Source organism: Quercus lobata, chromosome 5, assembly GCF_001633185.2.
Source record: "Quercus lobata isolate SW786 chromosome 5, ValleyOak3.0 Primary Assembly, whole genome shotgun sequence".
Lineage (NCBI taxonomy): Eukaryota > Viridiplantae > Streptophyta > Magnoliopsida > Fagales > Fagaceae > Quercus > Quercus lobata.
In genome coordinates, this window is record NC_044908.1 from 71,018,325 (window position 1) to 71,090,413 (window position 72,089).

At 34.4% G+C, this 72,089-nt stretch overlaps 1 protein-coding gene across 4 annotated transcripts; it reads left to right on the forward strand.

The window, feature by feature from the left end:
* Positions 1-2,994: 2,994 nt before the first annotated feature.
* On the forward strand, positions 2,995-55,272 carry LOC115991553 (beta-amyrin synthase-like). 4 transcript variants are annotated; one of them, XM_031115333.1, is made up of 19 exons: positions 2,995-3,146; positions 3,270-3,344; positions 17,202-17,423; positions 33,871-34,056; positions 34,539-34,628; positions 35,666-35,863; positions 35,956-36,040; positions 36,272-36,438; positions 36,665-36,856; positions 36,945-37,058; positions 37,325-37,444; positions 37,523-37,645; positions 37,737-37,835; positions 50,770-50,826; positions 51,597-51,787; positions 51,866-52,043; positions 54,345-54,425; positions 54,525-54,608; positions 54,905-55,272. In XM_031115333.1, the coding sequence occupies exons 3-19, from the start codon at positions 17,223-17,225 to the stop codon at positions 55,025-55,027; spliced, it is 2,289 nt and encodes a 762-aa protein (XP_030971193.1). In that variant the 5' UTR covers positions 2,995-3,146; positions 3,270-3,344; positions 17,202-17,222; the 3' UTR covers positions 55,028-55,272. The 4 variants fall into 4 exon arrangements, with proteins under 4 accessions (XP_030971193.1, XP_030971194.1, XP_030971195.1 ...); XM_031115334.1 differs by lacking the exon at positions 3,270-3,344; XM_031115335.1 differs by lacking the exons at positions 2,995-3,146; positions 3,270-3,344; positions 33,871-34,056 and having other exon boundaries at positions 17,150-17,423.
* The last annotated feature ends 16,817 nt before the right edge of the window (positions 55,273-72,089 follow it).

A 72,089-nucleotide genomic window follows, 5' to 3' on the forward strand; every position in this document is an offset into this window, starting at 1 on the left:
TCCAAGCTTTTCATCTTCTCATCTTGAGAGGAAATTTGATTTCTCAAAAATTCATTCTTTTTATTAGATTCATATAATCTAACAATCAATTCCTCATTTTCAAGATTAGCCAATTTTAACTTTTCCTTGAATTTCTTAGCAATTTTCATAGATTTCAATAATTCCTTACGAAGAGTTTCACAGGCATCAATAAAATCAACAGAAGCATGAGCAGAAACATGATTAGAAAGACACTTTAAATTATCCATGACAATAGGGGTCAAAGATCAGCTCAAAAATTAAAAGATCTAAAACAAAAGAGCTACCCGCTCTGATACCACTTGACAATTTTTAGACCCCTTAAAACACAATTGGATTAACCCTAGGTAATTAGCCAAGTTGTTACTTAGTCCAATTAAACAAGTCTAGGTTATCACAATCAAACAATCATATCATGCATAGCAGCGGAAAATAAATAAGACAATGATATGATCACCCAGGAAAACCAAACCGGTGACTCCAAGACCACCCTTGAAAGTTTAGATCATCAACACCTTTGATGACTAGAGAAGGCAGCAACTTCTACAATACCGGATCTTGAGATTCTTCAAGGAATAGCACCGGTAGAAAACATAAGAGAGCTTCTTAGGAACAAAACCCTAAATACAAAAGAGGCACACTCTTTTCTCTCTGAAAAGCCACACAAAAACGTGCTTAGGGTTTCCTTTATATACTGGGAGAAATAGATTAGAAACCCTAATCCTAAATGGGCTTGAACTGCTGTTTGGGCTTAATTAAAATTCTGCAGATACGACTTTCGTTCGGTCGAGCTTGTCTTTCGATCGGTTGAACCAGACAGATTATGAAATCTTCTTCCTACAGCTTGTATGTTCTTGAATCTTGACTTGAATCACATTGAGCATTGTCTAATAAAACCTATAGACTCTAAGATCTATATCTAGACAAGTTTGTGTTCACGATTTGCCAATTGTTCTAAACATTTAGAACCTAACAAAACTCAATTTCAATCAATTTTTGTATCTCATGAAAATTATTATAAAAAATAAACATACACCATTTATAATGTTTAAGGAAGTAGTTCACTTACAATTAGTAAGGTAAAAATAGTTAGAAAAATGATATGATGAAAATTATTTGACTACATCTACATGTAAGATGTAATAGATAATAACTCAGAAGGAAAGGATATGTATTTGTCTTATGTTAATATGTTGTAGGTCTGTGCACAACACAATCAATCTGCCCTCCTTGTATAAGCTGGGTGCACCTAAGAATAGAAAGCCCTTTGGTGAGAAAAAAGAAAAAAAAATTATATATATATATATATATATATATTACTCAATAAATACTTTATTGCTTAACATGAAAAAGGGGAGAAACAAAAGAACTAGGCCAAATTTCATCTCAATCCAAAGCCTACAAAATAGAGAAAGGAAAATTTGAGATAGAAACTAGCCCAGTCCAGCTTACAAAAAATGCCCATTGAGACAAAAAAATGGGTGGAGACATTGCCCTCCCTAGAAACAGTGAGAGGAAAGGATTCGAGCTATGAATCGCTAGCAGGAATTTGAGACTCGAATACATAATTACTTTTTAGCTTGGAGGGTTCTATGAGTGATAAAAACAAATTTCTTTTTGTTCAGCTGAAAAGAAAAATTAGAAGATGGAAAAAGTAGTTCGTAGAAATTTAATATTTTTCCTTTATTATATAAAAACAAATTTTATCAGTAACAAATAAGAAGTAATTTTCTTCAATTGTTATTATTAAAAAATTAAGTAATCAATTAAATTAATAAAGATTACATCTTTAAAAAGTGAACTCATAACACTTATTTTGTTATTTTATTATTATTTATCCATCCATTTTATATATAACAATAAAATGTGATTCACTGAATTAATTAAATTGACACATTATAAAAATGACTCATCATAGTTATTATTTAATTTTAACCTTTTTGTTCTCTCTCTCACTCTGCTCATTCAGTTTATATTTTAAAAGTAACTTAACTAACTAATACTGAACCTTTTGTCTTGTTAAAAAGTGAATAATAAAATAAGATAATAGTTAAAAAATATGGAAGAAGATATTGTTTGTGGAGGTGAAAATGACGTTGGATAGAGCATGGCTTGTAACTTTAATTTTCATTTCATCATACACTTTTCTTCTCCCTTTTCTCTCCTCTCACACATGAGCTAAACAGAGGATATCAATCAAATATAAAAATCAACGAATTTTCCTACCTAACTTTTAAAGTCAATAATATCCTCAAAAACAAAAAAGCTTTCGGATTGGACTAGATATGAATTATTGTCCTCCAACTTAGAAAAAAAAAAAAGAATTATTGTCCTGCAGTACTGAATGATGTATACCCATGATTTCTTCTGTATTAGCTTTGGGAACCGACTTGTGCATTGTACCTGTTGAAATGCAGAGTCATTCCACATATTTGTCATATTTCAACATCCTAATGGGTCTAGCGCTCTTGCTCATTGGATCCCATCAGTTAGTCCTCAAATTCTCCAATATGGCATTAGAGCATTTCATTTCAAAACCCAACAGCCGAAAAAGAAAAAATTATTAAAAAAATGCATTTTGCATCATTGAAAGTCACTTTATCTATTTTATATTACAACTATAACGACACACTTACATCCCATTTTTTATTTTACCATTCACCACAATAATATATATATCTATATCTATATAATAACTAATAGCTGAAACGTATGACTTTTTTTTGACCACTTCTCATTGCGCCACGTGGTTTGATAATTTAATGACACGATTACATTTAAAAACACCAAAAATTGTATCTATTGGATTGACTGATTAAACAAACCGTTTCAGTGAATTTTTTACTCACGTTTGTGTTCAATTTGCCTATATAAATTAGAGAGACATTGTTTTCATTACGTTAAAACACTGTTTGAGAGCCCTATTGGAATAAAAGGAAACAAACCACTTAAAAAAGAAAAAAGAAAAATAAAAGATTTCTACACGGAGATAGAAATAGAGAGGCGATGAGACCTGGAGAAAGAAATAGAGAAAGAGGTAGTGTCAGAGACATCTCAGGCCAGTACCACCGTTGGACTTTGACCACCAAAATTCTTGCTTCCCCCAACCGGCGACGAACTGTTATAGGGTGAGTTTTCTTTTTTTACTTTCTTTGTTTTTTGATTTTTATAAATTTTTATAAGTAAAAACCTAAATCTTGTGATAACTATGATTGTTGTTTACTGCAATTTGGGTCACTTGCCGGACTTAGACCGCCGGTATTGTAACCACACAGAACTTGAAAAATCTGCCACCATCAGAGAGACAGGCCATGTACCCATAACCGGTAAAGTTATTGTTGTTGTTATTGTTTTTTTTCCTTTTCGTTTTCAAATCTGGGAATTGAATATAATTTAGGTTTCATAAGAGGGATAATCGTTCCGGTACAAACCAAAAGACAAGTCCAATCTCACAACACCATCAGACTCAGTAAATTTTTTTTTTTCATTGTTAAAATTTATGGATTAATTGTTATTTAGATTTGGTTATTTTGTTCAGATTGATATTGATTTAGGTGTTTGGATTAAATTTGATTTTGATGTATGGATTGGTAGTGGAGTACGACACTCAATTATTGACTAATAGGGATGGTAGCAAGTGGTTAGGAGTTGTTTTCCGATGGTAGCAAGTGGTTAGTTGTTGAGATTATATTTAAAGAAACATTTAAGAGAGAGAGAGGAGCACGAGAGTCTACATAGAAGTGTCTAGGTGACATGTTCTTGTTAGGTTATTTCTGTGGTCTTCTTGATTTTTGTATTAGGTGTTAATGTATTATTTATTTTGGCACAAAAATTTTAGAAATTTAGATAGGACACATGGTGCAAAATTTAGAATCCAATTAACTCACTTGACCACAACAACAACAACAACAACAACAACAACAAAAAAAAAAAAAAAAGGACACCTGGTGCAAAATTGAGAATTCAATTGAAATCTAATTGAATTTTCTCTCAATTTCACCTATTATTATATATATAGATAAGTCAATGAATATCAATATAAAAGGGGCTGCAAGTTTACTTACAAATCTGTTTGTTGTGCATTGGGTGTTTGCCGAAGTGTTGTTAAGAGTTGTTTGCTGATGGTTGCAAGTGGTTAGGGGTTGAATTACTCTCTCTCTACTCCACCTACCTCCTTCCTTAATCCAGACGGGGACCAATTGCTTTTTAATGTAGGGCAATATCAAATTTAATGAATAGATCCCTCCTTGAATGTAAGAGCAGGGATCACTAGTTTCCATGCTCCGGGAGTATCTAAAAATTACTCCTCCTCTACTTCCCTTACCTCCTTCCTCAATCCAAATGTGGACCAATTGGTTTTTAGTGTAGGCCAATATCAAATTCAAGTTATTTTATTTGATGATAAAAGAGTTTACTAATTGAATTTACTTAAACTGCACTTTTTTTTTTTTTTTTTTTTGGAATTTAATTATTCCGGATCTATGGATTATGGGTAGATTTCCCACTCCCTTTGCATAACAAATGATCCATCGATGAATTGTTGTATGGATTGGTAGCGGAGTACGACACTCAATTATTGACTAATGGGGATGGTAGCAAGTGGTTAGGGGTCGAGATTATATTTAGAGAAACATTTAAGAGAGAGAGAGAGAGGGAGAGCGGAGCATGAGAGTTTACATAGAAGTGTTCAGGTGACATGTTCTTGTAGGTTATTTTTGTGGTCTTCTTGGTTTTTGTATTAGGTGTTAATGTATTATTTATTTTGGTACAAAAATTTTAAAAATTTAGATAGGACACATGGCGTAAAATTTAGAATCCAATTAACTCACTTGACCCCAAAAAAAAAAAAAGACACGTGGTGCAAAACTGAGAATTCAATTGAAATCTAATTGAATTTTCTCTTAGCTTCACCTATTATTATATATATAGATAAGTCAATGAATATGAATAGAAAAGGGGCTGCAAGTTTACTTACGAATCTGTTTGTTGTGCATTGGGTGTTTGCCGGTGTGTTGTTCAGAGTTGTTTGCAGATGGTTGCAAGTAGTTAGGGGTTGAATTACTCTCTCTCTCTCTACTCCCCCTACCTCCTTCCTCAATTCAAACGGGGACCAATTGGTTTTAATGTAGGTGAATATCAAATTTAATGAATAGATCCCTCCATGAATGTAAGAGCAGGGATCACTATTTTCCGTGCTCCGGGAGTATCTAAAAATTACTCCTCCTCTACTCCCCTTACCTCCTTCCTCAATCCAAACAGGGACCAATTGGTTTTTAGTGTAGGCCGATATAAAATTCAAGTTATTGTATTCGATGATAAAAGAGTTTACTAATTGAATTTACTCAAACTGCATTTTTTTTTTTTTGAAATTTAATTATTCCGGGTCTATAGATTGTGGATAGATTTCCCATTCCCTTTGTGTAACAGATGATCCATCGATGAATTGATGTATGGATTGGCAGCGGAGTACGACACTCAATTATTGATTAATGGGGATGGTAGCAAGTGGTTAGGAGTTGTTTTCCGATGGTAGCAAGTGGCTAGGTGTTGAGATTATATTTAGAGAAACATTTAAGAGAGAGAGAGAAAGGAGCATGAGAGTCTACATAGAAGTGTCTAGGTGACATGTTCCTGTTAGGTTATTTTTGTGGTGTTCTTGATTTTTGTATTAGGTGTTAATGTATTATTCATTTTGGCACAAAAATTTTAGAAATTTAGATAGGACACGTGGTGCAAATTTTAGAATCCAATTAACTCACTTGACCACAAAAAAAAAAATAAAAAAAAAGGAAGACACCTGCTGCAAAATTGAGAATTCAATTGAAATCTAATTGAATTTTCTCTCAGCTTCACCTGTTATTATATATATAGATAAGTCAACGAATATGAATAGAAAAGGAGCAGCAAGTTTACTTACAAATCTGTTTGTTGTGCATTGGGCGTTTGCCGGTGTGTTGTTAAGAGTTGTTTGCTAATGGTTGCAAGTGGTTAGGTGTTGAATTACTCTCTCCCTACTCCCCCTACCTCCTCCCTCAATCCAGATGGGGACCAATTGCTTTTTAATGTAGGGCAATATCAAATTTAATGAATAGATCCCTCCTTGAATGTAAGAGCAAGGATCACTATTTTCCTTGCTCTGGGAGTATTTAAAAATTACTCCTCCTCTACTCCCCTTACCTCCTTCCTCAATTGAAATATGGATCAATCGGTTTTTAGTGTAGGCCAATATCGAATTCAATTTATTTTATTTGATGATAAAAGAGTTTACTAATTGAATTTACTTAAACTGCAATTTTTTTTTTTTTTGGAATTTAATTATTCCGGATCTATGGATTATGGGTAGATTTCCCACTCCCTTTGCATAACAAATGATCCATCGATGAATTGTTGTATGGATTGGTAGCGGAGTACGACGCTCAATTATTGACTAGTGGGGATGGTAGCAAGTGGTTAGGAGTTGTTTTCCGATGGTAGCAAGTGGTTAGGGGTTGAGATTATATTTAGAGAAACATTTAAGAGAGAGAGAGAGAGAGAGCGGAGCATGAGAGTTTACATAGAAGTGTGCAGGTGACATGTTATTGTTAGGTTGTTTTCGTGGTCTTCTTGGTTTTTGTATTTGGTGTTAATGTATTATTTATTTTGGTACAAAAATTTTAAAAATTTAGATAGGGCACATGGCGTAAAATTTAGAATCCAATTAACTCACTTGACCCCTCAAAAAAAAAAAAAAAAAAGACACGTGGTGCAAAATTGAGAATTCAATTGAAATCTAATTGAATTTTCTCATAGATTCACCTTTTATTATATATATAGATAAGTCAATCAATATGAATAGAAAAGGGGCTGCAAGTTTACTTACGAATCTGTTTGTTGTGCATTGGGTGTTTGCCGGTGTGTTGTTAAGAGTTGTTTGCTGATGGTTGCAAGTGGTTAGGGGTTGAATTACTCTCTCTCTCTACTCCCCCTACTTCCTTCCTCAATTCAAACGGGGACCAATTGGTTTTAAATGTAGGTGAATATCAAATTTAATGAATAGATCCCTCCATGAATGTAAGAGCTGGGATCACTATTTTCCGTGCTCCGGGAGTATCTAAAAATTACTCCTCCTCTACTCCCCTTACCTCCTTCCTCAATCCAAACGGGGACCAATTGGTTTTTAGTGTAGGCCGATATCAAATTCAAGTTATTTTATTCGATGATAAAAGAGTTTACTAATTGAATTTACTTAAACTGCATTTTTTTTTTTTTTTTTTGGAATTTAATTATTCCGGAACTATAGATTGTGGGTAGATTTCCCATTCCCTTTGTGTAACGAATGATCCATCGATGAATTGATGTTCGGATTGGTAGCGGAGTACGATACTCAATTTTTGATTAATGGGGATGGTAGCCAGTGGTTAGGATTTGTTTTCCGATGGTAGCAAGTGGTTAGGTGTTGAGATTATCTTTAGAGAAACATTTAAGAGAGAGAGAGGAGCATGAGAGTCTACATAGAAGTGTCTAGGTGACATGTTCCTGTTAGGTTATTTTTTTGGTCTTCTTGATTTTTGTATTAGGTGTTAATGTATTATTTATTTTGGCACAAAAATTTTAGAAATTTAGATAGGACACATGGTGCAAATTTTGGAATCCAATTAACTCACTTGACCACAAAAAAAAAAAAAAAAAAAAAAAAAAAAAAAAACAAAGAAAAAAAAGACACCTGCTGCAAAATTGAGAATTCAATTGAAATCTAATTGAATTTTCTCTTAGCTTCACCTATTATTATATATATAGATAAGTCAATGAATATGAATAGAAAAGGGGCAGTAAGTTTATTTACAAATCTGTTTGTTGTGCATTGGGCGTTTGCCGGTGTGTTGTTAAGAGTTGTTTGCTGATGGTTGCAAGTGGTTAGGGGTTGAATTACTCTCTCTCTACTCCCCCTACCTCTTTCCTCAATCCAGACGGGGACCAATTGCTTTTTAATGTTGGGCAATATCAAATTTAGTGAATAGATCCCTCCTTGAATGTAAGAGCAGGGATCATTATTTTCCATGCTCCGGGAGTATCTGAAAATTACTCCTCCTCTAATCCCCTTACCTCCTTCCTCAATCCAAATGGGGACCAATTGGTTTTTAGTGTAGGCTGATATCAAATTCAAGTTATTTTATTCGATGATAAAAGAGTTTAATAATTGAATTTACTTAAACTGCATTTTTTTTTTTTGGAATTTAATTATTCTGGATCTATAGATTGTGGGTAGATTTCCCATTCCCTTTGTGTAACAGATGATCCATCGATGAATTGATGTATGGATTGGCAGCGGAGTACGACACTCAATTATTGATTAATGAGGATGGTAGCAAGTGGTGAGGAGTTGTTTTCCGATGGTAGCAAATGGTTAGGTGTTGAGATTATATTTAGTGAAACATTTAAGAGAGAGAGAGAGAGGAGCATGAGAGTCTACATAGAAGTGTCTAGGTGACATGTTCCTGCTAGGTTATTTTTGTGGTCTTCTTGATTTTTGTATTAGGTGTTAATGTATTATTTATTTTGGCACAAAAATTTTAGAAATTTAGATAGGACACATGGTCCAAATTTTAGAATCCAATTAACTCACCTGACCACAAAAAAAAAAGACACCTGCTGCAAAATTGAGAATTCAATTTAAATCTAATTGAATTTTCTCCCAGCTTCACCTACTATTATATGTATAGATAAGTCAATGAATATGAATAGAAAAGGGGCAATAAGTTCACTTACAAATCTGTTTGTTGTGCATTGGGTGTTTGCCGGTTTGTTGTTAAGAGTTGTTTGCTGATGGTTGCAAGTGATTAGGGGTTGAATTAGTCTCTCCCTACTCCCCCTACCTCCTTCCTCAATCCAGACGGGGACCAATTGCTTTTTAATGTTGGGCAATATCAAATTTAGTGAATAGATCCCTCCTTGAATGTAAGAGCAGGGATCATTATTTCCCATGCTTAGGGAGTATCTAAAAATTACTCCTCCTCTAATCCCCTTACCTCCTTCCTCAATCCAAATGGGGACCAATTGGTTTTTAGTGTAGGCTGATATCAAATTCAAGTTATTTTATTCGATGATAAAAGAGTTTACTAATTGAATTTACTTAAACTGCATTTTTTTTTTTTTTGGAATTTAATTATTCTGGATCTATAGATTGTGGGTAGATTTCCCATTCCCTTTGTGTAACAGATGATCCATCGATGAATTGATGTATGGATTGGCAGCGGAGTACGACACTCAATTATTGATTAATGGGGATGGCAGCAAGTGGTGAGGAGTTGTTTTCCGATGGTAGCAAGTGGTTAGGTGTTGAGATTATATTTAGTGATTTAAGGGAGAGAGAGAGGAGCATGAGAGTCTACATAGAAGTGTCTAGGTGGCATGTTCCAATTAGGTTATTTTTGTGGTCTTCTTGATTTTTGTATTAGGTGTTAATGTATTATTTATTTTGGCACAAAAATTTTAGAAATTTAGATAGGACACATGGTGCAAATTTTAGAATCCAATTAACTCACTTGACCACAAAAAAAAAAAAAAAAAAAAAAAGACACCTGCTGCAAAATTGAGAATTCAATTGAAATCTAATTGAATTTTCTCTCAGCTTCACCTATTATTATATATATAGATAAGTCAATGAATATGAATAGAAAAGGGGCAGTAAGTTTACTTACAAATTTGTTTGTTGTGCATTGGGCGTTTGCCGGTGTGTTGTTAAGAGTTGTTTGATGATGGTTGCAAGTGGTTAGGGGTTGAATTACTCTCTCTCTACTCCCCCTACCTCCTTCCTGAATCCAAACGGGGACCAATTGCTTTTTAATGTAGCGCAAAATCAAATTTAATGAATAGCTCCCTCCTTGAATGTAAGAGCAGGGATCACTATTTTCCATGCTCCGAGAGTATCTAAAAATTACTCCTCCTCTACTCCCCTTTCCTCCTTCCTCAATCCAAAGGTGGACCTGTTGGTTTTTAGTGTAGTCCAATATCAAATTCAAGTTATTTTATTTGATGATAAAAGAGTTTACTAATTGAATTTACTTAAACTGTACTTTTTTTTTTTTTGGAATTTAATTATTCCGGATCTATTGATTGTGGGTAGATTTCCCATTCCCTTTACGTAACAGATGATCCATCGATGAATTGATGTATGGATTGGCAGCGGAGTACGACACTTGATTATTGATTAATGGGGATGGTAGCAAGTGGTTCGGAGTTGTTTTCCGATGGTAGCAAGTGGTTAGGTGTTGAGATTATATTTAGAGAAACATTTAAGAGAGAGAGACAGAAGCATGAGAGTTTACATAGAAGTGTCTAGGTGACATGTTCCTATTAGGTTATATTTGTGGTCTTCTTGATTTTTGTATTAGGTGTTAATGTATTATTTATTTTGGCACAAAAATTTTAAAAATTTAGATAGGACACACGGCGTAAAATTTAGAATCCAATTAACTCACTTGACCCAAAAAAAAAAAAAAGAAGACAAGTGGTGCAAAATTGAGAATTCAATTGAAATCTAATTGAATTTTCTCTTTGCTTCACCTATTATTATACATATAGATAAGTCAATGAATGTGAATAGAAAAGGGGCTGCAAGTTTACTTACAAATCCTTTTGTTGTGCATTGGGGGTTTGCCGGTATGTTGTTAAGAGTTGTTTGCTGATGATTGCAAGTGGTTAGGGGTTGAATTACTCTCTCTCTCTACTCCCCCTACCTCCTTCCTCAATCCAGATGGGGACCAATTGCTTTTTAATGTTGGGCAATATCAAATTTAACGAATAGATCCCTCCTTGAATGTAAGAGTAGGGATCACTGTTTTCCATGTTCCGGGAGTATCTAAAAATTACTCCTTCTCTACTCCCCTTACCTCCTTCCTCAATTCAAATGGGGACCAATTGGTTTTTAGTGTAGGCTGATATCAAATTCAAGTTATTTTATTCGATGATAAAAGAGTTTACTAATTGAATTTACTTAAACTACATTTTTTTTTTTTTTGGGAATTTAATTATTCAGGATCTATAGATTGTGGGTAGATTTCCCATTCCCTTTGTGTAACAGATGATCCATCGATGAATTGGTGAATGGATTGGCAGCGGAGTACGACACTCAATTATTGATTAATGGGGATGGTAGCTAGTGGTTAGGAGTTGTTTTCCGATGGTAGCAAGTGGTTAGGTGTTGAGATTATATTTAGAGAAACATTTAAGAGAGAGAGAGAGAGGAGCATGAGAGTCTACATAGAAGTGTCTAGGTGACATGTTCCTGTTAGGTTATTTTTGTGGTCTTCTTGATTTTTGTATTAGGTGTTAATGTATTATTTATTTTGGTACAAAAATTTTAAAAATTTAGATAGGACACATGGCGTAAAATTTAGAATCCAATTTACTCACTTGACCCCAAAAAAAAAAAAAAAAAAACACACGTGGTGCGAAATTGAGAATTCAATTGAAACCTAATTGAATTTTCTCGTAGCTTCACCTATTATCATATATATAGATAAGTCAATGAATATGAATAGAAAATGGGCTGCAAGTTTACTTACAAATATATTTGTTGTGCATTGGGTGTTTGCCGGTGTGTTGTTAAAAGTTGTTTGCTGATGGGTCCAAGTGGTTAGGGGTTGAATTACTCTCTCTCTACTCCCCCTACCTCCTTCCTCAATCCAGACGGGGACCAATTGCTTTTTAACGTAGGGTAATATCAAATTTAATGAATAGATCCCTCCTTCAATGTAAGAGCAGGGATCACTATTTTCCATGCTCCGGGAGTATCTAAAAATTACTCCTCCTCTACTCCCCTTGCCTCCTTTCTCAATTCAAATGGGGACCAATTGGTTTTTAGTGTAGGCTGATATCAAATTCAAGTTATTTTATTCGATGATAAAAGAGTTTACTAATTGAATTCACTTAAACTGCATTTTTTTTTTTTGAATTTAATTATTCCGGATCTATAGATTGTGGGTAGATTTCCCATTCCCTTTGTGTAACAGATGATCCATCGATGAATTGATGAATGGATTGGCTACGGAGTACGACACTCAATTATTGATTAATGGGGATGGTAGCTAGTGGTTAGGAGTTGTTTTCCGATGGTAGCAAGTGGTTAGGTGTTGAGATTATATTTAGAGAAACATTTAAGAGAGAGAGAGAGGAGCATGAGAGTCTACATAGAAGTGTCTAGGTGACATGTTCCTGTTAGGTTATTTTTGTGGTCTTCTTGACTTTTGTACTAGGTGTTAATGTATTATTTATTTTGGCATAAAAATTTTAGAAATTTAGATAGGACACATGGTGCAAATTTTAGAATCCAATTAACTCACCTGACCACAAAAAAAAAGAAAAAAAGAAAAAAAAAAAAAAAAAAAAAAAAAAAGACACCTTCTGCAAAATTGAGAATTCAATTTAAATCTAATTGAATTTTCTCTCAACTTCACCTATTATTATATATATAGATAAGTGAATGAATATGAATAGAAAAGGGGCAGCAAGTTTACTTACAAATCTGTTTGTTGTGCATTGGGTGTTTGCCGGTGTGTTGTTAAGAGTTGTTTGCTAATGGTTGTAAGTGGTTAGGGGTTGAATTACTCTCTCCCTACTCCCCCTACCTCCTTCCTCAATCCAGACGGGGACCAATTGCTTTTTAATGTAGGGCAATATCAAATTAAATGAATAGATCCCTCCTTGAATGTAAGAGCAGGGATCACTATTTTCCACGCTCCGGGAGTATCTAAAAATTACTCCTCCTCTACTCCCCTTACCTCCTTCCTCAATCCAAATGTGGACCAATTGGTTTTTAGTGTAGGCCAATATCAAATTCAAGTTATTTTATTTGATGATAAAAGAGTTTACTAATTGAATTTACTTAAACTGCACTTTTTTTTTTTTTTGGGAAGTTAATTATTCCGGATCTATGGATTGTGGGTAGATTTCCCATTCCCTTTACGTAACAGATGATCCATTGATGAATTGATGTATGGATTGGCAGCAGAGTACGACACTCAATTATTGATTAATGGGGATGGTAGCAAGTGGTTAGGAGTTGTTTTCCGATGGTAGCAAGTGGTTAGGTGTTGAGATTATATTTAGAGAAACATTTAAGAGAGAGAGAGAGGAGCATGAGAGTCTACATAGAAGTGTCTAGGTGACTTGTTCCTGTTAGGTTATTTTTGTGGTCTTCTTGATTTTTGTATTAGGTGTTAATGTATTATTTATTTTGGCACAAAAATTTAGATAGGACACATGGCGTAAAATTTAGAATCCAATTTACTCACTTGACCCCAAAAAAAAAAAAAAAAAAAAAGACACGTGGTGCAAAATTGAGAAATCAATTGAAACCTAATTGAATTTTCTCTTAGCTTAACCTATTATTATATATATAGATAAGTCAATGAATATGAATAGAAAAGGGGCTGCAAGTTTACTTACAAATATGTTTGTTGTGCATTGGGTGTTGGCCGATGTGTTGTTAAGAGTTGTTTGCTGATGGGTCCAGTTGGTTAGGGGTTGAATTACTCTCTCTCTACTCCCCCTACCTCCTTCCTCTATCCAGACGGGGACCAATTGCTTTTTAATGTAGGGCAATATCAAATTTAATGAATAGATCCCTCCTTGAATGTAAGAGCAGGGATCACTATTTTCCATGCTCCGGGAGTAACTAAAAATTACTCCTCCTCTACTCCCCTTACCTCCTACCTCAATCCAAATGGGGACCAATTGGTTTTTAGTGTAGGCCGATATCAAATTCAAGTTACTTTATTCGATGATAAAAGAGTTTACTAATTGAATTTACTTAAACTGCATTTTTTTTTTTTTTTTGGAATTTAATTATTCCGGATCTATAGATTGTGGGTAGATTTCCCATTCCCTTTGTGTAACAGATGATCCATCGATGAATTGATGTATGGATTGGCAGCGGAGTACGACACTTAATTATTGATTAATGGGGATGGTAGCAAGTGGTTAGGAGTTGTTTTCCGATGGTAGCAAGTGGTTAGGTGTTGAGATTATATTTAGAGAAACATTTAAGAGAGAGAGAGGAGCATGAGAGTCTACATAGAAGTGTCTAGGTGACATGTTCCTGTTAGGTTATTTTTGTGGTCTTCTTGATTTTTGTATTAGGTGTTAATGTATTATTTATTTTAGCACAAAAATTTTAGAAATTTGGATAGGACACATGGTGCAAATTTTAGAATCCAATTAACTCACTTGACCACAAAAAAAAAAAAGACACCTGCTGCAAAATTGAGAATTCAATTGAAATCTAATTGAATTTTCTCTCAGCTTCACCTATTATTATATATATAGATAAGTCAATGAATATGAATGGAAAAGGGGTGGCAAGTTTACTTACAAATCTGTTTGTTGTGCATTGGGTGTTTGCCGATGTGTTGTTAAGAGTTGTTTGCTGATGGTTGCAAGTGGTTAGGGGTTGAATTACTCTCTCTCTACTCCCCCTACCTCCTTCCTCAATCCAGACGGGGACCAATTGCTTTTTAATGTAGGGCAATATTAAATTTAATGAATAGATCCCTCCTTGAATGTAGGAGCAGGGATCACTATTTTCCATGCTCCGGGAGTATCTAAAAATTACTCCTCCTCTACTCCCCTTACCTCCTTCCTCAATCCAAATGTGGACCAATTGGTTTTTAGTGTAGGCCAATATCGAATTCAAGTTATTTTATTTGATGATAAAAGAGTTTACTAATTGAATTTACTTAAACTCCACTTTTTTTTTTTTTTGGAATTTAATTATTCCGGATCTATGGATGATGGGTAGATTTCCCATTCCCTTTGTGTGACAAATGATCCATCGATGAATTGTTGTATGGATTGGTAGCGGAGTACGACACGCAGTTATTGACTAACGGGGATGGTAGCAAGTGGTTAGGAGTTGTTTTCCAATGGTAGCAAGTGGTTGGGGTTTGAGATTATATTTAGAGAAATATTTAAGAGAGAGAGAGAGAGTGAGCAGAGCATGAGAGTTTACATAGAAGTGTGCAGGTAACATGTTTTTGTCAGGTTATTTTTGTGGTCTTCTTGGTTTTTGTATTAGGTTTTAATGTATTATTTATTTTGGCACAAAAATTTTAAAAATTTGGATAGGACACATGGCGTAAAATTTAGAATCCAATTAACTCACTTGACCCAAAAAAAAAGAAAAAGACACGTGGTGCAAAATTGAGAATTCAATTGAAATCTAATTGAATTTTCTCTTAGCTTCACCTAGTATTATATATATAGATAAGTCAATGAATGTCAATGAATATGAATAGAAAAGGGGCTGCAAGTTTACTTACAAATCTGTTTGTTGTGCATTGGGTGTTTGCCAGTGTGCTGTTAAGAGTTGTTTGCTGATGGTTGCAAGTGGTTAGGGGTTGAATTACTCTCTCTCTACTCCCCCTACCTCCTTCCTCAATTCAAACGGGGACCAATTGGTTTTTAGTGTAGGTGAATATCAAATTTAATGAATAGATCCCTCCATGAATGTAAGAGCAGGGATCACTATTTTCCGTGCTCCGGGAGTATCTAAAAATTACTCCTCTACTCCCCTTACCTCCTTCCTCAATCCAAATGGTGACCAATTGGTTTTTAGTGTAGGCCGATATCAAATTCAAGTTATTTTATTCAATGATAAAAGAGTTTACTAGTTGAATTTACTTAAACTGCATTTTTTTTTTTTTTTGGTATTTAATTATTCCGGATCTATGGATTGTTGGTAGATTTCCCATTCCCTTTGCATAACAGATGATCCATCGATGAATTGATGTATGGATTGGCAGCGGAGTACGACACTCAATTATTGATTAATGGGGATGGTAGCAAGTGGTTAGGAGTTGTTTGCCGTTGGTAGCAAGTGGTTAGGGGTTGAGATTATATTTAGATAAATATTTAAGAGAGAGATGGAGAGAGGAGCTTGAGAGTCTACATAGAACCGTCTGGGTGACATGTTCTTGTCTAGGTTATTTTTGTGGTCTTCTTGGTTTTTATACTAGGTGTTAATGTATTATTTATTTTGGTACAAAATTTTTTAAAATTTAGATGGGACACATGGCACAAAATTGTGAATCCAATTAACTCACTTGACCAAAAAAAACAGACACGTGGTGCAAAATTGAGAATTCATTTGAAATCTAATTGAATTTTCTCTCAGCTTCACCTATTATTACTCCCTCCATCCCCCCTTTTTTTGTCCTCTATTCCATTTTTAGATGTCCCAAAATATTGTCCTGTTTCTAAAAATAAAAGTCATTAATTTACTAATGTTCCTATTATATCCCTATTAATTTACTAATTCAATTTTTTGATAAATTTTTTTAAGGGTAGTTTTGGAAACTAATACATTTTTAAAATGTAAACAAAACAATAAATGATGTTCCCTTAAAAAGTTTGACTTTTCAAACCAGATAAAAAAAAAGGTCAAAAAAAGTCGGGCGGAGGGAGTATATATATAGATGAGTGCAACTTCCACAATATTTTCATAACACTTTTACAAAAAATCATAGGTTGTAAGTTGTTATTGGTTCTAATTTGAACTTACAACTGAAATTATTTTTTTATCTACCAATAGCAACCTGTAACAATATATCTCTTATGATTTTTTTGTAAAAGTGCTGTGAAAATGTTGGTGGATATAACATTTCCATAGAAAAAAATTCTGCCGTTTTAACCTTAAAAAAAAAACACACACCAACGCACACAAAACACTACTAATATGGAAGGGGAAGGTCATTGATACACAACTAATACAGTAGGGGAAGGTCATTAATTATAAGTCATTACCTACTTTATTTGGTACAGGCACAGCTGGCCCTGAGAAGGAAAGCGATTCTGTATTCAAAACATAGTTCCTAAAAATAGACACACACGTTGTAGAGAGAGAAGTCATTATTGTTGTAGTTCTTGATGTCGTAGCCACCCACTGAGTGTTTGATTTTAGCATCCAAATTGATTATTGAGTTCCGAACGACACAAACAATCAGCATCAAGTCATTTTCGAGGAACAGCTCCTGTCCTTTTTGAACTGTTTCTTGTTTTGGTTTTGTGAATAAAATCTTCCAGTTCATCACAAAAAATAATATAATATATATATATATATATATATATATATATATATTGTTACATGCATGGAAGAAGAAAATAGAGTGATATTGTTATCATCACTGCTCACTAGTAGCTGTGTGCAGTTTGATTAAAGCTAAAAAAGAATGTGGAGATTGAAGATAGGAGAGGGCAGCAATGACCCTTACCTCTTTAGTACAAATAACTTTACCGGAAGACAAACATGGGTGTTTGACCCTGAGGCTGGTACACCAGAAGAGCGAGCTGAGGTTGAAGAGGCTCGTCAAAATTTCTATAAGAATCGACATCAAATCAAGGCCAGTAGTGACCTTCTCTGGCGAATGCAGGTACCCTCTTACCTCTCCCCTCTATTAGGACATATGTGATTCAACGTTAGGAACATATGTTAACATTTTATGTAATTAGCTAATTCTTTGACAAAACGCACTTTACTTGTAATTGGGTAGATCTAGGATGTGTTTAATACTTCAAGAAATAAGGTTTCAAGTTCAAGTGTTAAAGTCATGCAAGTTTGTCTAAGAATCAAGTCAAAAAGTGTAGGATTTTAAAGCTTGACAGCTAGCATCTATCGAGGTTTAAAAGCTGCTGAAGCTCGTGGCTTGACAGCTAGCTCGATAGATGGCTATCTATCGAGGTTTATGAAATTCAGTTTTTCAGGACTGTTTTTCATCTAATCTGTGAATGTATGTTTGGGTTTTCTTTTCTCACAACCCTATATATATATATATATATATATATATATATATATAAAGATTATTTTAAGGGCCGCAAAAGATGACACAAGTTGCACAAGAGCAAATTTCACAAGAGTGAAGAAGTGTGTGACTGGAAACCTAGTTTGCCCCAGTTCTTGAAGAAGCTGCTGTGTTTTTACACCATAGGGTTTTGTGACCAAGCAACTTCATGATTTTCGTTGTATGATGAATAGAAGAACTTTGCAACCAACATCCTTCTCAAGTTGGTGATTAAGTTGAGTACTGGGATCCGTGCAATTGGTTAGTCACGTACTGGGAGCCACGCATTGAAAAGGAGAGATTGTCACTACAGAACAAGTCCAATTGGGTATTGGAGTAAGGATTCAAATGTAGGTTGGTATAAAGTACTAGGATTCCTTTACTTGTGACCACTTGTTTTGATAATAGTGGATTCTCAAGAGTGGTGATCTTAAAATCACCCGGTGGGGTTTTTGCCATGTAGGTTTTCCCCATTCGTAAACAAATTACTGTGTTAATTTATTTTCCGCTGCATACTTTAGTTAATTGGTGATTTGTTTGTGTTACCATGCGCTTTGCATGTTAATTTGATTAATTAATAAACTTTGCTAATTAATCAATTAATATATCACAAGGGGTCAATACATTCTTGGCCTATCAAGTGGTATCAAAGCAGACACACTCTGATTAGGGTTAATATTTGTTGTGTGATCTATTGACCCCTGTTTATCATGGATAGATGACAGTCTCTTATTATACCTCCTTTATTTGATGGCACTAACTATGCATACTGGAAAGTACACATAAGAGCTTTCTTACAGTCTTTAGATGAGAAAGTGTGGCAAGCTGTGGAGATAGGCTGGACCAAGCCTACGGAAGTGTCGGCCGACTAAGATGATGCTAAGATCAAGGCGGCAAACTTCAACAATAGGGCATTAAATGCTCTATTTAGTGCAGTCACAAATGAGGAGTTCAAGAAGATATCCTCCACGGAAACTACAAAGGAAGCATGGACCATCCTCTAGATAACCTATGAGGGAACCAAGGCTATCAAGGATTCAAAGCTTCAGAGACTCACTACAAGCTTTGAAGAGATCAAGATGGAGGAGGAAAAGTCGTTTGATGAGTTCTATGCAAAGCTCAAGGACATAGTGAACTTAGCCTTTAATCTTGGGAAAGCCATTCCTGAACCCAAGATTGTGAGAAAGGTGCTCAGATCTCTACCCAAGAGATTTCATGCCAAGATCACCGCGATTGAGGAATCAAAGGATATTGACAAGACTCCTTTGATAGAGTTGGTTGGAAATTTGTAGACCTATGAGTTGTGTTTGACAAGGATCGGGAAATCGAGCAAGAGCAAGAGCATGGCATCGAAAGCCAAGAGCAGTGATACTGATGAGTCTTCTGATGATGAAGATTCTAAAATAAAGTCCTACATTACCAAGCAATTCAAAAAGTTTATGAAGAATGCCAATGCAAAGGGCTTCGACAAGGACCAGAGGCAATTGAGTTCCTCACAGTTCAAGACCAAGATAAAGGAAAAAAGGATGCGAAAAATGGCGGTCAATACACTGTTCCCTCAGGACCTAAGTGCTTTGGGTGTCAAGGCTTCGGTCACGTGAAAGAAGAGTGCTTTACGTATCTCAAGACTATTGAGAGAAGCAAGGCACTTGTTGCCATGTTGAGTGACACTGAGCTTAAGGATGACTCCGATAATGAGGATGATGGAATCCTAAATGTCTTCACTGCCACTGTAAATCCTACTGAGGGGATTGTTGAAGATGTGGATGAAGAAGAGGAATTGGTAGAGTCTAAGTTTGAGAAGATGGATGAATAAGATGACCTCCACACAGCCTATGCAAAGCTATACAAAGTCTTCGAAAAACATGAGAAGCTATATAGGTTGACCACCAAGAAGCTTAGTGATGTGGAGCTTAAGTGAGAGGAAATCTCTATAAAGTTTGATGAAGCCAATCAAACTATAGGAGCACTGAGGCTAAGGAGACCAAGAAGCTTAAGGCAAAACTGTTCCAAGTCAAAGCTCAGTTGGAAAGGACTTCAAGCACTAAGCTCGATGAGATGCTCAGCCTTCAAAAATCTGCTTTTGATCGAACCAGTTTAGGGTATGATTTCTCTTCTCCTAGTATTACTTCTACCAGTACTACTGTTTTTGTTTCTCCTACTAATAATATTGAAATTGAGAACAATGTTGTTAAAAATGAATTAACTAGTGAGAACATAGAAAATGGTAAATCTATCTTAGGAGCACCCCCTAAGTTTGATAAGAAAAAGATTAAAAACCCTAGGGCGAAGAAGGGAAACTCTCAAAAGCCAAAACAGAAAAAGAAGCATTTTTGTCATCACTGTGGCGCAGCTAAACATACTCGACCAAATTGCTACAAGTGGTTGGCCTCTCAAAAGAGCAACAACATGATCTCGTTGGGAGACCAGAATCAGTTTTCATCCTCTTTTGCTCCTCTTGGAGATCTTCTCAAAGCCCTCATGTTCCTTCCGAACTTGAACGGTTTTAACTCTTCCCCCTCACCACCGGATTAAGGGTTTGCTAAACGGAAAGGTTCTTCCAAGGGGTGGAAAGAAAAGGGCTCTAAGTGATTCTGTTACTTATTCTCTCTCCCCTTCGTTTTTTTTTCTTGCATTACTTGTGTGTTTTGCTTTATTGTTTTGAGTCAATCTAGTTTTATAAATTGCTTTATTTTGTTTAACATGTTTTTCTTTGTTTATTTTTTAGTTTTGCTTTATTTTTTTTTTTTCATATAAAAATTTAAAAAAAAATTGAAAAATACAAAAACAGCGTGTGTTTATCCACATTGGTACTTGTGTACCTTGGATGGTCATTGAAACAATGTTTTCTAAACTTTGTATCTTTTGTAGCTTAGATAAACATCTCTATACACAACTAAGCAAGTGAGCTTTGTAGCTCGTATTTGTGATGAGTAAGATTAAGTGATCTCTTGTACTTAATAATCGTATCACTCTTTTTGACAGGAAGGACTAGAAAATCCTAAGAGAAATGTGTACGTTTTTAGACCCCTTAAAACACAATTAGATTAACTTAGTTAATTAGCCAAGTGATTACTTAGTGAAAATTTCAGATCTAGGTTAACACAATCATATAATAATATCTATGTAAAGTGCGGAATATAAAGAATACAAAGATATGATGACCCAGGAAACCACACCGGTAAAAACCTGGGGAGAATTTAACCTAGCTATCCTCAAGGTAAACCTCAATCCACTATGAAAGAATCGAAGTTTTACAATAGGACTTAGACCACTAACATCCTATTGCTACCCACTAGTAGAAACTTACTGACATGACCACGTGTAAGCTTTGAGACCACAGACTCCTTTCTTGGATTCTCCAGCAAGTACAAGCACTCCTGCTTGTGTATCTTTAAGCTTTTATCATTGCAACTGAATGATCATCAAGTTCTTAAATCGAATTCTCCTTCTTGATAATCCTAAGTATGTGTGAAGGAAAGCTCCTCTCAGATCTCACAAGAGATTCACACAAACAGTAATATGAGCAACAACAAAACGTGGTTAGGGTTTGCCTTTTTATACCTAGGGCAAAACATAAAATCCTAAACGTTTTAATGAGCTAGGGTTGAGTTGGAATTTTTTCAGAAAAACGCATTATGCTCGAGATTCGATCGATCGAGCCAGGCCGAAATGCACTAATACTTATGCAACAGCTCGATTCCAACTTTACATAAAAGACACAACTTTGAGCAAGTCTAAACAATACTAAACAACCTATTTTGATCATGGTTTGCCAACAATACACATTAGAGTTCAAAATACATTAGTTCCTAAGTCTTTAGAACCTAACAAACTCCCCCTTTGGTAATCCGTGACAAAACACAACTAAAAGCTCAAAGTTTACAAAGAAAATTCCTTTACAAAAAAATGCTCATTATAACTAATACAATCCTAATTACTATCCATCAGTTGCAAGTGTAGACAACAGCTCAATTGAATCAACCTGTATATTTCCTGAACACTAAACAAGACGTATAACCGCATTGTGTGGAAAATACAAGTAAACAAAATAAATTCTTGATTTCACTCAACATAAAATAAGGACATATATCAATGAATGACTCATAAATATAAATCAACAAGCAGTGAAACAAGAAACATATAAAACAATAAATGTAACTCCTCCTAACATGAATAGCCCAACAAAAATACATCAAGAGCTAAAAAAGTAAATACAAAGTGAAGCACCTATATACAATCTAATCTCCTCAAGCTCCAACAAAAAAAAACAAAACAAAAAACTCTCCCCCTAAGAACAAAAACCTCTACAAGTGTCTCAAATCTAAAAGTACTCCCCCTTTTTGTGACGGAATGCCAAAGGGCAATCAAAAGCCATCATCAAAAGGAGGTGGCGGTGAGGATCGTCAAAACTGTGCCAACTCAGCTCGCAAGGCACGGATCTCATCAAGCACGTCCACTAAAATTTGTCCATGAGCCGCTTGAACGGTCAAGACATGATCCAACGTACGTCGAATGTCTGAATCATCCGAAGTAGTCGATGGAGGAACATCAGCATCAAAAGTAGCAACACCAGACACCTCAGCCGTAGCAGCACCTGTACAAGAGGGAGGAGAGGGTACAGCACCAGACGACTCACCTCTAGGACGTGTAGAGCCAACTCTTAAGTGAGCAACCCTCTGCCTAAGGAAGGTGGCACCTATAGGAGCTATAACATGTACAGGCTCACCAGCAAGGAAGTCAACTAAACCGAGAAACAACAAAATCCTATGAATGAAAATAGGATGAATAAGAGCATGAGCGACGACTGAACTCCTATGAACTTCGTTCAAAGAACGAAGAAACATATGAGGAAAACTAATAGATGCACCAGAAACAAAAGCGTACAAAAACACATATCGCTCAAGAGGGATGGTGTGGAGATGAGAAATAGGTCACAAAGAATGACACGCTATCCTAAAGAACAGATAGGTAGTCTCAGTAAGTTTAGCGGACGTGATCCGAGGATCAGAACCCTACTGGATAGAAGACCCAGTGATGTATGATATAACGTCATCAAGGGGTGGAGACTCCTCATAAGGATAGATAGGTTGCCTAATAACCAAAACCTTAAGAGCTTCAGCCACTATCCTAGGAGTAATGGTGAACTCAACACCTCGTATCCAACTCCTAACAAGGGTGTTGGAATCATAGATGTGGAAAAAGAGGTTCGAGAAGAACTCTCTAATCAGGGCGGTCGGGGGTGGATGATCCACCTCCAACAAAGACAACCAGCCTCTACTCTCAAAATTTGCCCTAATGGTAGGATCAAGCTCATCTAACACAATAGAACGCTTAGGCCAAATCTTTCTCTTACTGTTCAGCTTCTCATAAACCTCTCTGCTTTTGTCAGTCCGAAAGAACTCATTCCTAGAGGGAGACTCAGAGGAAGTGGAAGGTGTCCTATGGGCTCTAGTCTTCCTAGGCATAGTGCTAGGATAAGGACAAAGACACAAAGTAGAACAAAACAAGAAGAAAGAAAAGAAAAGAAAAACCAAGGGTAGACTGCAAGTTAGCATAAAAAAATAGAGAACAAAAATCTATATGATGCATGAACAGTTAAATGTCATGATGCATGCTCTAATTCAGTGAAATTAAGTTCAAATTAAGATCAAATTCACAAAATTGGCTTGAGCATAGAGTTTCTAACAAAAACCCCAAAAATTTTAGAGAACCACTTGTTCAATTTGAAAAAAATTGATCAATTGATCATCATACAAGATAGAATACAGTTTATAATGATCAAATACATCAATCCAACAAGCCAATTTCATCAATTTGGACCTAATTGAACAAAATCCCCAATTCGGATACATACAAGCCCTAGAAATTTCAATTTCTCAAAATTCATCAAATTGATCAAATTAAATCATCAAGATCAAGTTTATAACATCCTAGAACAAAAACCCATTGATCAATTTCAGAAAATGTGGCTTGAATCATCAAAAACCCCAAATTTGAATAGGTCCGAAAATCCTTAACAAAATGCATGAAAACATTAAAAAAAAAAATGCAAAAGGAAGGGTATAATGGACTTACTGGCTTAGAAAGAGGAAAACCTTGCAAAAAGACCGGAGGAAAACGACAAAAAATTGATAATGAGCCTTGTCCAAATCGGAGAGAGAGAGAAAAGTTTGAAAAACTTTTGAAAAGTGAATTTGAACAAGTCAAACTCAGTTTTTAAAAAACCTGATTCACGATTTTCGATTGATCGAAACAGACAGAGGCTCCTTTAAATTTTTAAAAACAATTTCAATTGATCGAAAAACAGACTCGATCAATTGAAATAGATTGAGGCTCACAAAATTTTGAGAAAAACACAGTTTAAAAAAAAAAAACATTTTAGGAACACCTCAAAGCATTGAAATTGATGAACAAAATGATGAGTATGTGATGAAATGTATTTTTTTTTTTTTAAACAACAGTTTTAAACCCAGTTTTCCCAAAATTAAAGATTTTCAAACATTCTCCATAAATACTTAAGCATCAAATCTATTTTGCATAAAAACTCAAAGTATTTGCAAACTTGGTTGGTCAGACCAAAAACACACACAATAACATGTACAAAGAATAACTTGTGTCGTGTGTGCAACTAGCAAAAACTTGAGATACATGTGAGGTGATATGTAAATAGAAATTAATCACAATTTCTATAAAATTTATCATATAGAATTTGAAAGAGACTATCACCAAAAGAGTTACATCATATAACTCCCACATCTCTTAAATCATAAGCTTGCAATCATGTAAGTTTCTTAATTTTGCCTCATATTGTACACACAAATTTTAATTGCTTAGAAACTTATTAAAATAGCCGGGATAATGTACACACCAATTTTAGCATTTAAATCGAGGCTACACCTTATAATCTTTTTATGCATGTGCTACACTTTCTCGAGCACAAAATCTTACGATATGCACTAAGGTGTTCATGATTAGCTAGTGAACAATGGTGAAATGGTTATTTATGCCTTTCTCAAAAGGTTCAAGTCCGACAGTCAAAGACATGTGACTTCAAGATCAAGATAAAGTGATCAAAACCATAAACATGTTTCCCACACAACATGCACTACAAAGGTTCAACTAGTAAAGTGCAATAAGTAAGCTCATCAAAGCTAAACAAAGTACAAAAGACATGTTATGTAAAAATAAATTGACCAACCTTGTTTTCAAAACCAAGAAAATAGTGCAAAACACAACTTGCTTCCTTTTTCTTCCCTTTTTTAAAAAAAAATTAAAAAAAAAAAAAAACAAAAACAACCTAAAATGACATGCATGAATGTTATGCAATGCAAATCCTAGAAACAAGGAAAACTAAAAACCAAAGAATAATGGTCACACAGAATATAGCAATGAAGCACAAGGACCATGTCAAAAGGACTCAATTAGATTGAGCATTTTGCATCCAAAACTTTTTAGATGCACCACGAGCATTGGAGTTCTTATTCACATGGGAATGATTTCCAACTCCAGGATTGGAATAAAAGTTTAGAGCTTTTACCAATTCACCAATGAGTACCATAGGATCTTGTGTTTGAGGCATAGGTACTTTTGGTTTGTTTGCTCTTTTGGCAGCTTGCAGCTTGTAATAGTTTGGATGGACGTATCCAGACTTTCCACAAAAATGACAAACCCATACAGGCTTATCATGTGACTTGTCTTTAGAAAGGGTAGGCTACTTAGGTTTAGACTCTTTCAGTTCAACCCTAATCTTCCTAGGAGGTATAACTTCTAAGGGTTTGACAACCTCACTCACAACCTCATTCACAGGGGTTTCAGAAGAAGATGAAGGAACAAAGATAGTGGAATTAGGTGCAGACACATTGATGCTTTCTACAAAACCTAATCCAGTTTTGTCAGAATGAGACTTTTGAACACTAAGCATATGATCAAGTTTGGAACTAGTAAACCTATTAGATTGTCCTATAGCAACAGAAAGCTCATGTTCCAAATTCTTAACTTTATCCAGCAAAAGCATGTTCTCAATCTTCACATTATTCAAAAGTTCAGTAGCATCAAACAATTTAATAAGCAAATTTTTCTTATCAAGCTCAAGAGATGCAATTTCTTCAAGCCTAATTCAACGTTCATAGCATCCTTTGCAGCAACTTTGCAAAGTTTATTGTAGGCTTCTTGAAGATCTGCATCCTCAGAGAGTTCTCCATCAGAAGGGTTCTCTTCAGCAGATACACTTTCATTTACTACAGTAGTAGCAGTGAAAGTAATGAAGTTTCCATCCTCATCACAGTCAGATTCATCATCAAAAACTTCACCATCACTAAGGGTTATAGCCATAGTCTTACCCTTAGACTTCCGATCAGTTCATCGATGGTCCGCAAGTATGATGGTGCTAATGATGATCCTGCACGTATTTCGTGTGTATCTCACCGGTGGCTTTAAAAAACCTCATGAATTTACATCCAAAACACTAAGGACCCATAGAATTATTAGAAGATTGACCTACTTTTTCTCTAGGTTTATCAGTGTTGTTAACCTTAGTGGGATCATTCTTCCTAAAGTTTCTAGGTTTAGTAATATTCTTATCTCTTGCCCTTCTGTTGTTGTTTCTAAGGAAATTCCTAAAGTTCTTGGCAAGGTAAGCAATCTTTGTAACAGAGAGCTCATCATCAAATCCACCAACATCAACATTATCAACTAACTAACTTAAGAGCCATTGATTTGGATTTGCTAGTCTTAGGTAGGTCCAACTCATAGGATTGAAGAGATCCTACAAGTTCATCAACAGGGATGGAGTCCACATCCTTACTCTCAGTGATGGCAGTCACTTTGGGTCTAAAATCTTCAGTCAAAGATCTAAGAATCTTCTTAACAATTTTAGGTTGATCATAGATTTCACCCAAATTATATGCAGAATTAACAATATCATTAAGTTTAGTATAGAATTCATCAAAAGATTCATCATCAGACATCCTAATGCTTTCAAATTTAGAAGTTAATTGCTGCAATTTATTGATTTTGACAGCCTTTGTGCCTTCATGCACAGTCCGGAGGATATTCCAAGCAGTATGAGCAACCTCAACATTAGAGATTCTCTTAAATTCCTCTATAGAAACAGCGTTAAAGATAGCATTCATAGCTTTGCTATTGAACGTGGCTGCTTCTTTTCAAGAAGTTTGCCACTCACTAACAGGAGTAGTGGGCTTCTCCCATCCGTATTCGACGGAGTTCCAGACTCTCTCATCAATTGATTTTAGGAATGCTTTCATCCTTACTTTCCAATAAGCATAATTATTCCCATCAAAGTGAGGAGGAATAACAAGAGAATGTCCATGTTCAATGACAATAAGGGTCAAGGATTAGTTCTTAGATCAAAAGATCTAAAACAAGAGAGTTACTTGCTCTGATACCACTTGTACGTTTTTAGACCCCTTAAAACACAATTGGATTAACCTAGTTAATAAGCCAAGTGATTACTTAGTGCAAATTTCAGATTTAAGTTAATACAATCATATAATCATATCTATGTAAAGTGCGGAATATAAAGAACACAAAGATATGATGACCTAAGAAACCACACCGGTAAAAACCTGTAGAGGATTGAACCTAACTATCCTCAAGGTAAATCTAAATCCACTATGAAAGAATCGAAGTTTTATAATAGGACTTAGACCACTAACATCCTATTGCTACCCACCAATAGAAACTTTATGACACGACCACGTGCAAGCTCCAAGACCACGGACTCCCTCTTTCTTGGATTCTCCAGCAAGTATAAGCACTCCCGCTTGTGTATCTTTAAGCTTTTATTGCAGCAACTGAATGATCATCAAGTTCTTGAATCGTATTCTCCTTCTGGATAATTCTAAGTATGTGTGAAGGAAAGCTCCTCTCGGATCTCACAAGAGATTCACATAAACAGCAATATGAGCAACAACAAAACGTGGTTAGGATTTGCCTTTTTATACCTAGGGCAAAACATAAAACCCTAAACGTTTTAATATTGGAATTCTACAAAAAAATGCATTTTGCCCGAGATTCGATCGATCTAGCCAGGCCAAAATGCACTAATACTTCTGCAACAGTTCAATTCCAACTTTACATAAAAGACACAACTTTGAGCAAGTCTAAACAAGACTAAACAACCTGCTTTGATCATGGTTTGCCAACAATACACATTAGTGTTCTAAATACATTAGTTCCTAAGTCTTTAGAACCTAACAAAAGGCATAAATAACCATCTCACCACTATTGCCCGCCAATCATGAAATGACATTTGTATGCTTCGGCATAGCAAAAGTGCAATGTCAATGACATTTGTATGCTTCGGCATAACAAAAGTGCAATGTCAAAAGTTTAACATCATTGGGTATTTCTTTTCTCTCTCTTGTATGCCCATGCATGGTTTACTTAAAAGAAAAATATGCAAATAAAAATAAAAGCAAAAAGATCAAAATGCCTTATATAAGATTGCAAGCGTGTATTCTAGGAGATGTGGGAGTTATAGGATGTACCTCAAAGGTGATAGTCCCCATCAAACAGTTATGATTGTGTGTGAGTTAAAGTGATTTTCTCATATCTCAAATCATCATAACATGTAGACACTTATGCAATCCTGTGATGTTTTTCACACACAACACGCAATATTCTTTGCTACTTTTGATACATATGCAGGTACAATGTGATTTGGCCATCACAAGGAATACTTGTGTTTATGTATGCCCACTAAACTGTCTTGACTTGTTTTTGAAATATAAAATTGGTTAGACTTGTTTAATGTGTGTGTGTGTTTTGGATGTAAATGCCCATCATTTTTATTGTTGAGAGATGTTTTTGAAAGCTTAAAATGTCGTTTGGATCTATGTTTGAGTAGCATACTTGATTGCATTTATATATGTGTTTTTCCCTTCTTTGAAAACTATTTTTAAGCAATCTCGATAGCTTCTCGATAGCTCTCGACAAATAAGCTATCTATCGAGACCCTTCAGCTACTTTTTATTGCATTCTCGATAGCTATCTCGATCCATCGAGGTTCCTTTGTGTAAAATCCTTTGGACTGATCCTCGATAGCTCCTTGTTAGCTGGTTTGACAGCTAAAAGGCGGATTTTTAAAGCTCAATAACTCCTCGATATCTCTTGATCGATCGAGCTTTCTGAGATTTCTATAAAAAGGAGCCATCACAATTTCTCACTCATTTCCCTCGATCTCTCTCGACAGATTCTCTCTTCTCTCACTCTCAAACACCTCAAACTCAAACCCTTCATGTTCCTCACTTGATCTTCGACTCAAATCAAGTATTCTTCATTTGGTATGATTCTTTCTCACTCCTTAATCATGCATTCCATTCTTTTATGACCTAAATTTTTTTTTTTTGAAGAATTTTTGGGGGTTTTTCAAAATTCATGAGATTTTGTAACATTTTTGGGTTGGGTGTTATGTCAATGTTTTTTAAACTTCATGCATTACATCCCATGTGCATTATAAAAATATTTTCATGCATTATAGATGTGTGCTTTATTTGTTGCAATGTTGTATGCTGGTAGGTTTGGATTTGGTTGAGCCCATGATGCAATTATATTTGCATGTCACATGTTCATGCATTTTCATGCATACGTACCTTCAAGTTTTTATATTTCTATATATCTTGTTGTTGGTACTTTTCTGATTGTCTCCCTCTCTTTCTTTCTTTCTCTCCCTCTTACATTAGTTGCATCATGGCACCTAAGCGTAAGTCTACTCCATCCCGGAACCCTCTTCGTTTTAAGACATCTTCTTCTTCTTCTCCATCTGACCCCACTCCCTTTCACGTTCGATTTCATGATGAGAAAGTCAAATCGGACTTCTTTGAGAGCTTTTCACAACGCAGCATTCATTCGGAACGCTAAGTCGTTCTGTCAGACTTCTCTGACACTGACCTGCCAACTATCTTCTATAGTAGGGGTTGGGAGTCACTATGAGGTGCCTTGGTCACGTGCCCTTCTATGATCATACAGGAATTCTACTCTAACATGCACGAATTTGATCCTTCTATACCTCAGTTTTCTACTCGCATTTAAGGTATACGCATGGTAGTTACTCCGGAGATTGTTTCTGAGGTACTACATGTGCCTAAGGTAGCGCATCCTAACTACCCTAGCTATGCACGTCTGAGGACAGTGTCCAAAGACGAACTCATATCTCTTTTTGTGAGACACCATCATCTTGGGGTGACCGTCAAAACACCCTTTGCTTGGCCTTTGCTAAAGGTCCGAGATTCCTAAACATGGCGATGACATTGTTCTTCGTCCATTGTCTCACTATAACACTATCACAGAGCCTCGTGCTCGTTTTTTGTTGTCCCTCATTGAGGATATCTCTATTGAATTTTCTTCACACTTTATACTCTCCCTTATAGATGTCTATAAGGACACAACGACTCATGATAAGCTCATTTTTCCTTCCGCTATCATGAGACTCATTTGCCATTTTTTCGTCTCTTATCCTGAGTCTCCCCACTTCTCTTATATGTGTGCCATTGACGCCGCTACCTTTAAGCAGAGTTTTGCACAGCTTAGCTCGAGATAGCCCTAGACGTAGACGACAGCTCCTCCGGCTTCTACCGCTGCGTCCACCTCTGCTCCTTCTTCTTCAGAGGGTGGAGTGACAGTTAAGGCCATCATGGCACAGCTTGTGTGCATGGATGCTCGCCTTGACACTCTCAACGATGAGTTGTGTGAGGTGAACACCTGTGTCAGTCGTATCACGCGACGACAGGCTGTGATGGGTGGTTACACAGTGGCTTCCTATCTCGAGGCATCTGAGGATGAGAGTGATAGCTTCGGTAGTGCTGATGATGCTAAGGATGATGATGATGGCTCGTCAAGTGATGAAGAGATGTCTACTTGATTTACTTGCCCTTTGTCACTTGTGACAAAAAGGGAGAGTAGTTTTGAGATGAGAGTAGTCATACTCATAGAGGGAGAGGTAGTTTAGGAGATAGGGGGAGTGTTCATATGTTGAGGGATGTAGTGAGGATTTGATGTATTTTTTTCTTTTCTCTCTATTTCAAATACATTACATCTTGTATATTGGTCTTGTGACCATTTTGACATACATTGTACTTATATTTGCTTTATATATTATTGATGTATGTTTTTTCACCTATCTCTCCATGTGTTTCTTTTCTATCTTTATACACATGTTTCTTACATATTGTATGCAATCTTTTATTTTTGTTTCACACTAAGATGCCATGATGAGTTTTATTTAAATTGTTTCAGAAATACAGGTTGTCAAAGTCTACTTGTCATAAACTCTCTTCTTGCAAAGTTTTTCAAGAGTTTGTGTTAGGATAGATTTTATTGTATTCAACAAGTGAATATGAGTTGAGTGATTTATGACTTCTCTCATATCTCATTTGTTTGTTGTGGTTTTGTCACGGATTGACAAAGGGGGAGATTGTTAGGACATGTGATTCAATATTAGGAACATATGTCAACATTTTATGTAATTGGTTAATACTTTGACAAAACACACTTTACTTGTAATTGGGTAGATCTAGGATGTGTTTAATGCTTCAAGAAACAAGGTTTCAAGTTCAAGTATTAAAGTCATGCAAGTCTGTCCAAGAATCAAGTCAAAAAGTGTAGGATTTTAAAGCTCGACAACTAGCATCTATTGAGGTTTAAAAGCTGTTGAAGCCCGTTGCTCGACAGCTAGCTCGATAGATGGCTATTTATTGAGGTTTATGAAATTCAATTTTTCAGGACTGTTTTTCATCCAATCCATCAATGTATGTTTAGGCTTTCTTTTCTCACAACCCTAAACATATATAAGAATTATTTTAAGGGCTGTAAAAGGTGACACAAGTTGAACAAGAGCAAATTTCACAAGAGTGAAGAAAAATGTGATCGGAAACCTAGTTTGCTCTAGTTCTTGAAGAAGTTGTTGTGTTTGTACACCATAGGGTTTTGTGACCAAGCAACTTCATGATCTTCATCATGTGATGAACAGAAGAACTTTGCAGCCAACATCCTTTGAGTTGGTGATCAAATTTCGTACTAGGATCCGCACAATTGGTTAGTTATGTACTAGAAGCCGTGCATTAAAATGAGAGATTGTCACTACAGAACAAGTCCAATTGGGTATTGAGGTAAGGGTTCAACTGTAAGTTGGTATAAGGTATTAGGATTCCTTTACTTGTAACCACTTCTTTTGATAATAGTGGATTCTCGGGAGTGGTGACCTTAAAATCACCTTGTGGGGTTTTTGACATGTAGGTTTTCCCAATTCGTAAACAAATCACTGTGTCAATTTATTTTCCGCTGCATACTTTAGTTAATTGGTGATTTGTTTGTACTACCACGCGCTTTGCATGTTAATTTGATTAATTAATAAACTTGACTAATTAATCAATTAATATATCACAAGGGGTCAATACATTCTTGGCCTATCACCCTCTACCTCCTACATCTGCACCAATAATGTTTTCTCTACAGTAAAAGAAGTAGTGATTTTTCTGTCACTACTCATAACTATTATGGGTAGCAATATTTGACATGATGAGAAGTTATTTTATTTTATTTTATTTTTTATTTTTACAAGGTAGTATTTAGTATAAATAAATTTTCTTTGACAAGATTAATAAGTTGGTCAATTTTCGTACTGACATGCCTGACCCTTAATCAACCAAAAATGACCTAGTTCATTATTCATGTCAAGACAAGTTGACCCATTTTAATATGTTGTGCAACAAGGAAAAATCTAATATCAATTATTGTGATTTGGAGCTAGGGAAAAAGTATTCACAAGAACAATAAAATAAAATATTCACAAGAGACAACGATATTTAAAGTAGTTTGGCTAATTCCATGCTTACTTCCACGTTCAACCCCAACTAAAATATTTACTATCAACAATATGAATTACAACAACATTAATCAACAGTCACAACTCACACAAACAACATTCACAAATCTCATCAACATAAATGAAAAAACCCAAACTCCCAATACACCTAATAACTCTCACACTTAAAAAAAAAAAAAAAAAAAAAAAAAAAAAAAAAAAAAAAAAAAAAAAAAACTCTCAACACACAACTAGATAATCTTTCAACCTCAAAAATTTACCAAACTTCTTTTCAAAGAAACTCACTCATGTTTATCTAAGAGCCTTTCACCTCTCCCCATATGGGAGGAACCCTGGGCAAAAGTCACCAAACTCTTTACAATGATATCTATTTATAAGACTCCAAATGTAATCCTTAATAGACAAGGAGTACCTATTACTTCTGCAATAAGGAATACTTTTTCCTTCTACGTCAAAGAGAATCATTGTTTTTGGCACCAAGTAAATTTCTTGTCTTCTACACCAAGAAAAAATCTTTCTTTCTATATCAAGGAAACCCAAACCAAAACTAATTAGGAATTTGAGGCAATATTCAACATAATATGAAGCTATTTAACCCATATAAATACATGTCATTTTAATACAATATTAATTTGAAGTGATTAAAATAATTTAAATGTTATATCGATAATTTCTTAATTGAAGCTGTAAAACCCCTAATCGTTTTACTCAAGACAAAGGAAACTTCTTAAATTGTGTATTTTAAAATTTGGGTGGAACTTCAATGGGTAGAAATAAGAACTTTCGATTGTATTAGTACTTTAACTATGTAATTATAAAATAGAATTTGATTGGAATTTTTTTTTTTTTTTGGGTAATTGTTACAATTTTTGCATATACAAAATACAAAAATATTTTAATAATTTTGGTCATATTCATTAAATGGGTTGTATATATGTTAATCCAATGCAACATGTTACTAGACAAGTTGAAATTGGTCATGTCATATGAACTTGTTTTTAAAATGGGCCATGTTAGATTTGAGTGACTTTGAAATGATAATTTAATGGTTTTGGGTTAGGATTCACCTAACTATATAGTATAATACTCTATTTTCGACACAAACAAACACAACCTGCCAATACAAATTGCAACCTATTAAGATAGAAATTGTCAATAAATCCTCCTTTCCTTAATTTTTTTAAATGATTGCAGTTTTTGAGAGAGAAAAACTTCAAACAAACAATTCCGCCAGTAAAGATTGAGGATGGAGAGGAAATCACATATGAAAAGGCCACAACTGCATTGAGGAGGGCTATCAGTTTTTTTGCAGCCTTGCAATCTAGTGATGGTCATTGGCCTGCTGAAAATGATGGTCCCATGTTCTTCCTACCCCCTTTTGTGAGTTTCATTTCAATTATAATTTTCCAACATTGTGACCACCACTTAAAATATAGATATTGTTTTGGAAATTGTTTCTTTAAATAACAAAAAAAAAAAAAAAAAACATATATTAGTACATAATAAATCATTTGCAAAATAACAACTATTGCTAAGGGTATTTATGGATGCATGTCTTCTAATTTGCAAATTATTTAGAAATATCTTCTAAACCACCGTGCACCTTTGATGTGATGGTCACTCCTCAAGTACAAAATTCTTGTGAGGAGGGAGGAGGGGGCAAAGGCCGAGATTCAAGTCTCTAAGAGGGATCTTCACACACATATACACTTAAATTATACTAGAGTAGAATTTCTATATTGTATAAAATAAAGTAAAATAAATATCTTCTAAGAGAGAATATACTATAATTGGTTAATGATGACATGCTTGTCAGTGAAACTAATTTGATTTTATGCTTAATTTCCACACAAAAATTGCAGGTAATATGTTTCTACATTACCGGACATCTTAATATTGTGTTCCCCATTGAGTATCAAAAAGAAATCCTTCGTTACTTGTATAATCATCAGGTACGTATTCTTTGAAGTTTTACATGAACTAATTGCAAAACCACGCAATGCATGAGAAATTGTAATATAATTATTTTATAAGACTATAATGTAAAATTTGTAGGTTAAAATAATGCATGTATTATTTAAAAGTATTTTATATTTTTATAAGTTTTATATTATGGAACATATAATGTGTTTTGTGTTCAACAACAATATATATATATATATATATATATATGAAAATGTAATTTAATAAAAACATTTAAATTACAAATTTATAATATTTTTATATAAAAGAAGAAGATGTTATTCAAATGACATTTTTAAAAATATATCATAATCGGTTGACTAATTTAACCATATCAAGAATTGTTTTTTAAAATGTACACATCAATTCCATGGAGCACATGTAACATATTACATTAATTTTAAATTATTATATAAGTTTAGAATTGTAGCATTTTTTTTTTCAAATATAAGTATAATGCATATATTAATGAAACTAGAATTTTAAGGCAATCTTTTAAATATTTATAATTTTATTGCTTTTTTAGGGCCCATGTCTAATTTCTAATGCCTATTTTGTACTTTTTAGCCCAAAGCTAAAGAGTTTGACCAAAATAGAATAAAATTTCATACTTTTTATCCCAAAAAAAAAAAAAATTGAGCCCAAAATTGAAAATGTCAACTACAAAAAGAATTAATTTAAGGTTCAATTAGTTCAAAATGGATTGAATAAACAAAGTGCACTAAAATAGATCGAAGGAGACTGAATTGGACCGAGTTAGACTGAAATGGACCAAATGGACTGAAATGGATAGAATGGATTGAAGTGAACCAAAATGGACCAAATAGACTGAAGTGAACCGAATTAACCGAAGTGGAAGGAATGGGTCAAAATGGACCAAAATGCTACATTGATGTGATTCAAATGAACATAGCAATAATAAATACTAATCTTTAGCTTTTAGATATTATATAGATTTGTTACTTTCTTTTTTTTCTAGTTCAAACTTCATGTCTATCAATTATGCTAGAAATTTATCATATTTTAGAATGAAGATGGTGGATGGGGACTTCACATAGAAGGCCATAGCATCATGTTTTGTACGGCTCTCAGCTACATTTGTATGCGTATACTTGGGGAAGGACCTGATGGTGGTAAGGACAATGCTTGTGCAAGAGCACGAAAGTGGATCCTTGATCATGGTAGTGTAACACACATACCTTCTTGGGGAAAGTCTTGGCTTTCGGTATGACAATTTCTTTACCAAGATTCACATCACATTAGAGTTATATACTAAAAATAATTGGCATTGTAAATTAGAATCTAGTCACATTGCAGATATTGGGTGTGTTTGAATGGATTGGAAGCAACCCAATGCCCCCAGAATTTTGGCTCCTTCCTTCCTTTCTTCCCTTGCATCCAGGTTTATACAATATCTAATTACTTATTCATTAAAGATCCTAAGAATTCTGCTGTATTTTAGATCTTTATTGCATAATGTAATGCTTATGAAATAAATTAATGCAAGGTTGAAACAAGGTTAGCATGCCTCTGTCACTATAGAGGTTTTACTTTTCTCATACAATAAAACTAACTACATTGAATAAATATATAGTACTTATAGATTGTCAACTGTTTGGTGCCTAAAATGCAGCCAAAATGTGGATCTACTGTCGGTTGGTGTACATGCCTTTTTCATACTTATATGGAAAAAGATTTGTAGGGCCAATCACACCTCTTATTCTTCAATTAAGGGAGGAACTCTACACTCAACCTTACAGTAAAATTAATTGGAGAAAAATGTGTCATCTATACGCAAAGGTGAGTTTACCTTAATTTTTTGCTCATGATTAATAAACCTAATTTAGGTAAATCCATGAATTCAATTTGTGTGAATAAAGCCCATGTTTGAATTGAAATTGACCACCCGTCGAGTAGGGACAATAGTAGGCCTTAGTGGTCAGACGATGCTGAGTGCTTGTGGATTAGCATATAGGATTTTCAAATTTTCCTCATATGCATTGATTTTGTGAAACTATAACTACAGGAGGATCTCTACTATCCCCATCCTTGGATACAAGATATGCTGTGGGATAGTCTATACATATTGACTGAGCCTCTTCTTACTCGTTGGCCCTTCAATAAGTTAGTCAGAGAGAAAGCTCTTCAAGTAACAATGAAACATATTCATTATGAAGACGAGATCAGTCGATACATTACAATTGGAGTTGTGGAAAAGGTAATGTGATTCCATATCAAGGAAAAGCAGTAGACATGGCTAATTTAGTCAATACAAAATTACTCCTAATGCCACTTGCACTTAACAGGTGATATGTATGCTTGCTTGTTGGGTTGAAGATCCGAATGGGGATTATTTCAAGAAACATCTCGCTAGGGTGAAAGAATTCATATGGATTGCTGAAGATGGAATCAAGATGCATGTTAGTACACATGTTTTGCAAACAAATTGTGGAACTATTACCTTTAGTACACATGTTTTGCAAACAAATTGTGGAACTATTACCTATCTTTTGTAGGTCTATATTTGAGTTTATATTGAACTATTAATGATGATATTACTTAAAAAAAATTCTTTATAGAGCTAGTTATGTAACCAGCATACACACATATATTTGGACTAATCTGTTGAAGGACATTGCAAGAAATAAAGGAATAGCTGACTATGATTTACACCATTTGTATGCAGAGTTTTGGTAGTCAATTATGGGATACTAGCTTCACTATTCAAGCTCTTCTTGCTAGTGATCTCATTAATGAAATTGGACCGGTATTGGCGAGAGGGCATGACTTCATAAAAAAAACTCAGGTTTGATTTTAGATTCTTAAAAATGTCATTATCCAGTATTGATTCAGAGTTATCATATCCCCCTTAAACATTGTAAAGGTTAGGGACAATCCTTCTGGAGACTTTAAAAGAATGTATCATCACATTTCAAAAGGATCTTGGACTTTTTCTGATCAAGATCATGGATTACAAGTTTCTGATTGCACCGCTCACAGTTTGAGGGTAACTAGCTCCATTTAGTGCTTGATTGAAATCTAGTGTTACTTTGTCCATAATCACTTTTTTTGTCATCAAATTTTTATTTGTTTCACAGTGCTGCTTGCTTTTCTTAACAATGCCATCAGAGGTTGTTGGTGAAAAAATGGAACTTGAGAGGTTGTTTGATTCTGTAAATATTCTACTTTCCTTACAGGTGAGGTTCGTGAGGATTAACTTTTCCTAGCATTGTATTTTTATGAATACTTATTTTGCATTTATAGGAACGAATGGGTAATTTAGGTTGCGTTTAGTTATTCTTGACCCAAAAGTGTCAATGTAAGGTTGAATTTTATCAACTATCTTGTTGGCTTTATTCCGTGCCAAATTTGCTTGTATTTTAGCAATTAGTAACCCTGTATTTAGGTGGGAATCATGTAAGGATAGTGAGTAAGAGAGTGTGAAGAAATGCTTAAGATTGTGCAAGGATGCAGAGATTCGCGGCTGGGACTCGCGGCTGACTTGCGACTGGCAAGCCACCAACTGCAACACACATGTGAAGCATGCAGGGGAGTTGAAGAGTCATGCCAGCTGTTGCACTATAGGACAAAAGTCCCAGGATGGCCAGGCCGTTAGCTCGTGACTTGAACTCACGACTCAGTCCAGTCGCGAGGCCAAGTCACCAAACCACCCTGTTTGGGAAAAACTGACTCCTCGCATTTCTTTCTCACCCTACTATATATAAACCCTTATACCCACGAAATCTAGAGAGCTTCCAGAGATAATTTTGAGAGAGAAACCCTAGAGAAAAACAAGATTGATTCATCCTCAGTCTTCACATAGAGACTCTTCAAATTCCTCTACTCTTTTCCTCTCCATTGTCAAATCCTTGTGAGGTACATTACCAAAACCTTTTCTCACCATACCCATATCTATGAGAAGGCTATTTGGTGTTTGGGAAACAGTTAAGAAGGGACCAATTTCATATTGGTTGATGCTATGGTCAAGTAGCGGAATCCGGTAAGCTAGAGAAGAAATAGGTTCGGCGTCACCTCGTTGGAATAGGAGCTTGGAGGGCTTAGGTACATTGGGTAGATTAGGCTTGGAGGGTCTTTTGCTATTCATGTATCCCAGCTACATTATTTAGTGGATTGTTTATCGCTTGGAGGGCGGCGGAGAGGTTTTACACCGAAGGCTTCGGTTTCCTCTTCGATAACACATCGTGTGTTATCCTTGTGTTTGCATCTCTCTTCCCTTAATCTTTTCTATTTAATTTCTACTGTGGATGTGATTTTATTTGGTTTAGATTGTTTATCAATTCTGTTTTAAGCTTATGTTCATATTCCGCATGTTAATTTTTTGACATTAAACTTGAATTGGTAATTTGAAAATTGGGGGTCTAAACGTTCATAGTGTTTTATACACTAATTGAACTTTCAATTGGTATCAGAGTTTTTGCTCGTTTGGTCCTTGATCTAATTCTTCCGATCTTTGTAGGAACCTTCATGCATTAAATGTCATATCTTCATGCATTTTGTACATCTCGCATTTATTTGTATGCATTGCTTTTGTTTTGATCTTACTTTTATGTTTTAGTTTTGTGTGAGTAAAAAATCCAAAACCACATAAAAAGTGAAAAATTCAAAAAGTTTGATCGTATATGTTTGAGCACATATCACATGTGAGTTTTGCCTTGTACCTTTGTACAAATGGCTTTTATGTATTTATGAGCTTAGCTTGTTCTTTATGCATTTATTTCTTTGTGGAAAAAATCTTGAAATCTATGTGTGATTGTTGTAAATCAATTTTCAAGTTTGTCATGAATGATTGGTCAATAGATTTGTGCCTATATATCTTCTCACACTTTTTATTGTTTTTTCTTAAAGAACTCAACAAATGTAAATCTCAAAATGAAAAGAGATAATGAGCTGCAAAAGTCATCACACATACTAGTATTTGACTAGGAAAAAAATAAAGCGACTTGTATTGAAAGTGTATGATGCCCAAAAGCCAAAGGCTTGTTCATCAAATTGAAATACCAAAAATTTCAGGCATCAATCTCAAAATGAGATGTATTGATTCAAAATGATCAAATGTTATGAATTGTAAAGAAGCAAAATGAAAAGTTTCAAAGATATGTAATCATTTGCTTGTGGGAGGTCATATATGTTCATTTCTATAATTGAGATTGTTAGGTTCTAAAGATTTAGGATCTTATGTATTTAGAACTCTAATGTGTATTGTTGGAAAACCATGATCAAAACAAGATATTCAGTCGTGTTTAGACTTGCTCAAAGTTGTGTCAATTATGTAAAGTTGGATTTAAGTTGATGCAGAATTAAAAGTGCAATTCGGCCTGGTTCGATCGATTGAAGCTTAGGCTCGATCAATCGAAATTCGAGCAGAATACGTTTTTTTGCAGAATTCCAACTCAGCCTTAGTTCATTTAAAACGTTTAGGGTTTTGTGTTTTTGCCCTAGGTATATAAGGCAAACCCTAACCATATTTTAGTGTTGCTCATATTGCTGTTTGTGTAAATCTCTTGTGAGTTCTGTGAGGAGATTCGTTCAAGAACTTGATGATCATTCATTTGCTGCCATAAGAACTTAAAGAAACACAAGCGGGTGTGCTTGTACTTGCTGGAGAATCCAAGAAAGAAGAAGTCCGTGGTCTCAGAGCTTGCACGTGGTCATGTCAGTAAGTTTGTACTGGTGGGTAGCAATAGGATGTTAGTGGTCTAAGTCCTATTGTAAAACTTCGATTCTTTCATAGTAGAATCAGGTTTACCTTGAGGATAGTTAGGTTATATCCTCCCAAGTTTTTTCCCGGTTTGGTTTCTTGGGTTATCATATCGTAGTGTTCTTAATTTTCCGCACTTTACAATGATATGATATATGTGTGTTAACCTAGATCTGATTAATTTGACTAAGTAATCACTTGGCTAATTAAATAGGTTAATCTGGTTGTGTTTTAAGGGGTCTAAAAATGTACAAGTGGTATCAGAGCGGGTTGCTCTCTTGCTATTGATCTTTTGATCTTTGAGCTAATCCTTGACCCCTGTTGTCATGGAACACGGACATTCTCTTGTTATTCCTCCTCACTTTGATGGGAATAATTATGCCTATTGGAAAGTAAGGATAAAAACATTCCTAAAATCAATTGATGAAAGAGTCTGCAACTCCGTCGAATATGGATGGGAGAAGCTCACTACTCCTGTTAGTTAGTGGCAAACTTCTCAAAAAGAAGTAGCCGCGTTCAATAGGAAAGCTATGAATGCTATCTTTAATGTTGTTTCTATGGAGGAATTTAAGAGAATCTCTAATGTTGAGATTGCTCACACTGCTTGGAATATCCTCTAGACTGTGCATGAAGGCACAAAAGCTATCAAAATCAATAAATTGCAACAGTTAACTTCTAAATTTGAAAGCATTAAGATGTCTGATGATGAATTTTTTGATGAATTCTATGCTAAACTTAATGATATTGTTAATTCTGCATATAACTTAGGTGAAATCTATGATCAACCTAAAATTGTTAGGAAGATTCTTAGATCTTTGACTGAAGATTTTAGACCCAAGGTGACTGCCATCACTGAGAGCAAGGATGTGGACTCCATCCCTATCGATGAACTTGTAGGATCTCTTCAATCCTATGAGTTGGACCTACCTAAGACTAGCAAATCCAAATCAATGGCTTTTAAGTCAATTGATGATGTTGATGTTGATGTTGGTGGATTTGATGATGAGCTCTCTACTACAGAGATTGCTTACCTTGCTAAGAACTTTAGGAATTTCCTTAGAAACAACAACAGAAGGGCAAGAGATAAGAACATTGCTGAACCTAAAAACTTTAGGAAGAATTATCCCACTAAGGTTAGCAACACTGATAAACCTAAAGAAAAAGTAGGTCAATCTTCTAATAATTCTATGGGTCCTCATTGTTTTGGATGTCAAGGGTATGGTCACATGAAATCTGAATGTTCTACTTACTCGAAGTCTAAGGGTAAGGCTATGGCTGTAACCCTTAGTGATGGTGAAGTTTCTAATGATGAGTCTAGTTGTGACAAGGATGGAAATTTCATTGCTTTCACTGCTACAGCTGTAGTCAATGAAAGTGTATCTACTGAAGAGAACCCTTCTGATGGGGAACTCTTTGAGGATGCAGATCTTCAAGAAGCCTACAATAAACTTTGCAAAGTTGCTGCAAAAGATGCTATGAATGTTGAATTTGGCTTGAAGAAAACTGCATCTCTTGAGCTTAATAAGAAAAATTTGCTTGTTAAATTGTTTGATGCTACTGATCTTTTGAATAATGTGAAGACTGAGAACATGCTTTTACTTGAAAAAGTTAAGAATTTGGAACATGAGCTTTCTGTTGCTAGAGAACAATCTAATAGGTCTGCTAATTCCAAACTTAATCATATGCTTAGTGTTCAAAAGTCTCATTCTGACAAAACTAGGTTAGGTTTTATAGAAAGCATCAATCTGTCTGCACCAAATTCCACTATCTTTGTTCCTTCATCTTCTTCTAAACCCCTAGTGAGTGAGGTTGTGAGTGAGGTTGTCAAACCCTTAGAAGTTACACCTCCTAGGAAGATTAGGGTTGATCTTAAAGAGTCCAAATCTAAGAAGTCTACCCTTTCTAAGGACAATTCACATGATAAGCCTATATGGGTTTGTCATTTTTGTGGAAATTCTGGACATATTCGTCCAAACTGTTACAAGCTGCAAACTGCTAAGAGAGCAAACAAACCAAAAGTACCTGTGCCTTAAGCACAAGATCCTATGGTACTCATTGGTGAATTGGTAAAGGCTCTAAACCTTTATTCCAATCCTAGAGTTGGAAATCATTCTCATGTGAATAAAAACTCCAATGCTCGTAGTGCATCTAAAATGTTTTGGATGCAAAAAGCTCAATCTCATTGAGTCCTTCTGACATGGTCCTTGTGCTTCATTGCTATTCTTTGTGACCATTGTTCTTTGGTTTTTGTTTTCTTTGTTTCTAGGATATGCATTGCATAACATTCATGCATTTCATTCTAGGTTGTTTTTGTTTATTTTTTTCCAAAATTTATAATATATAAAATAAATAAAAATAAAAATAAAAAAAAAGGAGAAAAAGGAAGCAAATTGTGTTTTGCACTATTTTCTTGGTTTTTTGAAAACAAGGTTGGTCAATTTATTTCCACATAACATGTCATTTGTCCCTTGTTTAGCTTTAATGGGCTTACTTATTACACTTTAGTAGTTGAAGCTTTGTAGTGCATGTTGTGTAGGAAAGATGTTTATATTTTTGATCACTTTGTCTTGATCTTAAAGTCACATGTCTTTGACTGTCGGACTTGAACCTTGGGAGAAAGGCATAAATAACCATCTCACCACTGTTCACTAGCCAATCATGAACACCTTAGTGCATATCATAAGATTTTGTACTCGAGAAAGTGTAGCACATGCACAAAAAGATCATAAGGTGTAGCCTCGTTTTAAATGCTAAAATTTGGTATGTACATTATTGGACTTAAAGCCAAATCAAATAATTACTAAAATTGGTGTGTACATCCTGGCTATTTTAATAAGTTTTTGAATAATTAAATTTTGTGTGTACAATATGAGGTAAAATTAAGAAACTTACATGATTGCAAGCTTATGATCTAGGAGATGTGGGAGTTATATGATGTAACTCTTTTGGTAAAAGTCTCTTTCAAATCCTTTGTGATGAATTTTGTAGACTTTGAAATTGATTTCTATTTCCATATCACCTCACATGTATCTCAAGTTTTTGCTAACTGCACACACTACACAAGTTACTCTTTGCTAAAAATTGTACATGTTATTGTGTGTGTCTTTGGTCTGACCAACCAAGTTTGCAAATACTTTGAGTTTTTATGCAAAACAGATTTGATGCTTGAGAATTTATGGAGAACGTTTGATAATCTTAATTTTGGGAAAACTGGATTTAAAACTTTGTTTTTGACACAACATTTCATCACATACTCATGCATTTTATTTATCAATTTCAATGCTTTGAGGTGTTTCTAAAATGTGTCTTTGTTTTTTCAAAAACTGTGTTTTTTCTCAAAATTTTGTGAGCCTCTGTCTGTTTTGATTGATCCAATCTATTTTTCGATCAATCTAAATTGTTTTAAAATTAAAAAAAAAAAAAAAAAAAAGGAGCCTCTGTCTATTTCGATCAATCGAAAATTGTGAATCAGGTTTTTTTTTTTTAAAACAGAGTTTGACTTGTTCAAACTTACTTTTCAAAAAGTTTTTCAAACTTTTCTCTCTCTCCGAATTGGACAAGGCTCACCATCAAATTTTTTATCATTTTCCTCCAGATTTTTTTGCAAGGTTTTCCTTTCTATAAGTCGGTAAGTCCATTATACCCTTCCTTTTGAATTTATTTTCATGTTTTCATGCATTTCATTGGGTTTTTTGGAACTTTTTAATTTTGGGATTTTTGATGATTCAAGCCACTTTTTCTGAAATTGATCATTGGATTTTGTTCCTATAATGTTATAATCATGATCTATGATGTTTAATTTGATCAATTTAGTGTTTTGTGAGAAATTGAAAATTCTAGGGCTTGTATTTATCCGAATTTGGGGATTTTGTTCAAATTGGTTTTAATTGATGAAATTGGCTTGTTGAATTGATGTAATTGATCATTATTTTATGTAATCTATCTTGTGTGATGATCAATTGGTCAATTTTTTGCAAATTGAACAAGTGGTTTTCCAAATTTTTGGGGTTTTTTTGTTAGAAACTCTATGCTCAAGTCAATTTTGTGAATTTGAACTTAATTTGAACTTAATTTCATTGCATTAGAGCATGCATCATGACATTTAACTGTTCAAGCATCATATAGATTTTGTGTTCTATATTGTTTTGTGCTAACTTGCAGTCTACCCTTGGTTTTTTTGTTATTGTTGTTTTTCTTGTTTTGTTCTACTTTGTGTCTTTGTCCTTATCTTAGCAACATGCCTAGGAAAACTAGAGCCCATAGGACCCCTTCCACTTCCTCTGAGTCTCCCTCTAGGAGTGAGTTGTTCAGGAATGACAAAAGTAGATAGGTCAATGAGAAACTGAACTGTAAGAGAAAAATTTGGGCTGAGCGTTTTGTTGTGTTAGATGAGGTTGATCCTGCCATTAGGGCAAACCTTGAGAGTAGAGGTTGGTTTCCTTTGTTAGAGGTAGATCGTCCACCCCCGACTGCCCTAATTAGAGAGTTCTTCTCGAATCTCTCTTGCCATGTCTATGATTCCAACATCCTAGTTAGGAGTTGGATACGAGGTGTTGAGTTCACCATTACCCCTCAGATAGTGGCTGAAGCTCTTAGGGTTCTGGTTGTTAGGGAGCCTATCTTTCCTTATGAAGAGTCTCCACCCCTAAATGATGTTATGTCTTACATCACTAGGTCTTCTATCCAATGGGGTTCTGATCCTCGGATCACGTCTGCTGAGCTTACTGAGACTGCCTATCTTTTCTTTAGGATAGCGTGTCATTCTTTGTGGCCTATTTCTCATCTCCACACCATCCCTCTTGAGCGATGTGTGTTTTTGTACTCCTTTGTTTCCGGTGCGTCTATCAGCTTTCCTCATCTATTTCTTCGTTCTTTGAACGAAGTTCATAGGAGTTCTGTCGTAGCTCATGCTCTTATCCATCCTATTGTCATTCATAGGATTTTGTTGTTTCTCGGTTTAGCTGATTTCCCTGCCGGTGAGCCCGTTCATGTCATAGCTCCCATAGGTGCCACCTTCCTTAGGCAGAGGGCTGTTCACTTGAGAGTTGGCTCTACGCGTCCTAGAGGTGTGTCATCTGGTGCTGTTCCACCTCCTCCCTCTTCTACAGGTGCTGATACAGCTGAGGCGTCTAGTGTTGTTGCTGCTGATGCTGATGTTCCTTCATCGACTACTTCGGGTGATTCAGACATTCGACGTACGTTGGATCATGTCTTGACCATTCAGGCGGCTCATGGACAGATTTCGGTGGACATGCTCGATGAGATCCATGCTTTGCACACAGAGTTGGCATAGTTTCAACAATCCTCACTGCCACCTCCTTTTGATGATGGTTTTTGATTGCCCTTTGGCATTCCGTCACAAAAAGCGGGAGTACTTTTAGGATTTTGAGACACTTGTAGAGGTTTTTGTTTTCAGGGGGAGAGTTTTTTTTTTTTTGGAGTTTGTGGAGATTAGATTGTATCTAGGTGCTTCACTTTGTATTTACCTTTTTAGTTTTTCTTGTTTGTTGGGCTATTCATGATAGGGGGAGATACTTTTATTGTTTTATATGTTTCTTGTTTCACTGCTTATTGATTTATATTTATGAGTTATTTATTGATATATGTCTTTATTTTGTGTTAAGTAAAATCAAGAATTCACTTGTATTTTCCACACATGCGGTTATGCATGTTGTTTAGTGTTTTAGGAAATATACAGGCTGATTCAATTGAGCTGATGTCTATACTTGCAACTGATGGATAGTAGTTAGGATTGGATTTGTTTTTATGAGCATTTTTTGTAAAGGGCTTTTCTTTGTAATCTTTGAGCTTTTAGTTGTGTTTTGTCACAGATTGCCAAAAGTGGAGTTTTTTAGGTTCTAAAGACTTAGGATTTTATGTATTTAGAACTTTAATGTGTATTGTTGGCAAACCATGATCAAAACAAGATGTTTAGTCGTGTTTAGACTTGCTCAAAGTTGTGTCACTTATGTAAAGTTGGATTTAAATTAATGCAGAATTAAAAGTGCAATTCAGCCGGGTTCGATCAATCAAAGCTTAGGCTCGATCAATCGAAATTCGGGCAAAATGCGTTTTTCTGTAGAATTCCAACTCAGCTCTAGTTCACTTAAAACGTTTAGGGTTTTTTGTTTTTGCCGTAGGTATATAAGGCAAACCCTAGCCACGTTTTAGTATTGCTCGTATTGCTGTTTGTGTAAATCTCTTGTGAGATCTGTGAAGAGCTTTCCTTTACACAAACTTAGGATTATCAAGAGGAGATTCGTTCAAGAACTTGATGATCATTCAGTTGCTACCATAAGAACTTAAAGAAACACAAGTGGGTGTGCTTGTACTTGCTGAAGAATCCAAGAAAGAAGGAGTCCGTGGTCTCAGAACTTGCACATGGTCGTGTCAGTAAGTTTCTACTGGTGGGTAGTAATAGGATGTTAGTGGTCTAAATCCTATTGTAAAACTTCGATTTTTTCATAGTGGATTATGGTTTACCTTGAAGATAGTTAGGTTAAATCCTCCCCAGGTTTTTATCGGTTTGGTTTCCTGGATTATCATATCATTGTGTTCTTTATTTTCCATACTTTACAACGATATGATATATGTGTATTAATCTAGATCTGATTAATTTGACTAAGTAATCACTTGGCTAATTAACTAGGTTAATCTGGTTGTGTTTTAAGGGGTCTAAAAACGTATAGAGATAGACCACTTGTTTTAGTACTAGTTGTGTATGGCTTGATTGAATTGATCATTGAAGCTTCATTCTAGACTAAGGACTATTCCACAATTGATACACACACACAACACACATGCCTAATGTTCAATGAATGCCTTATTCATTTATTTGATTGTACTTGTTTAAATGTGATATGTGTATGTGCTCAACTATGTATGGATCAATCCAAAAAGATTTTTGATCATTTTATATGTTTTTGGAAGTGATTTTTCACTCTTTGTGTTCATGTTTAGTGCTTTGTTTTTCATTGTTTAAACATGTTCTATGTTGAAAAACTGGTGTCAGAGTTTTTTGCGACTCAGCTGGCGACTCGCCAGTCGCGAAACCCCAGTTGTGAGTTCATCCAGAAGTTTTGGCGACTCACCCGCAACTCGCGAAAATTTTCACGATTGATCCTGGGGACTCGCCCAGTCGCAAAATGCCCAGAATCAGCTTTTTAAAGAGCTTTTTCGTGGGAAACCTGTTTTAAACCTCTCCCATCCTCTTTTAAACCCCTCTTTCAATATTTTTACATCTAAACCCAATCAATTTGAATGGTTTTTCATTTCATTAACATCTCTAAGGTAATTATAAACTCTTTTCATTAATTTTGATCCATAGATTATGTTTTGGAGAGTTTTATACTCTTGGTTAGGATTTTCATCATAAGGGTTGGGAAAACTTATTTTTTGTCAAATTCTTGTATGGGATTGGTCTCTTTTGATGATTTGTTTTTGATGTTGGCCCCTTGTGGCAAAAAGAACATGTATTAAGGGTGGATTTCATGATGTTCATGCATTGTTTTACATTGTTGTTCATAGTGTGTATGCCAAGTGTTTGATAAAATGCCTCTTAGGCATTTTCTCGCTCGTTTTGGACTCCAATGAGTACCAAACTTTGGGGTTTCTCATGTTTCCTCATTAGGAACATGTTTGGTTTATTGGTTGTGTATTTAACACACTTTGCCCCACAAGTGCTTTTTCCATGCATTGGTCATGCATTACACATAGCCACCTCATGCACACACCTTTGCTACCCTTGTCATGCATTGGTCTATACCTTGCTTCTTCATCCTAGCATGTCATGTTTACCTTATGCTTTGTAGCATTTTATTTTATCTTAGGTTTGTGCTTCATTTTCTTATTCATCTCGCACCCCTCATGCATCATTATCATTGTTCATACCTTCATCTCTTGCCATCTTTTCTCCTGGACCCTTTGCCTATTCCTGACAAAAAGGGAGAGAGTATACTCTAGATAGTATACCAGAGTGTTTTTGCTATTTCTATATGACTCTTGTGCACATCCTTAGGGGGAGAAATTCTATTTCTCATGCACATTTGTAAGGGGAGTTGCATATACCAAGGGGGAGAAGACATTGAGTTAACAATAAAACTTTATTTTGTTTGTTTCTCTTTATGTTTGTTTTCTTGTATTGTATCGTGCTTGTGTATTGGACTTGCATACTTTCTTATGCTATTGTGCTTCACTGAATGCATGTTCGGATGATCAATTGCTTTGCTATGTGATCATTGTAGTCATTTCTATATGACTGTTTTGGTGTATGATCAAGTTGCTCACATGTTTCACATCATGTTTACTTGATTGCAATTTACATGTTACATTATACTTGTCCTTTTATCACTTGATTTACCTTGAGAGTCTAATGTGTTTTGTGCAAGTGTTTTAGGTTACAAGTATATATGTTCCAGGTGCATCACAGCTTCTCATCATTTTGAAGGGGAAAAACTTTAAGCATTTTTAGTTTATATTGTTTAAGTTTATATTTAGTATTTTGTGATTTGTACCCATGTTGCTTTTGTAAGCTTTTAGGGTTTGTTTCCATGTATTTTGTAGGCTTTTATGGTTTGTACCATGCTTATGCAGCCTTTGTGTTTTGTTGCCTAGTACTTCTAGCTAAATGTTATACATTTTCTTTTAGTACTCTCACTCTTGTGCCCTAGTAGGATTTTGCTCCTAGATGCACATACTTTATGTATTATGCATTGGTTGAGTGTTGGGCATGTAAGTGATTTGCATTAAGTTTATTGGCTTGTATGTCTGAATGTTCATTCCAAGTGTGAATGAGCATTGTGGTCATTATTTTATAGTGATTGTCTGTTTGGTCAAGCCATGGTTTACTTCTCATTCCATTTTGCTTTATCGCATTGTGCTTTCCTCATATGCAATTACAAGTTTTTCTACATACAATGATCATACTGTGTTGTTATGTTTCAGGAGACTCTTGTTCATATGATTCAAGAGCTTATCAGATTCTAGAGTTAGGTGTGAGTGAATTTTGTTCAACTATTCCCTACTCACATATTAAGTCTAGAGTTTGTTTTAGGGTTTTGTCACAGAATAGCCAAAGGGGGAGATTGTAAGGTTGAATTTTATCAACCATCTTGTTGGCTTTATTCCGTGCCAAATTTGCTTGTATTTTAGCAATTAGTAACCCTGTATTTAGGTGTGAATCATGTAAGGATAGTGAGTAAGTGAGTGTGAAGAAATGCTCAAGATTGTGCAAGGATGCAAAGACTCGCTGCTGGGACTCGCGGCTGACTTGCAACTGGCAAGCCGCCAACTACAACACACGTGTGAAGTATGCAGGGGAGCTTAAGAGTCATGCCAGTTGTTGCACTACAAGACCAAAGTCCTAGGTTGGTCAGACTATTAGCTCGCGACTGGAACTCGCGACTCAGTCCAGTCGTGAGGCCAAGTCGCCAGACCACCCTGATTGGGAAAAATTAACTCTTCGCATTCCTTTCTCACCCTACTATATATAGACCCTTATACCCACGAAATTTAGAGAGCTTCTAGAGAGAATTTTGAGAGAGAAAAACAAGATTGATTCATCCCTAATCTTCACATAGAGACTCTTCAAATTCCTCTACACTCTTCCTCTCCATTGTCAAATCCTTGAGAGGTACATTACCAAAACCTTTTCTCACCATACCCATATTTGTGAGAAGGCCATATGGTGTTTGAGAAGTAGTTAAGAAGGGACCAATTTCATATTGGTTGATGTTATGGTCAAGTAGAAAAATTCGGTAAGCTAGAGAAGAAATAGGTTCGGCATAACCTCGTTGGAATAGGAGCTTGGAGGGCTTAGGTACATTGGGTAGATTAGGCTTGGAGGGTCTTCTGCTGTTCATATATCCCAACTACATTCTTAAGTGGATTGTTTACCACTTGGAGGGTGGCGAAGAAGTTTTACGTCGAGGGCTTTGGTTTCCTCTTCGATAACACATCGTGTGTTGTCCTTGTGTTTGCATCTCTCTTCCCTTAATCTTGTCCATTTAATTTCTGCTGTGGATGTGATTTTATTTGGTTTAGATTGTTTATCAATTTTGTTTTAAGCTTATGTTCATATTCCGCACATTAATTGTTTGACATTAAGTTTGAATTGGTAATTTGTAAATTGAGGTTCTAAATGTTCATAGTGTTTTATACACTAATTGAACTTTCAGTCAATAACAAGAAATTACTTATCCAAATCTTGAGGGATTTTTTTTTTTCTTAAAGCTTCTTATCCAAAATTGTCTTTAGCTTTCACTATTTGCTACTGTTATAAAAAATAATTTACACTCATAGAATTGTGAAACTCACTCTGAAGGAACTTTGTATAACATTTGTCTTTTGTTTTATTTATTTATTTTGGATGGCTTGTTTCTTTCTTAGTATTTCGCTATGTTCATGTCATGCAGAGTAAAAATGGTGGTTTGCCAGCCTGGGAGCCTGCAAGAGCCGGGGATTGGTTAGACGTTAGTACCTTAACGTATTGGAATCATGTCGAAATATTCTTTTGGAAATACTTTTAAATTATCTATGTCAATAAATTGACACTTAATAACTTTTCATCAGTAGAGTGGGCCCATTGGTGAAGGATGTTAGAGAGTCACTTAACGTGGTTTGGTAATATTCAAAAGAAAGTGATTAATGGACCAATGAGAAAAAGTAGATTGATTGAAGTCGAAAGAACAAAATGGGTAGCATTTTTGTAACAAACTTAACCCAAATTATTAGATTAACCAATTATGATAATTAATGAAAAACCTATGGACAAATCCAAATGAAACAAAAAAAAAAAAACACACACACACACACCAAGGGTATCATCTACCCCAAGAAAGTTTTTACTATTTAGAATTAAATGGTACAACTTAATGGGCCTTCAAGAGAATCAAAATTCCTAATCGAATTTTCATCCAATCGAAATCAATCAATAGGCATATGTCGATCAATCAAGATGTAGTCGAGATTTCAGAGAGTACTGAAATAGTCATCATATTGTCATGGATTTTCCAACACTAAACTAACAAATAGAAGTAGTAAAACTCAACATGTCAATTAAAAAAAAAATACTATAAAGTATGAAGAATAGAATGGCAGAAGAGAATATATGTGGTGATCTTGACTAGTCTATTATGGATCCACAGCTAACCCAAAAATTTTGGCAATAAGCCTAGGTTTTTGTGGTAATATATATTTGTGGAAGTTTTACTCTCTCTACTATTCTTTTTCCCTCTCTCAGCTACTTAATCCCATAGAATTCTTGGAGGATATTGTTGTTGAGCATGAGTATGTTGAGTGCACTGCATCAACAATCCAAGCTTTGGTTTTGTTTAAGAAGTTGCACCCAGGGCATAGGATGGAAGAGATTGATAGTTCCATTCGAAATGGTATTAGCTACATTGAAAACACACAACTGCCTGATGGTTCATGGTATGTTCGATCGTCTACTAATTCACTAGATATGTTTGAATTATTACAAATTAATTACATGATGAATCTTTGCCACAGGTATGGAAGTTGGGGAATTTGTTTTATCTATGGTACATGGTTTGCACTAGGTGGATTGGCTGCAGTTGGTAAGACTTACCACAATTGTCCAAATGTGCGCAAAGCAGTTGACTTTCTACTCAGAACACAAAAAAATAATGGTGGTTGGGGAGAGAGCTATCTTTCATGCCCAAACAAGGTAGTGTTTCAAAATGGATTATGTTGTAAGCCTTTTTATTCTTCATCTTCCAATAATTAATATCTTTCATTATATATGTTAAATTATAAATATGAAACTAAAATAATACATGTAGAATGAAAGATATCAAAAGCATGAAAGGAATTATCATGGTTCACATTTTAGCCTGACAACATAGGTTCACAGCTGAAAGCCTTTCCGTGATTACAACTTTACTATTACAATAAAACCTATGCAAGGTGTGTGCATATATATATATATATATTATAACTTACACTAGGATAATCCTATGTACGGTTGTCGATGGATCATGGATGAATGCTAGAAGCAAGGACGGAACCATGTGGGGGCGCTTCCTGACCATAAGGAATAAAAAAAAATAAAAAAAAATAAAAAATTGTAGTTATATGCGTCAAGTTAGATATTCGCATGCAACTTTGCCTCCCATATCAAATCAGCCCAAAATTTTTTATCTGAATCCTTGTGCTTCTTCTTGTTTGCACTATCATATTGTAATGGTTGATGTTTGATATTTGAATAGCAGAAATCCTCCTCTATTTTCTTCTTCTTCTTTGGGTTCGATTTCTCCACCACCTCGCTGCAATCCTCCTCTATTATTTTCTTCTTTCTTCTGCTACGAATTCTCCACCAACACATTGTCTCTTTGTTTTCTTCAAAGGTTTTTTGCCTTCCCTATATCTACTTTTAAGCTTTTGTTCAAAAATGTAAAACACGATTGAGTAATGCTAGGGACATACAAACTCTCATAACTTTTGTTACAACTAGCCATATGGCAAATTGTAAGCCATGGAGGTGTGGATCCACCATTTGACCTTTACCATTCACAACTCACCACATGACGGGAGAAAATTAGCCTCTGCCATTTTTAAAAAAACAATCCAGCGTTTTACCCCCTTCCCAAACTAATTAGGGAAATGTCCCTCTTTTGAAATTCGATTTTTGGACAATCGAGTTATAACAAGCTGAAAATAAAAAAAAAATAAAAAAAATTACTAGAACTCGAGCTATGCAATTTTTTAAAGCCCTATAGTGGCGTTTTAAAGGCCTATAGTGGGGTTTTAAAACATGCAAGTTTTTTTCTTAAGTCCGATCGCTCCATAGGGAGCTTTATAGTGGTGTTTTAAATACCTATACTAGCATTTTTTATGGAACTCGAGCTCCATGAACTCGAGTTCCATGCAATTTTTTTGTTTTTTTTTTTTTTTTTTCTTTTTAAGTTTTACCTATAGTTGCGTTTCATGGAGGCCTATAGTGGCCTTTTTTTATAGAACTTGAGTTCCATGCAATTTTTTTTTTTTAATTTTTAATTTTTAAGTTTGATCGCCCCATACTCGATTTTCTACAAATCGAGTTTTATATTAAAACTCAATTTTGAGAAAATCGAGTTGGGAAATGGGACAAAACCCTGGATTGTTTTTTTAAAAAGAGCAGAGGCCAATTTTCTCCCCACATGGCCAGCTGCGGTAAAAGTTGTGGGACTTTATGTGTCTCCAGCTTTACTTAACACACATATGGGATTTTTACTATTTTGTTTTGTCCAAGAGTCATCTACAAGATCTACACGTAGGATTCACTTCTCCATGTCTTTCTTTTTCCTACCTTTATATATATATATATATATATATATATATTAATGAGGTGTGATAGGAATCTAAACGTGTCTTGTGCAATGTATTATTAAGTTAAATATATGAACTTATGGCTTAAAAAATAGATATATGAATTTACATATTTTAAAATATCTTAAATAGAAAAAAAAAAAAAAAAATTTGGGGTTCTAATTTATAATTGACAGACTTTCTCCCTCCCCTTAAGCTCGAATCTAGCTAGTTCTGTCCCTAGCTAGAAGACAGCTACTAGGATCTAACAACTCCTGCCCCAATGACCAAACTGGTGGCCGGAAATCAACCGAGGACAGAGTTGTGGTGAAGCACTTAAGCGAGATGGTGAATTCTACATAGATAAATGGATTGTTTAAGTTGCTTATGCTCGGAATTGTAAAATTAGTAACTCAATAGTTTTCAAAATGAAATGATTGGATTTATAAATTTAATATTTTAATACTTTTTATATTTAATATATTTTTTAAAAAAACAAAAGAAATATTGATAAATAAATAAAAGAAAAATGGTAAAAGGTCGCTGATGAGGAAGCGCAACAAAAATTTTACAAAATTAAATGCAAACAGTTCCATTGTTGTTATTATTATTATTATATTAGTACAAATATCTTAATTTGATAGAAAGTAAAATATTAAACTTTCTATACTTGATTATGTAGGAATATGTACCACTTGAAGGAAACCGGTCAAATTTGGTACAGACTGCATGGGCAATGATGGGTCTTATTCATGCTGGACAGGTTAGTCTGTTGTTCAAAAATAGATCATTACATATTGATATTGTGTTATGATATGTTTTTCTTGAATAATTCTAATAAATATTTTCTTACTTGTAATAGGCTAAAATAGACCCGACACCGCTTCACCGCGCGGCAAAGTTGATAATCAATTCTCAAATGGAAGATGGAGATTTTCCTCAACAGGTATCTTCTTATTTCTCATAGCTTCAAATAACAAAAGAAGTAAAAAAGGTACTGACAAGAAAAATGAAAATTGACATGAACACAAAGTTCATTTTTGCACTACGGAGAACAATTTTACCCTTGTCTAGTAAACTGTCCAGTAGTTTGCTCAGAAACCCAAGTAATTGAAGCTTGACTTTCTATTTTAGAATTTGGATAGAAAAGGGACAAAGTAATATTAAAACAATATGAAGTACCATATTAAGCTTGGATTTTACTTATAATACTTTCTAAACACTTATCACATGTTATGGCAGGAAAGCACTGGAGTCTTCTTCAAGAACTGCATGTTACACTATGCAGCATATCGAAATATCTTCCCATTGTGGGCTCTTGCAGAATACCACAAGTGTACCCCATTGCCACCAAAAGTCATGTAACCAGCCGCTATAAGAGCAGCATAGCGAGTTGTTAATTCCTTATCTATTCTATACGACCTACTTTTCTCTTAGTTCTTGCCCACCAAGACCATTTCTTTGCAGCTATTGATGTATGAAAGTTTATTACAGCCACCTGAATAATTTGGAGTAAGACATACAATATTATATTCTATTGTTGAATGATTATTAAGGACTATGTACCCAATATTAGACCTCCATGTCTACAATGTTAAAGTATTTGCCTATGATGAACTGAGACATCAATTTGTGAAAATTTAGTTAGATTTTGTGATGCTCTTAGAAGAACACATTGTCAAACATGGTAACAGCACTACTCAAAAACAAGTCTATATTTGCATTTTTGTGGTGGCATTTTCAAAAAATGCCGCTATAGCCAAACTATAACTGCGTTTTTAACAAAGTCGGCTTAAAACCCTAACCTATAGCAGCGTTTTTAAAGCGTTGCTGTAGGGGAGGTCTATAGCCTCGTTTTTATTGGTCTTTAGCTATGTTTCTGTGGATAGGGCCTATTGCGGAGTTCGAAAAGCATGTATATAGGTCCAACCGAAATTTTAAATTAAAAAAAGGACCTATTACTATAAGTTCCAAGTGCCGTAATAGGTCCAACCCAAAAAAAATAAAAAATAATAGTGGACCTATTACGGTGCTTAGAAAGCGCTGCTATAGGGAATTATAGGAAAAAATAAATTAGACCACCTATTACAGCACTTGGAAAGCGCCACAATAGGTCTTGGTCTAACTTAGACCTTTTACGGCCCTTAGAAAGCACCACAATAGGTACTGCCTGAAATATTAAAAAAAAAAAAAAAAAAATTAATGGATCTATTATGGTACTTGAAAGTGCCACAATAGGGGTTGTTCTGACTTAGACCTATTACGACGCTTAGAAAGCACCACAATAGGTCCTTAAAAATAAATAAATAAAAATAAAAATAAAAATAAAAATCTAATTCAAAAATCATAACTTCAGCTCTCTCTCTCTCTCTCTCCCCCTTGGACTCCAACCCCTCACTGCCGATCCACCCTTTACCACCACTGATCCTCCTCACCGTGCCACCTCTCCCTTGGACTCCCACCCCTCACCACCATTAATCCTCCTCCCCATGCCACCTCTGACAAAGCCCAGGCCTTCATCCTTTGGTTTGCCAGGTGTTGCCTCCCACATACCTTTCTTGCTGCCCCTTGTTGCCAATGCTAACAAGCTCCAACCTCCCCTCCTCACCGACAGCCCATATCTCCTCCATACCTATTTCACCTAAATCCCTTGTTTATTGACATATGTGCCATGTCAATTTACATATTTACGGTCTGCAAATGAAAGGAATTGTCTCACATTGTCTAAGTGCATAGTTTATTATGTATTTATGTATTACATGGCTAGGCCACTCCTAATACCAAGTATACATTTTTGCAACAAATGTTCTAATGATAATTTTAAGGACTCAAAAAATAAAGATCCAAGCCCACTTAGATCAGTGGTACCTTGTCACTTTAATCAAGCCTAAACAATAGAATTTGTAGAGAGAGGGAGAATCAAGTCCAAGTGCAATTCTAAACTAAGCCCAAGCTCAAGGCCATGGAGCCTAAGTAACAGATTGTTATGAATGAAACAACGATTGAGAATAACGTCTACCTCGGGCAAATCCGAGGGTCAATTATTTGTATTGAATATAGTTCAAATTTACATTAGAACACTCTTAGTTCTCTTTTTCTTTTTTTTCTGCTCTAAGGGCTTTTTCAAGATTCATCCTCATCTTCTAGAGGGTTCCCTTCCTTTTATATCCTTTTTCAAGGCATCCCAGCCCTCTACTTGTACGTCAAGAGGCACTTTCCAAGATACTTGTCCCATCAGGACTATGCTGAAGGTGGTAGAAAAGGTTGCTAGCTATGGAGTTACTGTTTAGGGGTTATTTCCACATTATTACAGTTGATAAGGTTGGTGTAGGGTATTGAATGTGGAGGTGGTAGGTATATCCTTCAGGAAACTTCCTCCCTCCATCCTTATTCCCATTATTGTCCTTTCTCCTCTCACTAGGCCTTCACAAGGCACTAATTGTCCTGATTCTATTTCCATCCTCATGTGGGCAAAATCTTCGGAGCTTATTTAGCCCTTCGGGCCTAGACTATGCAAGTTATTTCTCGGTCTGATCCTCCTTAGTCCTCAGACCCTCCATAATATTGAACCCACGACCATGTGGTTAAAAGCCACGATAATAATGCAAATGAAAATTTCTATAGAAGTGTGATAAAATATATGAAGAATAAAATTATAGTGAAGAATATGTGATAAAGAGAAAAAGAACGAAGTTACTAAATAAATGTATCATGATCTTAGAGGTCAACGTCTATAGTGGAAAGCCTTTAGTGTCTACATCAATCCTAATAATCAAGATCAAGTACAAAAATACTGAGTTTAAATCTTCAATTTGGGTCCTCAATTTTATGATTTATTTATCAATTGAAAGAACATAGAAATCCCTACATCATGCCCTAAACCCAGGAGCAGAGCTGGGGGGGGGGGGGGGGGGGGGCATGACCCCCTTTGACTATTCGAAAATCTCATTTATAATATTGATAAAATGGAAAGAACTAATAAAATTTATGGAAAATTAAGTTACCGGTCCCCCCTATCTTAATTCATAGGCCTATAATCTTTCCAAATCCAAGCATAAAAAATATATAACAAATTCCTAAAAAAAAAAAAAAAAAAAAAAAAAAAAAACCCCAAATTAGTAATATAAGGAAAAAGAATCCCATCTAAATTGGTATTCCTCTTCTATGTAAGAATCGTGGACTCGCAAATATAGATCTGCTCTTACTTGAAAGAAAGAAATTTAAAAAAAAAAAAAAATCTTAATAAAAAAAGTTCCCTTGCACCACCACCATGGGTCTTCACACTGCACGCCTTGACCCTTTGCCTCCACAAATCACCATTTCGCCACCTCAACTCACTGGCTGAGCTATAGCCGGACTTGATGACTAGCGACTAACTCCTTCCAAACTAGTGTGCCACAGTGGTATCTCTCTCTCTTGGTTTGTTTTGTGTTTCTATGGTTAGTTTAAGAGTTGTGTGTTTGGGTGTTTATGAATTTAGTGTTGTATACATGACACGTAGTTCAGTAGTTGATCTTTGTAATTCATTGATATATTTATTATGCTTATTATATGCACATATTGATGATACATGGTGACACAGTACTCCAGGCGGCCACTTACGCTAAGAAACCTAGCTTGGTTCTGAGACCTCTACAGGACTTGCCTGATTGCCATCTTGATAAACTGACTCGCCAAAACCTTTCCAGAAACACCATCCTCCATGAGACTGCCATATCGAACCAATCACTCGAGGTGGCAAAGAGAGTATTGGAGAAAGCTCCCAAATTGCTATACATGCGTAACAACCTTGGAGAAACAGCTCTTTTCCGAGCCGCCCGTTATGGGAAGCAAGACATGTTTGATTTTCTTACCAAAAAAATATGTGTATATATTTTATTTTATTTATATATAAATAAAATAAAATATTGAGGTCAAAATAAAATAATAAAATATCATACTTAAACCTACCACAACTAAAAATGAAGGTATTGTGAAAATAGAAGTGCTATATCCACAACATTTTTTAAAACACTTTCATAATAAATTATAGATGGTAAATTTTTATTGGTTTTAATTTAAAATTTACAAGTAAATTACTTTTTTGCCTACCAATAACAATTGGTAACAACCTACTACTTATGATTTGTTGTGAATATAACATTTCTTTTGTGAAATGTTATCACATCTTGTTATTGTCACAATATTTTCAAGACTTCTGAGTTGTCAATTCTTTACAAGTTAAAATAAAATATAACAACATTATAAAGGTATTATGAAAATGGTGTGCCATTCTATTTTGTTTTTAGATATATATATATATATATATATATATATATTAGTCAATTTTGTTGAGCCAAAATTCATTGTTTCATGTACAGTTTTCTTGGGTTGACTTTTTGTATTTTTTTTCTTCATGCATAAAAACGCTTAGTTTTACACACAAAAACAAAAACACAAACACAAACTTTGGGGTAGTTCATAATTCTTTCTTAAATTTTAAAATCAAGCAATTTCCCCTTAATATTTTGAAAAAGAGCAAATATGTCATGTTGTTATTCTCTCAGTTAAAGCCTAATGAAAACTTATGGTTTTTAAAATATTTAATTGTGTAATGTTTAAAATACCCTCACTAAATTTTAAAATTCCAAAAACTTTCTTCACATATTTTTAGTTTTAGATAATACTATGGTAGTAATACTTGGAAAGTTGGAATGGTGATATAAGGTGTTTTATTTGTTGCCTAGAGAACATTGAGAGGTTTAAATCTTCAAAACTTATAATTTATCTGATAGTTTTTAGACCCCTTAAAAACACAATTGGATTAACCTAGGTAATTAGCCAAGTTGTTACTTAGTCCAAATTCCAAATCTAGGTTATCACCATCAAATAATCATATCAGGCAAAGCAGCGGAAAGATAAATAACACAATGATATGATCACCCAGGAAACCAAACCGGTAAAAACATGTGGAGAATTCAACCTAGCTATCCTCAAGGTAAACCTGAATCCACTATGAAAGAATCGAAATTGTTCAACAGGACTTAGACTACTAACATCCTATTGCTACCCACCAGTAGAAACTTACTGAAACGACTACGTGCAAGCTCCGAAATCATGGACTCCTTCTTTCTTGGATTCTCCAACAAGTACAAGCACACCCGCTTGTGTTTCTTTAAGTTCTTATGGAAGCAACTGAATGATCATCAAGCTCTTGAAGAAATCTCCTTCTTGATAATCCTAAGCTTGTGTAAAGGAAAACTCCTCTCAGATCTCACAAGAGATTTACACAAACAGCAATATGAGCAACACTAAAACGTGGCTAGGGTTTGCCTTATATACTTAGGGTAAAAACACAAAACCCTAAACGTTTTAAATAAACTAGGGCTGAGTTGGAATTTTGCAGAAAAATGCATCTGACCCAATTTTTGATTGATTGAGCCTAAGTTTCGATTGATCGAACCAGGCCGAGAAGCAATATTAATTTCTGCATCAACTTGTTCCAACTTTACATAAATGAACCAACTTTGAGCAAGTCTAAACACGACTAAACATCTTGTTTTGATCATGGTTTGCCAACAATACACATTAGAGTTCTAAATACATAAGATCCTAAGTCTTTAGAACCTAACAAACTCCCCATTTGGCAATCCGTGACAAAACACAACTAAAAGCTCAAAGTTTACAAAGAAAAACCCTTTACAAAAATAATGTTCATAAAAACAAATCCAATCCTAACTACTATCCATCAGTTGCAAGTGCAAACAGCAACTCAATTGAATCAACCTGTATATTTCCTGAAACACTAAACAAAATGCAAAACTGCATGTGTGGAAAATACAAGTAAACAAAATAAATTTTTGATTTCAACCAACACACAATAAAGACGTATATCAATGAATAATTCATAAATATAAATCAATAAGGAGTTGAAACAAGAAACAAGTAAAACAATAAAAGTAATAAAAGTATCTACCCCTAACATGAATAGCCCAACAAAAATATGGGAAGAGCTAAAAAGGTAAAATACAATGTGAAGCACCTAGATACAATCTAAACTCCACAAGCTCCAACCAACCAAAAATGCTCTCCCCCTGAAAACAAAAAAAAAAAAAAAAACTCAAGTGCTCAAATAAGTACTCCCCTTTTTTGTGACAGAATGCCAAAGGACAATCAAAATCCATCATCAAAAGGAGGTGGCGGTGAAGATCGTCGAAACTGTGCCAACTCTACGCACAAAGCACGGATCTCACCGGGCACATCCACCAAAATCTGTCCATAAGCCGCCTGAACGGTCAAGACATGATCCAATGTACAGTAAATGTCTGAAACATCCGAAGTAGTTGGTGGAGGAACATCAGCATCAGCAGCAGAAGCATCAAACACCTCAGCCATATCAGAACCTATAGAAGAGGGAGGAGGGGGAACAACACCAGATGACTCACCTCTAGGACGCATAGGACCAACTCTCAAGTGAGCAGCCCTCTGCCTAAGGAATGTAGCACCTATAAGAGCTATGACATGAACGGGCTCACCGGTAGGGAAATCAGCTAGACCAAGAAACAACAAAATCCTATGAATGAAAAAAGGATGGATAAAAGCATGCGCTACGTCAGAACTCCTATGAACTTCTTTCAAAGAACAAAGAAACAGATGTGGAAAATTGATAGACGCACCAGACACAAAAGCGTACAAAAACACATATCGCTCAAGAGGGATGGTGTGGAGATGAGAAATAGGCCACAAAGAATGACATACGATCCGAAAGAAAAGATAGGCAATCTTAGTAAGCTCAGCAGACGTGATCCGAGGATCAGAACCCCACTGGATAGAAGACCCAGTGACGTATGACATAACGTCATCTAAGGGTGAAGACTCCTCATAGGGATAGACAGGCTCCCTAACGACCGAAACCCCAAGAGCTTCAACCACTATCTAAGGGGTAATGGTGAACTCAACATCTCATATCCAACTTCTAAATAGGGTGTTGGAATCATAGACGTGGCAAGAGAGATTCGAGAAAAACTCTCTAATTAGGCCAGTCGGGGGTGGATAATCTACCTCTAACAAGGACAGCCAACCTCTACTCTCAAGGTTTGCCCTAATGGCAGAATCTACCTCATCTAACACAACAGAATGCTTAGCCCAAATCTTACGCTTACAGTTCAGTTTCTCATAGACCTCTTTGCTTTTGTCATTCCTAAACAACTCACTCCTAGAGGGAGACTCAAAGGAAGTGGAGGATGTCCTATGGGCTCTAGTCTTCCTAGGCATGGTGCTAGGATAAGCACCAAGACACAAAAAAAAAAAAAAAAAACAAAAACAAAAACCAAGGGCAGACTGCAAGTTAGCAGAAAAAAATATAAAACAAAAATCTATATGATGCATGAACAGTTAAATGTCATGATGCATGCTCTAATGCAGTGAGACTAAGGGTCCGTTTGGATTGAGCTTATTGTTGCTGAAACTAAAAACTGAAAACTGAAAACTGAAAGTACTGTAGCAAAATAATTTTCAAATGTGTGAATAGTATCGTGGGACCCATTTTTAATATTTTTAATGCGTGAACAGTAGATGAACAGTAGATGAACAGTACGTGAACAGTGAACCCGTGTGAGGTTACTGTTCACGGGCAGGGAAAAAAAAAAAAAAAAAAAAGCAAAACGTGGAATGAAAACGCAGCAATAATCACTCCCCAAACGCTCACTAAGTCCAAGTTAAGTTCAAATGCACAAAATTGGCTTAAGCATAGAGTTTCTAACAAAAACCCCAAAATTTGAAAAACCACTTGTTCAATTTTTAATAAATTGACGAATTGATCATTACACATGAGAGAAAACAAATAAAAATGATCAATTACATCAAAACAACAAGCCAATTTCATCAATTAAACCTAATTTGAACAAAATCCCCAATTCGGATTCAATACAAGCCCTAGAATTTTAATTTATCACAAAACCCCAAATTGATCAAATTAACCATCATAGATCATGAATATATCAATATAGGAACAAAACCCATTAATCAATTTCACAAAATAAGGCTTGATTAATCAAAAAACCCAATTTATGCATAGTCCAAAAATTTACCCATAAATCATGAAATAATGCATGAAAACATGAAAAACAATGCAAAATTAGAGTTCATTAAAAACATAAGATCCTAAGTCTTTAGAACCTAACATTTTCTAATAGAAAATTTGATGACACATGCCATTTGTTATCTTCTTTTTTTTCTTTTTCTTTTTTTCTTCTTCCTTTTCTTGCCTAAAATTAATGTTCATTAAAAAAAATAAGTTAACATTGCACCTAGAGTCAAGTAGGATAATAAAGAAGAAAGTATGAATGAAAAAAAAATTCATTGTGTATTGAAAGCTCAATAGTAAAACTATTAGAGCTTGTTTAGACCCCCAATTTTAAAATTATGGCTTAATTACTTTTAATCTACTCAACTAAATGCGGAATAAGAGTAAACAAAATGCAATTAACTCGGACTACTTCCTAATGCATGGGCACACATAACTAGCAATTACATGTAAAGCATAAGGAGTAAAGAAAGAGAGATGCAAACACAAAATAACACGACAATGTGCTATTGAAGAGGAAAACCAAAGTACTTAGCATAAAAACCTCTCAAATGCTCTCCAAACTGAATCAATCCACTACCGAATAAGTTGGAGTACAAGGATTATAATATAGACCCTCCAAGCCTAGACTACCCTCTGTACTTAGATCCTCCGAGTCCCATGTAGCTACCAACGGGCTTCATTAAGCCTTGTCTTCACTAGCTTTCTAGATCCCGCAATTAGCTCCAATTGCATCCACCAAAGAATGGCTTCATCTAATGCTTCCCATGAGCACCAAAATAACTCACAACACTTAAGATGGGTGAGGTATGTGTTTGGGCTAAGAACCTCTTAAAGAGTATGGAATTAGAGAGGTAGGAGTAGAGGAAAACTAAGAGAAATGTGTAGAGGATCTCTTACTCTCAAATGGATTTCTAGGGTTTTCTCTCTGAAATTCACCTTACAATTTCGTGGGTAATGTGGGCTTATATAGTGTCGGTAAAGAAATGAGGAAAAACACACAAATAGTCTCATAGTGCATCTCGCGAATTGGGTCACGAGTTGGCCAAGTCGCGAGCCACTCGCAAGATGCCATCAGGCACTAAAACTCTTTAGCTTCCACCGTGTGCTCCTCATGTGGCCTTTCGTGGGTTGCTTCAATCGCAGGCCAGTCGCAAGTTGTTCAATTCTTCACAGTTCTTCACCAATTTCACACACTAACCCATTATATTGAATCCCACAAACATACAGGGAAATGATTGATGAAATACAATCAAATTTGATACGGAATTAAAGCCAACAATAACAAAATTGAAAATCATGACTTTATATGTATGGTTGAAGGTATTTAATGAAGAGCTTCAGTTGTAACATATGATATTATTCATTGCAAAAATTTAAATATTGTGTCAATGTCCTAACAAAAATTAATTGCTTATTTTTGGAAGAAGATAATATTCGTTATTATTCTTAAAAGTTTTTAATGAGTATATATTGTTTTAAGCAAATAGGTACTAAGCAACTATTATAGTAAAATAGGTATTCATATATTAAATAACTACCCTAATTTTGTTTGTGATTAAAATTTTTATTCGAATGAGATTAACTTTGTATAACATATAATTTTTATGCATTTAGTTTCATACTTTTTCAAAAAGAAATTCTATTTTAATTTTCTCACTCAAGAGGTTTGCACGTGCCAGCCAATCTAGTGATACCAAAAAAATCCATAAATTAAATAGTGTATTGGTTGGAATAAGTAAGTGCATTGATATATTCCAATTGAATGCCTCCAACTCTCCAACTTGTATTTTGAATTAAAAATAGAAGACTATAAGTATACATACAACTATACGAGAGGAAAAAATAATGAGAGATAATTGAGAGATTTTTGGTGGAAAAGAGAACTGGGAGGGTGTTATTTATATATTTTAGGATAAAGAAAAAACAAAAAGAAACACATGATCGTTTGTCCCAAAAATCAAAAAGAACAACCTGACTGTTGCGGCAACGTTCAAAATTTTTAAATCATTTGATTGTTACGGCAACGGTCAAATTTTTTAAATCACTTGACTGTTTACGCATTAACTATTATTTTTATATTGATCAAAATGTATTTTTTTAGGATATAATATTTATTGAAATGTACCACTTACATGAAATGTTATATAGTTAAGCACAACTTAAAACAATCACCGGTTCCTCAAAAAAAAAAAAAAAGTTAACACAATCATTTATCAAAAGAAAAAGCTTAGCACAAGCACTTTAATTATCTTAAAGTTTGAGTGTGGAGTCTTAAGCCTTCCTCTCGGCACTGTTGGCCTAGTAGGTCGGCCTAGCAAGCGCCCTTCGGACTTTGGGCCATGGGCTTTCTAGTAGCTCTCACTAAGTTTACATAAAATTGGGTTCTTTTTGTGCAATATATCCAATCTCCATCAAAGCATAAAGTCTAATCAAACAGTTGAATCGAAGTAACTTAAAATTTCAAACTTTTTTTTTTAAAAGGTTTCAGTTAGCTCAATTGATAAAGTCTCTGATGATTGTATAAGAAATCTGCGGTTTAATCCCTGCCTACACCAAAAACTGATTGGTATCTTGGTTTGATGATAAAGAGCAATCATTAGGAGCGAATGCCATAAGTTGAAACTCTCTTAAAAAAAAAAAAAAATTCAAACCTTTTCTATTTTCTAGATTAAAAAAAAAAAAAAATTTTGAAAAATTTAGAACCCTTCTGAAAATACACTCCCAAGTGTCCTAATATAGTTAGGTTAACTAGTACATTTTAGTGTTTCTAACATAAACTTCTAATGTTCCAATTCCTCTCTCCTGCTAAAGATTGATAAGAAAAAAATAATGTCCTAACATAAATGCAAACAATTATAAGGATAGGTCTCACATGTAAATTTATGAGGGGTTTGATTTTGGTTAGGATTTTCAGATTGATATGTTTTTGCATTTGTGTTTTGTTTGGTTGCTAAGAAAGTGCAAGTAAAGAAAAGAAAATATTTATAAATAAAAAAATTTATTTCTTTTTTTCCCTTTAAATTCATTAATTTAAAATGTTCATATATTTGTTTCCGACATTGTTTTTTATTTTATTTGTTGAGATGTTGATGTGGTTATTTTAATGCCAATTAACTATTTATTGTATTTTATTTGACATTATGCGTCTAGTGAGCTTTTTATTAGCTGCATATATAGGTTCCATCCTGAGATGATGACAAGGTTTTAAAAACTTTTGTTGAAAAGCGTTTAGTGATCCAATTAAATTTTGTTGAAAAGCTAAAGGATCAAAATAAAACTTTTAAAAACACAAGGACCAAAACAAAAATACCCCAAATTATATGGATAAAAAAGCGTTTTTGCCTCATATTTATATTTGAGTCCCTAATAATTCACTATGTTTTTTTTTTTTTTTTAATTTTATAATTTTAATGAATGCTGATGGAAATTGATTGTTTTGAAGGCAATACCTTCAAAAGAATGATGCTAGATTATTATTTAAGGTATTCTATATATATTATTAGATACAATGATGAAGTTTATATTGACTTTTTTTCTTTTTTCTTTTTTTGTGGTTAAAGTATTGAGTGTTTTTCACTGTGCTAGAAAAGAATAGTGATTAAAATAAATAAGGAAAAGACTAGTAATCTACTACAAAAACAAAGATAAAAAAAAGTATATAATGATGAAAAAACAAGCCAAGTGTTACTACCACTGAATATCTACGATGAAAATTCCACCAAAAACACTAATTAAGCTTATGCAAGTGCAGAAGCAAGTAGCTTACTTTTATATTGTTAGGGGAAAAAAATTATAGATGTCTATCTTATATCTGTGCTACTTTATTCAATTATATTTACAAACAAAGTGCTACTTCCCTAGACCTTTTGAATATGTGAAAAAAAAAAAAAAAAATTAGACATGAGAAAATTTTTATGTAGAAATGAACATCAAAGGGGATAAGAGTAACCCAAAAAAAAAGGAAAAAAAAAAAAAATCATTTTTGGATCCTATATTTTGCGGTCACAATTAATTTGGTCCCTACATTTTAGTAGCAATCAATTTAGCCCATATCATTAACTCATTAATAGAAAATGCTTACGTTGCTAACAATATGTATTATTGGCATACCTAATACTGATGTAGCTACTAAAATAGTAAAAATTAATTAATTAACATTAAACTATACCACATCAACATTAACTAAAAAAAATGAATAACAACACACATTCAAACATAAAAGTGAATATCAAAGAAAATAATAAATCATAGAGTAGGATATGTATATATATATATATTAAAATTTTACTCATTAGAGGTATGTGGTGCACAAACTGCAATATAATAAGAGGTTGAGTTATTCTATAACTCTTATGAGCGGTATTTCGTTGTTATGAGGGCATTCTTGATAGACTCACTTATATAAGTATTGAAGTAGGGCTGCTTCTATGATAATTTGATTTAATTAATTCTCTACATCACTTATGAAAGTCGGGATCTAGAACAACGCCATTAATGTGCAATCGCAGGCTTGCAAGCTTAAAGGTTCGTTGCTTAGTCCTAGGGTAATGTGTGTGATAATACACTAAGTGAGATTTCAAGCCATTGATACTCTCATTATGCGTAATACTCTACCTTTACCCAGATGGATATAAAATTTATTTTTTATTTAAATAAATGGGGGATTATTGGGATATTTTACTAAAAAATTATATTTCTAATTTACTTTCCCCGTTAACTTTATAGTCAAATTTTGACCTTGAATGTTTACTCATTGATGGAGTTCTATTTGAGAATCATAACCACATTAAACTCACATTTTATATTCATTGATCTATATTTATTCATTTTGTAACTCACTAATCTACTATGCCTATAAATTGGTTCTCTTTTTACTTCTATAAGAGACAACGTTAGTCTAATATCAAGGTATCTTCTTATTTCTTGTGTTCTTCACTTTGTTTCTTTATAAAAGCTTAATAATATCTTTCTATAATTGTGATACCAGGTATGAGAGAACAGACAAGGGTGGCCGACCTTTTGTAAGGCTAGGGCCAGCTCAACAATAGATGCAAGAGATGCAATCACCTAAGACCCCCAAATAAAAGAAGCTCCACTTGTAAAAAAAATATTATATATATATATATATATATATAATATTTATTTATATATTTAGTTAAAAAAAAAATTAAGCATTTTTATTGGTCAATAAAATGCATTAAAAATGCCCCATTGTATACTAAAATGTAAAAGATTAAAAAGGAAAAAGAAAAAAAAAAAAGTCAAAGTTCAGCTAACAGAATTAAATTTTAGGAGACAAATGTATTAACCCATTCTTGAAATATGCTAAAATTAAAATTAATAGCAGACAAATTTATTAATAATATAATGTAATTATCTTGAAATATGCTAAAATAGAGATTATGAATGTCAAAAATAAAAGAAAAACCTCTTATCTCTCTATCTATCTGCCTCTCCATCTATATTCTTACAGTCTTACATTTCTTTTCTTCATCTTCATCTTAATTTTTGATCTTTTTCCATCAACTCAGTCAGCCCCTCTAGCTTGAAATTTTTCTTTGTTGATTCTAGCATACCAGTCTACCAACTGGCACTCACAGAAGGTATTCTTCTGCTTCAGTTCTTCCCCTCTTTCTCTTTGTCTTTTCGAAAATACATACTCAAGAGACTTCTATTTCTTTAACTTAAATTATATATATTTTTAGTCTGTTTCACACTTTCACTACACTGCACAACTGTTTGATGGGATGGGACACGTTTTTTGCTATGATGCTTTTCTTATTCTGCCCCTCTCCCTCTGTGGACCTTTTTCTGCTTTAAAACTTAGCCATAGAAATATAGGATCTAGTGGAGAAAAGGCTGGATGGTTCTCAAACTTCTCACCTTTTTTTTTTATAGGAGTACAGGTCTGTCACGTCTGTGGGCTATACAGTACAGCCCACAGATGTGACAGACCATTGACCACAGTTTTTTTTTTTTTTTTTTTTGGTTAAAAACCACTGACCATAGTTATTTGGTCCGACGGTTTCTCACCCTTTTTTTTTTTTTTTAAATCTGACACTTTTGACAGTTTTTAGACCCCTTAAACAATTGATTAAACCGAGGTAATTAGCCAAGTTATTACTTAGTCCAAATTCCAAGTCTAGCTTATCACAATAAAAAGATCAAATCATGCAAAGCAGCGGAAAATAAATAAGACAATGATATGATCACCTAGGAAACCAAACCGGTAAAAACCTAAGGAAGATTTGACCTAGTTATCCTCAAGGTAAACTTGAATCCACGATCTTGAAAGAATCGAAGTTCATACAATAAGACTTACAAGCCCCCACGCTCGACTTCTTATTGCTACCAACCAGTAGAACTTACTGACACGACCACGTGCAAGCTCCGAATCCACAGACTCCTTCTTTCTTGGATTCCCACCAACTACAAGCACACTCGCTTGTGTATTCTTTAAGTTTCAATGGCAGCAACTGAATTAATCATCAAGGTGTAGATAAATCTTCTCCTTGAAAGCCCCAAGCTTGTGTAAAGGAAAGTTCCTCTAGATTTCACAAGAGATTTACACAAACCGCAAATATGAGCAATACTAAAACGTGGCTAGGGTTTGTCTTTTATACTTAGGACAAATAAGAAACCCTAAAAACGTTTTAAAACAAATAGGGCTGAGTTGGACGAATCTGCAGAAAAGCATTCTACCTGAGTTTCGATCGGTCGAGTCTAAGTTTCGATCGATCGAGCCAGGCCGAAAGGCACAATGCCTCCTACTTTAACTCGATTCCAACTTTACGTTGACACACAACTTTGAGCTAACTTAAAACACTTCTAAACACATTATTTTGATCATGGTTTGCCAACAATACACATTAGAATTCTAAATACATAAAATCCTAAACTTTAGAACCTAACAACTTTATCTATCATTATAAATTATTATGCCAATTAATAATTTGATGTGTATCATATTAACTCATTTGTATTATAGTGACACTAATTTATTAAATCATGTATTAAATTAATTTTTATTTGTGCAGGTTTAAACTTTCAAGTGGTCACGGCTTTAGAAAAATTGCAATAACCAGGTTCTATTATTCTATACTTTAAATATTATTTTTAGTTAAATTAACATTTTTAATTATAAATTGTGTTTTATTTATCTATAAATATTTTCTCATTATAAATGTCTACTAGAAAATATTTATCCGGATATGAAAAACTTCTTAAGAAGAGAAAAATTGAAAAACAAATTGAATCTCAAAAAGGATCTATGGATAAATTTGTTATTAGTATTAAAAAAAAAAAAATACAATAGAAAGTTTGGGTGAAAATATTACAAATGAACAAGAAACTTATCAAAAAGAGTTGGGAGATGATGAAATTATACAACAAAAAGAGCAATAATTCAAAGAAATTATTAATATTTAATTATAAAAAAGGCCCCATTTAAAATTTTCGCCTAAAACCCCAAAACTTGTTGAGCCGGCTCTGTTTGTAGCTGAAGAACAATGTGCCTAAAAAGTTTGCGGTACCAGTTGCTTAAATATCCTCTTAATGGTGCATATAATCTTAAGAGAGTGACATAGTCTATGTCTCAACTTGGTAATTCTCAATCTTATTAAAAATTGGCAGTAGCATGCAATACAAATTTTATGTTATAAAAAATGTTGAAACATCAAAGTGGTACTATCTCTAATTTTTTTTTTCTCTATCTTGAGTTAAAATAAGACTTTTATGAAATATTATTATTTAAAGTATATTGGTAAATTGTGAAATTTATTTTATTTTATTTAGTAATTTATTACCATAGGAACAACAAATTAAAGTTTATTAATTCCAAAAGATTAATTACCAAAATCTTCCCATTAATGGTGTGTATAATCTTATGAGAGTGACATAGTCTATGCTTCAACTTGGTAAAAAAAAAAAAAGTACGAGGAAGGGTATTGACGTTGCTTAATAAATCAAAGTACAGTAAGCAAAGAATATAAGTATATTATAAAGACCAAATTAGATGCTATTTTGCACGGAAAATGTAACAACACAATCCTCTATTCGATAAATTTTCTAATGGAATACAGTTAATTATTAATCTTTTCCTTAGGTAAGATAGGGTAGTGGAAGGTATCTACTTTGCTTAAAAAATTAACTAGTCAGCAAATAATATAAAGAATTAGATCCCATTTGGCACTGAAATTCTACTTTGCTTGGATAAAGATTCAAAACTTGTATTCAACAGAACAAGCATTTTCCTTACGAAAGAGCATCTAATTAGACTAATTTAGTCTTATTATGATGCTTTTTCGTGGCCGTACAATTTAATCGATTAAAGTAAAAAGTAGATACCTTTCTTGTACTGAAAAAAAAAAAAAAAGAAAGATATTTCGCATTCTCTAGTAGTTGATGGCAGTCTATAAAAGAAAGTTCGATCACAATGAAGGTATCCGACACAACCAATCTACATAGGTCACAGCGGGGAAGAGGGAGAGATTGAAAAATGGTAAACCTTCGGAAAACTCGTAATTATTATTGCTTTCTTATCGTCATCAACATTATAATCATTATCATCACCAGTGCGAAGTTTCATTATATATTATTATTATTATATAAAGTATCATTACAGTAAGTATTATTTTACCACTACTATAAGCAAAAACTAAAAAACTAAGATTTGAACTAGCCTAACTTTGGGTGTTTCAAGAGAGAAAAGAAGGATTTGAGAAGAGGATGTTAACAAGAGGAGATAAAAGTGAGATTTGAAGTAGATCAAAAAAAAATAATAATAATAAAAATAAAGTGAGATTTGAAAGCTCTGGGTACCAGACAGTGGACTTGTGGTTGTGAATTTTTGGGATTTTTTTTTTTTTTTTACTTAAAGCTTGCACGCCACACGAGATTGAAAAAGAAGTTCTGGACCTCCTTACCTCCTACGTGTTGTTGACTTGTTTCTAAGTTAATTTAGTTGTTAGTCTAATTCTTAAATCAACAAAGTACAAACCCACCAATTCGTACATTAATTTATTAAATTTATCTATTGCTTTACACTATAAGATTGTTTGATAAATGTAAGATTTATACTATAAGATTAAACAAATACACACAATATTATATACATCTACAACAAAAAAAAGATATATAACATTATACACGCTAATGTCCTCCACCATTCAAGTTACTGCTCTTTTTAAAAAAAATTAATTTAGTGGGAAAATGTCTATTAAATTTTTTATTAGGTTTCATAAATTAATTTAATGTGAAATTTCTATTAGATCTCTATATTTATTTGGATTTTTATGTAATTTTTCAATTTTTACTAATTTAATATATTTATTTATATTTTAAATAATTATTAAATTAATT

What these genes read in the sequence shown, in the direction of transcription:
- LOC115991553 (XM_031115333.1), top strand. Translation starts at nt 17,223, where the DNA reads ATGTGGAGATTGAAGATAGGAGAGGGCAGCAATGACCCTTACCTCTTT. An exon ending in AAGATGGAATCAAGATGCAT is followed by an intron (nt 37,059 to 37,324) that starts GTTAGTACACAT and finishes ATTTGTATGCAG; the next exon opens with AGTTTTGGTAGTCAATTATG. An exon ending in GCACCGCTCACAGTTTGAGG is followed by an intron (nt 37,646 to 37,736) that starts GTAACTAGCTCC and finishes TTTGTTTCACAG; the next exon opens with TGCTGCTTGCTTTTCTTAAC.